General features: G+C 42.0%; 3 protein-coding genes across 3 annotated transcripts; 1 reads left to right on the top strand and 2 right to left on the bottom strand.

Annotated features, from left to right (window-relative positions):
* Positions 1–3,030: 3,030 nt before the first annotated feature.
* Positions 3,031–32,513, bottom strand: LOC120020270 (guanylate kinase-like). Its single transcript, XM_038963819.1, has 7 exons — positions 32,337–32,513; positions 6,120–6,233; positions 5,978–6,019; positions 5,583–5,818; positions 5,333–5,417; positions 5,135–5,220; positions 3,031–4,976 (listed from the first exon to the last, which is right to left on the bottom strand). Exons 1-7 carry the CDS (start codon positions 32,359–32,361, stop codon positions 4,941–4,943), a joined length of 624 nt encoding a protein of 207 aa, XP_038819747.1. The 5' UTR covers positions 32,362–32,513; the 3' UTR covers positions 3,031–4,940.
* LOC120020269 (multiple myeloma tumor-associated protein 2 homolog) lies at positions 31,521–46,122 on the top strand. The gene is made up of 8 exons (XM_038963818.1): positions 31,521–32,115; positions 35,111–35,264; positions 35,347–35,392; positions 35,692–35,774; positions 36,055–36,127; positions 41,136–41,224; positions 41,338–41,451; positions 45,464–46,122. Exons 1-8 carry the CDS (start codon positions 32,019–32,021, stop codon positions 45,717–45,719), a joined length of 912 nt encoding a protein of 303 aa, XP_038819746.1. The 5' UTR covers positions 31,521–32,018; the 3' UTR covers positions 45,720–46,122.
* A 1,314-nt stretch (positions 46,123–47,436) lies between these two features.
* LOC120020268 (ADP-ribosylation factor 1) lies at positions 47,437–52,606 on the bottom strand. The gene is made up of 5 exons (XM_038963816.1): positions 52,513–52,606; positions 51,752–51,933; positions 51,451–51,561; positions 49,740–49,864; positions 47,437–49,565 (listed from the first exon to the last, which is right to left on the bottom strand). Exons 2-5 carry the CDS (start codon positions 51,894–51,896, stop codon positions 49,404–49,406), a joined length of 543 nt encoding a protein of 180 aa, XP_038819744.1. The 5' UTR covers positions 51,897–51,933; positions 52,513–52,606; the 3' UTR covers positions 47,437–49,403.
* Positions 52,607–60,948: the final 8,342 nt, after the last annotated feature.

Genomic DNA, 60,948 nt, shown 5'->3' with positions numbered 1-60,948 from the left:
AATTATGAGTGTTGTAACATGGATTGACACTATTTTCAAGTTCAAAACTCCATTTCCTTTACCCTCAGGCGACAGATGTTTATAATTTGAACTCCTTGATGTTAAACTTCTGTCCTGTAGGAGAACATCAGTGTACAGCACTATACACTAAGTGTACAAAACATTAGGAATACCTTCCTAATGTTGAGTTGCACCCCCTTTTGCCCTCAGAACAGCTTCTATTTGTCGGGGCATGGACTCTACAAGGTGTCGACAGAGTTCCTCAGGGATGCTGCCCCATGTTGGCCAAAATGCTTCCCACAGTTGTCAAGTTGGTTGGTTGTCCTTTGGGTGTTGGACCATTGTTGATACACACCTGAAACTGTTGAGCGTGAAATCCAGCAGCGTTGCAGTTCTTGACACTCAAACGTGTGCCTGGCACCTACTACCATACCCCGTACAAAGGTACTTAAATCTTCTGTCTTGCCCATTCACCCTCTGAATGGCACACATACACAATCCATGTCTCAGTTGTCTCAAGGCTTAGAAATCCTTCTTTAACCCGTCTCCTCCCCTTCATCTACACTGATTGACATCAATAAGGGATCAGTCTATGTCATGGTGTTCCTAATGTTTTGTACACTCAGTGTATGTCTCTCTGTTGTTTCCAGCTGAAGTTTAATGAACAAAGAATATCCACCTTGACTTGTAGCATATCAGTTTGTACATAGGCTAACTCCTGTGAAAGGAGGAACTGTTTGTGTTCTCGAACAGTAACTGACCAAACCAATGACTTCAGCAACAAAGATGGTATTGTACAGTAAAGAGCAGTCAGATTTGAAATGTTACAGAGAAGTTGTAATTCTGGAATCCAACCCAAAAAGAATAACTTTGACAAGATGATAGGAGTATAAGAGATTTGATTACTGAAGTTGCTGAATTGTGTGACACGTTGACAATGTTCTCTTAATAGCAGACACATGGATCATTGAATTGTACTTCAGATTGGGTACTCTGTCCTCCTGTGCAGAAGAAAGTCTCAAATGTTTTAAACATTTCTAAATGGTCAATTACATGTTGTGCAGAGTTGATACATTTACATGAACTGTATATCACTTGTGGTGTGGAATGATCTAGGTCTATGATTGTGTTATACAGGTCTCATATAAAAGGGTATCAATTTACTTCAGGTTATATACATCCAAAACATGAAGCCATATAGGATAATTAATCTTGTCCTGGGTCATTTGTTTTATAGAAAGCCAACTCTTCATTGTCAGTTTATTGAGAGCAATGAACAGTGGATTGACTTTAGACAATTTTAAAAGTATTTGTGATTACTTTGGAGTAAAATGTAATTAAAATATGTTTAGAAAAGTGACAGCATGATATGTATTAGCTGTTTGAAAGCTGATTTGAGTGTTCATCAGATTAACACTGTCATTTCAATCCTTTATTCGGTTCAGGTGAGAGCAGTTGCATAGTTAGGTGTGAGTCATTGATCACACTGGATTTAAGAACTTTGTTGCAATATCATGTTTTAAATAGTGAATTACTGTTTCCCAAAGTAAGAGTGTTTTATTTTTGTTTTATGTTATTTTAAACGTATTGTAGAAGCATTGAAATACTTGTTTGCTGTAAGAAATTCAACATAAAGCACAAATAGGGTTTGACTGCACACGTTTAGTTAATAAAAATAAATGTTGAATATACCTAAATAAATGAATTGCAACTGATGAACATGATCGGCCTGTTTTATTCACTTCTGGTGAACGTGTGGGTTGGTTTATATCAGGGTTGGACAACTCCAGTCCTCCAGGACCAGAGGGGTAGGCACACTTTTCCCCATCCCTAGCAAACACAGCTGATTAAACTAATTACATTCTAAAACTGAAGATCATGATTAGTTGATTGTTGGAACCAGGATTGTTTGCTGGGGTTGGGGCAAAAGTGTGACACGTCTGGGACCTGTTGGATCGGAGGGTGAGGGCTAGGGCCATTCCCCCCAGAAATGTCCGGGAACTTGCAGGTGCCTTGGTGGAAGAGTGGGGTAACATCTCACAGCAAGAACAAATCTGGTGCAGTCCATGAGGAGGAGATGCACTGCAGGACTTAATGCAGCTGGTGACCACACCAGATACTGACTGCTACTTTTGATTTTGACCCCCCCCCTCCCTCTTTGTTCAGGGACACATTATTCCATTTCTGTTCATGTCTGTGGAACTTCAGTTTATGTCTCAGTTGTTGAATCTTATGTTCATACAAATATTTACATGTTAAGTTTGCTGAAAATAAATGCAGTTGACAGTGAGGACGTTTTTTTTTTTTGCTGAGTTTTGAAGTGTAGGGCTAAGAAATACTAGCCAGAATTAGGAGTCAACAATGGTAGCTCTAACTATTGATTACATATTGCAGGTCAGGTGCTTGGCCTTCAACCTGCCATAATGTTCAGCAAATCATTGGCTGTTTTCAGTTACTGATTGAAAACTGGATCACTACGTGTTAGGTGAGAATTATCGGTTAATTGAATGATTCGAATATTCCGCCCTGAAACATATAATTGTATGGAAGTGATTAGAATGTATAACATCATAATCAATAAATGTGTAGTCTAAAGACAATATGTCTTCATGGTATTATAAACACAGACTGTCTGAGCTTGGTGCCGACCTGACTAGAGATTTGGGAGAGAACAGGGAGTGTGTCTCAAGGACAAGGTCACTAATCTCTGGCGGCTGGGTAGCAGGACATGTGTGTGCGTCTGTTTGTATGTGTGTGTGCGTCTGTCTGTGTGCATGTGCGTCTGTTTGTGTGTGTATGGTTGTGTGAATGTGTGAGTGAGAAAATTAATTGTATTCTTGACTTTAGAACGTTCTCTGAATAAACTGTACTAACCTTTTGTATAAGCTGAGTCTTTGACTAATTATTATTATACCCATGGTCTTACAAACCTCGGGAATTGGTCAGAGCTATTGATTGAATGTTATTATCATTGGGATTGGAAATTCTCTTATCACTACGTGTAGAAAATAAAAGGATATCCAGGCAATATAGTTTCATTATTTGACTTTACTACAGTTGTAAAACACATACATAAAATGTTACTAGACATACATATTTGTAAAACAAGGACTTGAAGGCTGGGTGAATTGTCAATATCTGGCCAATGTAAACAATTATACATGCAAAGCAGGGCTTCAATCTGCATCGGTGAAGTTCAGCTTTATAGCGTGATTTAAAATGAAAGGCAACGTTTCCGCTTTAGTGGAGACTGCATTCACGGTAAACGCTGCATGTCAGCTCAATCGTAAATTACCTTAAATTCTATCAATGAATCTAACGCTTCAGCTTTAGACTGAATCAAGCCTTAAATCATTGAAAGGTTGGTTAGTGAAAAAGTCAAATATGTTTCATTAAGTAATTTGTGCAAAGTAATGAATTTCATGTTCAAAGGGAGATCAAATACAAAGGACAAGCAGTGGCACAGTAGTCATGGGCCACAGTAGCCTATGTCAAATAAAAAAGTTACTAATGCACTCAATTTGGGTTGTGAATGGAAGTTGCCTTGTAAAACAAGGCATGTCAAACTACAAACTTAAAAGACATCAAAAGCTGCTGAGACAATGTAGCCTTTTTTAAGACCGGTTTTGTTGAATTCAATGTAGCCAGTTTCAAGTAAAGCCGATGCTCCGTGTGCTTAGTTCTAAGCTTTTCTTTATTCTCCTTTAAGGACGGACACTATTTGCTCCAGTTATTTAAATATGCCATTGATCTTTTATTCTCATTCAATTGTTTTCTGTCCAAAAGAACCCGCTGCATATTATACTACAGGTGAGATTTGTAAAATAATGATGTATACAAAACATATACAATATAAAAGTTTCACGCCTGTACAACAGTGAACAAAAATCGATCCGGGGCAAGTCGTGGTCTCAGGAAGTGCAGCTTCCTGTATAGCTGTTCTAGTGATTAACATGATTGTAAATCCTAATTGGCAATCTGTTGTTTTATTGGTAAATTAAGTAATTCTATCATTTCAATAGTATGGTAAAACCTACAGGGAAACTTCAAACATGGATTGCTTCACACACACAAGTTGACTAGGATCCCTAGCAAACAGCAGCTAAGCTACAGTAAGTTCCTGAGATCAGCTATGAATGTATATGAATGGATGGGGCTTCCCTGTATGACTATGCAAGGGCCAGAGTTAGCTAGTGCCCAAGCCCCTGGCATTGTGATTGGTTGTTAGCTGCTCTATGTTGACAATACTGTTAGCCAACAATCCCTCTTAAAAGGAATGAAAGGCCTGGGCCTCTCCCTACTCTTTACCTTTCTGGCTATAGCTGTGGAACCGTGTTGTGGCTAATGACAACAAACGCATTTCCGTACAACCACATTTTCAGGTCAGTTCTGCTAGACAGGAACAGAACAGCAATGTTCCGAAGCTGTACTGACAGGGCTAGACTTCAGGGCAAGCCATGACATTTGCGAACATACCATACAAGTATCCACTCTTGCTGAACACTAGGTGGAATGGGTCTTGTTATTATGGTCAGAGTGAATACAAATAGAATGCTTAGGGGCTATAATACTGGTAGATGCACAGAAGAATGACTTGGCGGCAGAAACTCCTGTGTGCAGTACTCCTTCATAGTAAAATAAAACAAGGTAGTCCCAGGTTAACCATTAATGGAGTATTTTTCTTTGTGGATCAAAATACAACAACTTTGAAGCTGACCACCAGCCAAATAAATAAATACAGCAAAATAGTTCACTTCTATCTTCCAAATATGTAAAAAGATATTCCTGCGCACTCAGAAGGCTACCATCTGTGGTTCGGGGCGAGGCAGGTTGTCTGTAGTTCCTTCCAACACCGGTATCTGACGGAATGTTCAGGATTGGAATAGGAGGGCTGCCATTTTGTAAGGAGTGGCCAGGATGGCTGTCAGGTTTCTCGTCGCTTAAGACAAGTTGTTTTTCTGAACTTTTTTGATTTCCTGAAGAAAGAAAGTAGGTTTGAGGATGACATTTTGGAGATGGTGAAAATCAACACTGACATATCTATTAATGATTTACTGACACATATCTATTATGTTAAATGGTGCATATGGCCCAGTCCATCATACCCAGCTCTGTTATGTCACTACAAACTCACCTCAATAAGGGCGTCTTTCAACTTCCCATAGGCATCGTCGAGATTATCATTGACAATGACAATGTCAAATATGCCAGGTTCCTTGCCTGAAAGATCAGGGGAACCGTTTTAGACAACATCCTTCAAGAACTTCTCAACATTTCATTTATAAACATACAACTCTGTTTTAGGCCAAAGTCTCTCCAGAATCAGACTCACTTATCTCCATGTCCACCTGAGCAGCATCTAAACGTTTCTGGAGGCTCTCCTCTGACTCAGTATTTCTGTCCCTTAAACGTTTCTCCTAAAATGCCAAAATGTCAGAGGGAGATCATCATGGGTGGGTTAGCGTTAGATCAGGAGTTACTACACTTTTATAACCATATTGTACTTATATAACCAATTATACACAAGTTAAACAAGACAAATGACCCTGGTACACCATTTTATATTGCCTCCTGGCTCTCACCAGTATGTTCATGGACGGAGGCTGGATCGAGATGTAGATGGGGTTGAGGTCTGTCGTCTTCACAGCCCTAACGCCCTGCATGTCGATGTCCAGGATGCAGATCAGGTTCTTGTCTTTAACGGCCTGCACCGAGGCCTTGCTCGTCCCGTACATGTTCCCCGAAAACACTGCGCTTTCAACGAACTCCCCTTTGTCGATGCTGGCCTGCATGTACTCCCTTGTAACATAATGGTAATCTGAAACAACAATTTCATGTTAAAAGGTTGGTTATTGAAAATAATAAAGACACAGGGGACAGCATAGGTCGCCCAAAGATGGTTGAAGCTAATTAAATTGATGCAACAGGAGGATTTGGAGCACAAGTGTCTATCTTGGAGTTTAAAAACCCTACCTACCTTTGCCATTCTCTTCACCAGGACGAGGGCTCCTTGTTGTATCTAAAGGATGAGAGCACACAATTAGATATTTTATTTCTGTAACTGACACCTCCCTGACATTTTACACAGTTAACAGGGGACTGGTGCAGAGCACACTTACGCGAGACGCTGAAGCCAAACACGCCCTCGTACTCCTTGAGCAGGTTCTTGAGCAGCGTGCTCTTCCCAGCCCCTGACGGGCCACTCAACACCACTGGCCTGGGTCCTGCCATAGCTGGGGGAGAGGAGGAGAGACAGGGTAAGATGAGAACACAACAGAGTCTGGAATTCCTCACTGCACAGGGTGTGGTGGTTACATCATGTCTTCATGGCATGAGTTATGTAACGAGACAAACGGTTGGAACTGGTGTCATGAGGAGAAATGGCCCGGCACAGCAGCTGTCATTCTTGAGATTAAAAACATACCTAGGCTTATCCTTTATTCACATGATGAAACTAGTAAATCTCTAGTTGCCTTTATTCAAATAGTGGTGTAATACACCTGGTCTAAACAACACCACAAATAGGCCCAAGGGCTGAATATGATGAACCAGGTATCCTATAAAAACTGATGAATTGGTGAATCTGCAGTACACATCCTAAGCAAGACTAGTTTGACCAAATATCCCCAACACCTACAGTGGTTATCATGTCCTGTTAGGCCGTTACCACGGCACCACCATGGAACAATCTAATCGGAGAGCCTAAAATGACTCTGCTGCTTCCGATTGCAAGGCAGAAGAAGTGATTTCAGTACAGCTTTTCAGTCTGGAATGACTGTTTAAAATCTGCAATATGTAAACTTTTGGACAACCTGAACAAATTTGCATAGAAATGTGAGATCTCGATCTGTCACTCTCATTGAAAGCAAGCCTAAGAAGCGGTAAAACTGTTCTACGTGCCGATCTCATCATACTCGTAATTGTATCCGTTCTATCACACTTGATACTCGTAAATCAGAAAACCCAGAAGTGCGCTTTAAATGCTGGTAAAGCCTATACCTCAAGTGCACTATCACTCAGAGGGCATTAGTATGTTGCTTCACGCATTCATTAATATGGTCAGTAATGCACAAGGCTGAGTACTTATTTTTACAGTGTAAAGATAGGAATACTAGAGAACATTTTACACTACACCTATTCAAACAGAGATATCAGAGAGGGCAGTTATTACACCTTGAGAAGATAGACAAGAAATCCTCAACAGTTTGAGCCAAATAAACAAGTTCGGACCAAAACAACATTAGAAGATTCCAATGGAAGTCAGGGGGGCTGAACTCTGATATTACACAGGTACTTAAGGAGTGGGAGAAGGGGTTTGCTAGTTTGTTCTTAGGTAACGAAAATGTGGCATATTTTGAGGAAGATTTTTTATAAAGACATTTTCCCTGAGAACTAAAATGGAAATCAATGTTAGAACCCACACACACACGTATGTACAGTTGAAGTCGGAAGTTTACATACACTTAAGTTGGAATCATTAAAACTCGTTTTCAATCACTCCACAAATTTCTTATTAACAAACTAGTTTTGGCAAGTCGGTTAGGACATCAACTTTGTGCATGACACAAGTCATTTTTTCAACAATTGTTTAGACCGATTATTTCACTGTATCACAATTCCAATGGGTCAGAAGTTTACATACACTAAGTTGACTGTGCTTTTAAACAGCTTGGAAAATTCCAGAAAATGAAGTCATGGCTTTAGAAGCTTCTGATAGGCTAATTGACATCATTTGAGTCAATTGGAGGTGTACCTGTGGATGTATTTCAAGGCCTACCGTCAAACTCAGTGCCTCTTTGCTTGACATCATGGGAAAATCAAAAGAAATCAGCCAAGACCTCAGAAAATAAATACAATTGTAGACCTCCACAAGTCTGGTTCATCCTTGGGAGCAATTTCCAAATGCCTGAAGGTACCGCGTTCATCTGTACAAACAATAGTACGCAAGTATAAACACCATGGGACCATGCAGACGTCATACCGCTCAGGAAGGAGACGTGTTCTGTCTCCTAGAGATGAACGTACTTTGGTGTGAAAAGTGCAATCAATCCCAGAACAACAGCAAAGGACCTTGTGAAGATGCTGGAGGAAACAGGTACAAAGGTATCTATATCCACAGTAAAACGAGTCCTATACTGACATAGCCTGAAAGGCCGCTCAGCAAGGAAGAAGCCACTTCTCCAAAACCGCCATAAAAAAGCCAGACTACAGTTTGCAACTGCACATGGGGACAAAGATTGTACTTTTTGGAGAAATGTCCTCTGGTCTGATGAAACAAAAATAGAACTGTTTGGCCATAATGACCATCGTTATTTTTGGAGGAAAAGGGGGGAGGCTTGCAAGCCGAAGAACACCATCTCAACCGCGAAGCACAGGGGTGGAAACATCATGTTGTGGGGGTGCTTTGCTGCAGGAGGGACTGGTGCACTTCACAAAATAGATGGCATCATGAGGAAAGAAAATTATGTGGATATATTGAAGTAACATCAAGACATCAGTCAGGAAGTTAAAGCTTGGTCGCAAATGGGTCTTCCAAATGGACAATGACCATGTATACTTCCAAAGTTGTGGCAAAATGACCTAAGGACAACAAAAAGTCAAGATATTGGCGTGGCCATCACAAAGCCCTGACCTTAATCCTATTGAAAATGTGTGGGCAGAACTGAAAAAGCGTGTGCGAGCAAGGAGGCCTACAAACCTGACTCAGTTACACCAGCTCTGTCAGGAGGAATGGGTCAAAATTCACCCGAAACATTTGACCCAAGTTAAACAATTTAAAGGCAATACTACCAAATACTAATTGAGTGCATGTAAACTTCTGACCCACTGGGAATGTGATGAAAGAAATAAATCACTTTACTATTATTCTGACATTTCACATTCTTAAAATAAAGTTGTGATCCTAACTGATCTAAAACAGGGAATTTTTACTAGGATTAAATGTCAGGAATTGTGAAAAACTGAGTTTAAATGTATTCGGCTAAGGTGTATTTCAACTGTACACACACGAGGAGCTTTCTGTGGCAGAAGTTAAGGTGATTGACGCAGCAAACAATGGGAAAGCGTTTGGCATTGATGAACTAATGAAGTTTTAAATATCCTTAATTAATTGATGTCCTATATGATTTTCTACACATTTGTTTTGAGTACAGTATACTGCCATCTACCTGGTATAAGTCTATAGTGAATCCCATTCCCAAATCTTCGTAAAAAGACCAGAGTGCCACTGAATTATAGGAGCATAAGTTTATAAATTATATTCATTCATTCTCAACCAATAGGCTAATGACCTTTTAGGAGAATCAAAACATTCTGGTGGAAGAACATTTATTTATTTTTTTGTGAATCCAGAGCCTGTATAGATCATATCTTCTCGATCTGTACAATAATAAGAAATAGATTACACAAAGACTACTTTTGCATGTTTCATTGATTTCGCAAATAGGGATCTTTTAGCCTATAGTTTGTTAAAGACGGGTTGACCTTATCACGCAATCCAGTCTCTTTACAAAGTACCAATTGGTACAGATTGGTTTCCCACATCCTCGGGTGTAAAACAAGGAGACACCTTATCACCGACTCGGTTTGCCATGTTTAGTAATGATTTGGCAAAAGAAATGCAACAGTTAAATATTGGAGTAAGATATGATGAAATGCTAAGTATCCTTTTACATGCTGATATTATTTTGATGGCAGAAACTGAACAAGACCTGAAGAACATGTTATTATGTGCAGTCAATTTGTGTAAAAAAAAGAAAAATAAGACTCATGATCAACCAGACAAAAACACAGAATGCATTTTAGAAAACCAGGTACTAAGAGAAGTGTTTTTCAGTTTTTTGGTGTAAACATTGAGTTTACTAGAAATGATAAATATTTGGGTCTTTTGATTGATGAACATCTTCCCTGGCCGACTCAGCAAATAGAGCTCTTGGGGGAGTTATATGAAGAAGAAAAAAACCTCAAAGATATTGGTTATGATACGTATTCCAAACTGTATCAGACATGCATGTCTCCTGTTCTGGACTATTTAGCAGGAGTGTGGGGTGCTAAGAGGTATCTCAAAAACAAACATGTCCATAACAGAGCAGTACGTTACTTTTTACGTGTCCACAAGTTTGCAACTATACTTGCAATAACTGGGGACATGGGCTGTGAGTTGAGATGGAAGGCGTGTATGGTGAGACTGGAATATGCCAACTGCCAGAATAGCTAGCAAAGTTTTTCAAATGGGATCTATCCCATAGGGGGAGCCTGGGCAACTCAAATGTCGGACCTTTTTCAACATTCTGACTGAACATCTGTACAAAAACCAAATAAAGGAAGAAGACATCAATATTATTTTAACTGTTGATACAATATGAAGAAAAAAAATGGGTGGAGGAGATTAATCATAAACCCAAATTGAGAACCTTTTGTTTGATTAAGGGTGAATTCGTGTGTGAGAGATACATTGTGTATAACCTACCTAAAAGCAAGAGATCGCTATGTGCTCAGGTGAGATCAGGGATTTTGCCTCTGCGTATTGAAACAGGTCAGATCAGGGATATTGCCTCTGCGTATTGAAACAGGTCAGATCAGGGATATTGCCTCTGCGTATTGAAACAGGTCAGATCAGGGATATTGCCTCTGCGTATTGAAACAGGTCAGATCAGGGATATTGCCTCTGCGTATTGAAACAGGTCAGATCAGGGATATTGCCTCTGCGTATTGAAACAGGTCAGATCAGGGATATTGCCTCTGCGTATTGAAACAGGTCAGATCAGGGATATTGCCTCTGCGTATTGAAACAGGTCAGATCAGGGATATTGCCTCTGCGTATTGAAACAGGTCAGATCAGGGATATTGCCTCTGCGTATTGAAACAGGTCGGTATAGAGGTGAAATTGAAGAGGAAAGACTACGTAACTATTGTGACCTTGAAGAAATAGAGAACAAAACCCATTTTATCCTCTATTTCTTCAAGTTACATAGCCCTTTCTACCACGATAAACAATTGGTCTTATTCCAGAAAGCACACCAGATATACCTGGCATTGTGTGGCTGAGTGATGAGGAGAAACTGAAATGTTTGTCCATTGTGTATTTCTGTTTGAGGAAGATTTAGATAAAACCTGGAATAAAATAAGAAGTGCTGCCTATAATTAAATTGTAAAAATATTTAGCGTCTATGTGGTAAATGGTACATGTGTATATAGATTGTGTATAGGCTTGTCTCCCATATGAATCTTCTTTGTGCCAGACTGGGTTCAAAAGCCTTCCATTTCATTTTTCTGTATATAGTGATATTTATTGTTTGGATAACCTTATTTACTTTTATGTATTGATTTTTACATTTAAATCTTTTCACTCTTTATGCGATGCGCAATGCAGAAAACACTGGAAGAATTATCACCACGTGAATTAAATGTAATGTTTGTGTCAATTAAACCCATAAGGGATGGGTTGCCAATTGGCGATGACCAAAAAAAATACAATTCATACAAAATAAAAATCATTCATTCACACACATTGCAACCCCGACAGACGACAATGCACAATTTACTTAATTAGTCCTATTCAATTATCAACAAGATAGGCTATTTATTAGCCGGATGCATGGCTGCTACATTTATTCCAGACAGAGATTTAGATGAAGGTAGGCTAATTCACTTGACCCATATATTGTTTCACTTGCAAGAGCAACATTCTCGCCTGACATTTGTAAATCAAGATAAACAATATACAATTGTCATTTTCAGTGGCGACCCATCATGCAGGGCTGGTGGGTTAGAGCCCCACCGGTTTTGAACCCCACCTGTTTAGCTAGGGCCATAAAACATTGTCACCCGTTTTATAATTGTATATATTTTTTTGTTGCCCGTTTTGCATGTTATTTTGGCATTAATACGTGTAAAGTAAAAAATAAAATCTTTAAATTAATAAAACGCATACAAAACATGGTCTCTGTTTTCCTTTCTTAAAGGCATCTGCAAAATGCAGGTGTTTCAGCCTAGCTCAGTGCTTTCTGTGGTGGTGCAGCAGCCAGCGGAAAATACGGAGCATAGGGGTTGGTAATGTTCTCTAGTGCCGTGATTGGCTCAGTGTTCTGTCACTCATGGGGACACTATGTCACTGCAAAATCTACAGGAAGAGCTCGTAAATTCAAACCCTTTGGGTGCTGCCATAGTTACATTAGAAGTGCCCATCCAAGAAGGCTCAAGGTTATGGTCCACAGATAAAATGACATCAAATCACGTTAGATCTACCGCAGCTTTGATTGGACAACATACGTTCAAAATCTTAGCTAGCAGTCATCATGAATCAAGTCAACAATCTACTGGAAAATCCTTGTCATATGAAGAGAAATTATAGATAAAACGTAATGTGCTCATCGGCCATAAACATTACACAACAAGTTGGAAAACACATTCAACAATGAGTGGTTTGGAAGTCATTTTCCAAGCATAAAAATGTATTGGGCCATCAAAAGGTTGAATATTGGCCATGCTGTCAATCCAGAATGACTTCTGCACAGTTAAAAACTGGAAATCTCAGACTTCAGTGAGTTCAAGACAACTGGAAAGTGGGGAAAAAACAAGATCAGACTGGGAAAATATATTTTGAACGGTCATCCAACTCTATGTCAGGAACCTAGGCCTCTTTCTAGAGCGCTGACCTGAAGATCACTGGTGTCATGATTCAACATTGTTGTTGTCCCCAGAGAATGCCAGACTTTGATGAGATTTGCCCACAAAGGACCAACGCACCACCTTCCTGTTCAAGTGAGCACAGCACAACAAGGTGAGTCCAAAAATGTATTGTATGCTGCTGCATAAACGATGTAATATGCATACTGTAGCTTAGAAAGTAGATTAATTGAAATGGATTGCCTCTTATCCGCTCGTCGTCCCCTTATGCCACAGTTCGTACATCTCAATTGTCAGTAGAAACCACATTTGTTTCGGCAGGTCTGCAATATCAGCTGTTTTTTTAAAGGCAGTACATGAGGCTGAATTAACTGTTTCCCTGCCAGACAAGGCTCCGCTGAAGAAAAAAGCTCTGCTGTTGGGACAACTTTAAGTAGGCCCTAACAGTTTGTGGGCACAGTTAGTCACCGTGATAGTGTAATGAATGTATTATTTAGTGTTGTCTTGTCTAGTGGCTTTGCTGGCATGTATAAAAATTACAATTGGGGTGTTTGCCCCACCAACAATTACATGCTAAAAATTGCCAATGGTCTTTTATTTGCCCTAATGATATGTCGCTCGGTAAACATGCCTATGCGAGAATAAATAATAATAGCAAGCATCGGCTTTGATCACGACATAATGACAGACGTCGTCAGCAATGGAATAATTATACGGCCAGACAAGGTAGGTCTACCAAACAATGTCAAGTAGACAGACAAAAACAACCATATGGCCTCAGCAAAGTCGTCTGGAAATAACTAAATTGAACAACAATGACTAGCTACGGATCGTACACGTTAGAAGATGAAATTTGTGCCCTGAGACGAGTGAGTGAAACAGAGCAGTTTATTGTAATCCAATCGTTGCAGCAGGCTCAATCGATACCCCGCCCGTTCCTTTACAGACAGAAGAACTAGCCAATAGTTGTTTAGAGCACGCAGCTCTTTACACTGTTTGAGTGAGAGCGAGAAATGCTGGCAGCTGAAAATAGTTTTCCGATCAGTTAAATTACAACAAAAATACTCGTGTCAAAATCTTATTCGGAAAATTCTCCATATCAGTTATGATACTCATTTTGTCCGAGTACTCAGCACAACCCTAATTTCTATACTTCCCGTTCTTAAGGTTAGTTTCTGCATATTTTACTTTCGGTTTTGTACACCAGATTCAAACAGCTGAAAATACAAAAAATGTTTTAGTTATGGAAGATGTATTTTCACAGCGGTTTCGATGGCACAATTACTCTAATCTCTACATAATGACTGCCTGTTTAGTCTCAAACTGAAATTAAGCAAACTATTTAGTTGTTAACCATATTGGCTAAAGTCGCTCTTCCTCCTTACCTTTGGTCACCGTCAGTAGACTTGTGAGTGAGGGAGCTGGGTGAGCAACAGGATGTGTGAGGACAGAATAGGAAAGTGAATTGAGCAGCACGATTATATGCTGAAGCCTGGGGCCAGTCAAATGTGTTTGTGGTGGCAGACTGTATGAACGCACGCGCAAACATAGTGAAACCAAATCGTTAATCCCTCCAATCACCTCTCAGTACACAGTTTAAACCCTGGCCATCAGTTTGTGACATACCTGAAAGAAGGCTATCGCTAGGTTGTCTGTAGGCCAGGGGTGTCAGACGACCCTTGGCCATTATATGAGTGCATTCAGAAAGTATTCAGACCACTTGACCTTTTCAACAATTTGTTACAATACAGCCTTATTCTAAAATTGATTAAATAGTTCCCCCCCCTCAATCTACACACAATAACAAAGTGAGAACAGTTTTAGACATTTTTGCAAAAGTATATAAAATAAACTGGAATATCACATTTACATAAGTATTCAGACCCTTTAATCAGTACTTTGTTGAAGCACCTTTGGCAGCGATTACAGCCTCAGGTCTGACGCTACAAGCCTGGCACACCTGTATTTGGGGAGTTTCTCCCATTCTTCTCTGCAGATCCTCTCAAACTGTCAGGTTGGATGGGAAGCGTCGCTGCACAACTATTTTCAGGTGTCTCCAGAGATGTTCGATCGGGTTCTAGTCCCTGCCGCTGAAAAACATCCCCCACAGCCTGATACCACCACCATGCTTCACCGTAGGGATGGTGCCAGGTTAACTCCAGACGTGATGCTTGGCATTCAGGCCAAAGAGTTCAATCTTGGTTTCATCAACTCCAAGCGGACTGTCATGTGCCTTTTACTGAGAAGTGGCTTCCGTCTGGCCACTCTACTAGAAAGGCCTGATTGATGGAGTGCTGCAGAGGTGGTTGTCCTTCTGGAAGGTTCTCCCATCTCCACAGAGGAACTCTAGAGCTCTATCAAATCAAATTGTATTAGTCACATGCGCCGAACACAACCGGAGTAGACCTTAGTGAAATGCATACTTACAAGCCCCTAACCAACAATGCAGTTTAAAAAAATCAGAATAAGAAATAAAAGGAGCAGCAGTAAAATAACAATAGCGAGACTATATACACGGGGGTACCGGTACAGAGTCAATGTGCGGGGGCACCGGTTAGTCGAGTTAATATGTATATGTAGGTAGAGTTATTAAAGTGACTATGCATAGATAGAGTAGCAGCAGTTTGTGTGTGTGTGTGGGGGGGGAATGCAAACAGTCTGGGTAGCCATTTGATTAGATGTTCAGGAGTCTTATGGCTTGGGGGTAGAAGCTGTTTAGAAGCCTCTTGGACACAGACTTGGCACTCCGGTACCGCTTGCCATGTGGTAACGGAGAGAACCGTCTATGACTTGGGTGACTGGAGTCTGACAATTTGTAGGGCCTTCCTCTGACACCGCCTGGTATAGAAGTCCTGGATGGCAGGAAGCTTGGCCCCAGTGATGTACTGGGCCCTACACACTATCCTATGTAGTGCCTTGCGGTCAAAGGCCGAGCAGTTGCCATACCAGGCAGTGGTTCAACCAGTCAGGATGCTCTCAATGGTGCAGCTTTAGAACCTTTTGAGGATGAGGACCCATGCCAAATCTTTTCAGTCTCCTGAGTGGGAATATGTTTTATCGTGCCCTCTTCACGACTGTCTTGGTGTGCTTGGACCATGTTAGTTTGTTGGTGATGAGAGCTTCAAGTTCCTTGGTGTCCACAACCTGCTCCGTAGATGAGAATGGGGGAGTGCTCGGTCCTCCTTTTCCTGTAGTCCACAATCATCTCCTTTGTCTTGATCATGTTGAGGGAGAGGTTGTTGTCCTGGCACCACACAGCCAGGTCTCTGACCTCCTCCATATAGGCTGTCTTGTTGTTGATCAAGCCAACCACTGTTGTGTCATCAGCAAACTTGATGGTGTTGGAGTCGTTCGTGCTTGGCCTTAGAGTCGTGAAGTCATGAGTGAACAGGGAGTACAGGAGGGGACTGAGCACGCACCCCTGAGGGTCCCCCGTGTTTAGGATCAGCGTGGTGGATGTGTTGTTACCTACCCTTACCACCTGGGGGTGGCCTGTCAGGAATTCCAGGATCCAGTTGCAGAGGGAGGTGTTTAGTCCCAGGATCCTTAGCTTATTGATGAGCTTTGAGGGCACTATGGTGTTGAACGCTGAGCTGTAGTCATGAACAGCATTCTCACATTGGTGTTCCTTTTGTCCAGGTGGGAAAGGGCAGTGTGGAGTGCAATAGAGATTGCATCATCTGTGGATCTGTTAGGGCGGTATGCAAATTGGAGTGGGTCTAGGGTTTCTGGAATAATGGTGTTGATGTGAGCCATGACCAGCCTTTCAAAGGCTACAGACGTGAGTGCTACGGGTTAGTAGTCATTTAGGCAGGTTACCTTAGTGTTCTTGGGCACAGGGACTATGGTGGTCTGCTTAAAAGGATCGGCATCCCGTCAACGGGACAGTTGTAAAGTCATGCAGCGCGTTGTCAAGATCGCAGATTTTAGAGAAACAAATGTCGGTACATATAAGTGTCTTAGATCGGCTGAAAGCTTAAATTCTTCTTAATATAACTGCACTGTCCAATTTACAGTAGCTACTACTGCAAAAAAATGCCATGCTATTGTTTGAAAGCTAACAAAACACTTTTTCACCGCGATGAATTTATCAAACCTAACTCTGAAGGTGAAATGTGTACTTACATTCTGAAATCTTGCTCTGATTTATCACCCAAAAGGGTCCCAGAGATAACATGAAGTGTCATTTTGTTAGATAAAATCCTTATTCATTTCCTAAAAAAAGGTCCATATAGCATGCACGATCGATTTTGTATTTCCACTCGTTCAATTTGCAATGAGAGTAATCTGTGAACATCTCACCCTAAACTTTGTTTCAACGAGTCAAATCACATTCGTATCGATTCCGCTGAGATCCTAGAAGGTAACAAAACTTCATTATATCATTAGGGGTGTAGTATATCCTATAGGACACCATATTTGGTCAGAGAGCGACGCCTTCATGTGACGCCTTCATGGCACGCCGATGACGCGGGCGGCCATCACTTGAATGACTATCTGTCAAATCAGCACCAATCGGGGTCAAACAAAGCTAGCTAAATAGCCAATGATCTGGGCTTTACGGGAGTATCCGGAAACCATGTATATGTCGTAAAAAGTAGCTTCTAACCTTGTACGACAGCATGCCTTTTCATTTTGGACAAAAATAATAAGGATATTCAGAGTTATGAAAACTGGTTATTTTGCAAATGTTGAACTTATATGGCTACTAATACTTGGAAAGCTGAATCAAAGTCCAAGTAAAACAGATGACGATATTCTTGCAGAAAAATTTAATATGAATGCGAATGTCTCCTTCACAATTTGCCCAAATGTACATGGGGACTTCACACTAAAAGTCTTGAGGATCAGTCATACACCAAGTTATCCATCTGAAACTTTCGCACTGCTGCCATCTTGTGGACACTATCGGAATTACAACCAGAGAGATGGCTATTAGTGATCTTTCTCTTGTCTACACTGCATTTCTGATCAATTTGATGTTATTTTAAAATGTACAACAAAAAATCTGCTTTTCTAAGTGACCCCAAAAATAAACGGTAGTGTACATGCATACATACCACAGTATCAGTCAAAAGTTGACACCTACTCATTCCAGGGTTTCTTTATTTTTTATATTTTCTACATTGTAGAAAAATAGAAGACGAACTATTAGACAATATGTAAAATACATTTTTAAAAGTGTTAAATCAAAATGTATTTTATATTTGAGACTAAAAAGACGCCACCCTTTGCCGACTTTTTAAATTTCTTAACAAATATCAACAAACAGAGGAATAGTCACATGCAAACAAGCATACAAACTATTTACATTGCCAGGAATCCTAAACAAACAAATCATATTCATTAATAATACAAGTTAATTGCCTTTTTGTTTTTCATTTTAGTTAAAGTAGTGCCATAATGTTTAAATTCATTTATAAAGTGAATAAAGTTTGGTTTTGAATTAGACCATTTGCATTTGTGAATATGAAATTGACCTAGTATTATTAGCAGTTGAATTAAATATACTCCATCTATGTCAGAATTTCTGAAATAAATCATATCAAAGCCTATTTTTTTGTAATGAAATTCTGTACGTCAATCCCCCCCAAAAATTCTACTATAAATACAGGCAAAAAACAAATGCAAAATGGCCTCATTCTCCATTCCACAGACATCACAGTTATAGTCAACATTCAGCTTGAATCTTTCCAAAACATGTAACATTTTAAATTAAACTTCCATTACTTTGTTACTGATACAATATTTGTTAGCAATTTTCCATGCTTTCCCCAATTGTATATCACCATAGATATGAGCAAAATAATCTTGCTGAGGGAATTGTAGTATCACAAACAATATTCCTAATCTGTTTATTACTACATTTATCTTTGATGTTAATATTGCCAATGAATATACACTGCTCAAAAAAATAAAGGGAACACTTAAACAACACAATGTAACTCCAAGTCAATCACACTTCTGTGAAATCAAACTGTCCACTTAGGAAGCAACACTGATTGACAATGAATGTCACATGCTGTTGTGCAAATGGAATAGGAACTGAGAAGTGGTCTGTGGTCACCACCTGCAGAACCACTCCTTTATTGGGGGTGTCTTGCTAATTGCCTATAATTTCCACCTTTTGTCTATTCCATTTGCACAACAGCATGTGACATTCATTGTCAATCAGTGTTGCTTCCTAAGTGGACAGTTTGATTTCACAGAAGTGTGATTGACTTGGAGTTACATTGTGTTGTTTAAGTGTTCCCTTTATTTTTTTGAGCAGTTATATATATATATACACACACACACACACACAACCACACACACACAAATTGCAAATAACATTGTACCATAGATTGGTAAAACGAATAGCCACCAAGCTAACATTAAGTGTCAGTGCGAATTTCCCTGCCATAAAATATATATATATAAAAAAGTTTGGCTCACACAAACAATGCTGTTTCCTCAAGAAATATAAAGTTTTATCAGATGCAAATAAAACTCAAAAATCCAGCAGTCAACAAGCTAGGCGTCAGCGTGAATTTCCCTTCCATTAACAAAAGCCTTGGCTAGTGCAAAGTATGCACATTTCCTTTCCTTCCTTGCTCTCTCAAATCGTCGGCCAGACAATTCCGAGCTTCTTTATCAAATGCTGTCAGATCCTCCTTGAACCTCAGGTTGTTCTTTCTAAATAGTAATTTTTCTTTGCACTTTTCCATGTCATATCCCTCGATGTCCTGGAGTTTAATCTCACCACTGGTCGTGGTGGCTGGTTGTTTTCCCCATATCTCAGCCTACCCAGGCGGTGCACTACATCCAGAGAACCTGCAACAACATTTCGCTCCTCCTTTGGGACCATTGCCCTGTCTTTCACTCTTGCGTTGATGTTCTCGTCAGATTTTTCTGCTATTCCATAAATTCGAAGATTCCATCTCCAACTATACCGGTCATTCTTGTGTACCTTTGACTCCATTTCAGTGAGTCTCTTCTCCTGCTTTGCAACCTGAATTTTCAATGTTGCGTTCTGCTGCTTCAGAGTTTTTACTTCCTCAGCATTGAAATCAACTGATTTCTTCTTCTTCCTTGGTTGGGGTATTTGGGTATGAATCACATTCACCACCTTTTTTTACACTGCAAGCATATGAGTGAGTTTCAACAATGCCTCTTTTCTCCTTGGAAGTTTCAACATCCATCATCTCAGCAACAGTTTGGTCATGTCCTGATTACGTGCTACTAGCTATGAAGACGTTAGCAGACTAACTTAACTACACACGCTGAAACTTTGATAGCTAGCTTGTTCATTGGAAATCGCCAAAACTATATTTCAATGGTCTGATTAATTACAAAATTATTCAAAATAGCTACATTGTATGGTTAGATATAATTTGTGAAAAAACAAATTGCAACTGCAGTCTAAAACTATAAACTTTGTGAGAAAACCATAAAATTGTTCCTCAACTAGAAATGTTACATCCTCTCATGCCGCCATCTTGAGCACCCCCCTTTGCAGGCTCTTGGCATTCTCTAAATTAGCTTCATGAGGTAATCACCCGGAATGTATTTCACTTAACAGGCGTGCCTTGTGAAAAGTTAATTTGTGGAATTTCTTTCCTTCTTAAATGCGTTTGAGCCATTCAGTTGTCTTGTGACAAGGTAGGGGTGGGAATACAGAAAATAGCCCTATTTGGTAAAAGTCCAAGTCCATATTATGGCAAGAACAGCTCAAATATACAAAGAGAAACAACAGTCCATCATTACTTTAGACATGGAGGTCCGTCAATGCAGAACATTAAGAACTTTGAAAGTTTCATCAAGTGCAGTCGCAAAAACCATCAAGCGCTATGATGAAACGGTCTCATGTGGACCGCCACAGGAAAGGAAGACCCAGAGTTACCTCTGCTGCAGGGGATAAGTTCATTAGAGTTACCAGCCTCAGAAATTGCTGACACCTCAACATCAACTGTTCAGAGGAGACTGCGTGAATCAGTCCTTCATAGTTGAATTGCTGCAAAGAAACCACTACTAAAGGACACCAATAAGAAGCAGAGACTTGCTTGGGTCATGAAACACGAGAAATGGACATTAGACCTGTGGAAATCTATCCTTTGGTCTGATGAGTCCAAATTTGAGATTTTTGGGTCAAATAGTCGTGGCTTTGTGAGACGCAGAGTAGATAAACGGATGATCTTCGCATGTGTAGTTCCCACTGAAGCATGGAGGTGGTGTGATGGTGCTTAGCTGGTGACACTGATTTATTTAGAATTCAAGGCACACTTAACCAGCATGGCTACCACAGCATTCTGCAACGATATGCCATCCCATCTGGTTTGCGCTTAGTTGGACTATACTTTGTTTCTCAACAGGACAATGATTCCACACACCTCCAGGCTGTGTAAGGGCTATTTGACCAAGAAGGAGAGTGGAGTGCTGCATCAGATGACCTGGCCTCCACAATCACCCAACCTCAACCCAATTGAGATGGTTTGGGATGCGCTGGACCGCAGAGTGAAGCTGGTTGAGAGAATGCCAAGAATGTGCAAAGCTGTCATCAAGGCAAAGGGTGGCTACTTTGAAGAATATAAAATATATTTTGATTTGTTTAACCTTTTTTGGTGACAACACACAAGGAATCATGTAATTTCATAATTTTGATGTCTACTATTCTACAATGTAGGAAATAGTAAATAAAAGAAAAACCTTGAATGAGTAGGTGTTCTAAAACCTTTGCCTGGTAGTGTGTGCGTGTGTGTATATACAGTGCCTTGCAAAAGTATTCACCCCCCTTGGCGTTTTCCCTATTTTGTTGCATTACAACCTGTTATAATTTTTTTAATTTGGATTTCATGTAATGAACATACACAAAATAGTCCAAATTGGTCAAGTGGAGAGAAAAAATAAAACTTGTAAAAATTAAATAAAAAGTGGTGCGTGCATATCTATTCACCCACTTTGCTATGAAGTCCCTAAATAAGATATGCTGCAACCAATTACCTTCAGAAGTCACATAATTAGTTAAATAAAGTCCACCTGTGTGCAATCGAAGTGTCACATGATCTCAGTATATATATACACACACACACACACCTGTTCTGAAAGGCCGCCTAGTCTGCAACACCACTAAGCAAGGGGCACCACCAAGCAAGCGGCACTATGAAGAACAAGGAGCTCGCCAAACAGGTCAGGGACAAAGTTGTGGAGAAGTACAGATCAGGGTTGGGTTATAAAAAAATATCCGAAACTTTGAACATCCCATGGAGCACCATTAAATCCATTATTAAAAATAATGGAAATAATATGGCACCACAACAAACCTGCCAAGAGAAGGCCGACTACCAAAACTAATGGACCAGGCAAGGAGGGCATTAATCAGAGGCAACAAAGAGACCAACGATAACCCTGAAGGAGCTGCAAAGCTCCACAGCGGATATTGGAGAATCTGTCCATAGGACCACTTTAAGCCGTACACTCCACAGAGCTGGGCTTTACGGAAGAGTGGCCAGAAAAAAGCCATTGCTTAAAGAAAAAAATAAGCAAACACTTTGTGTTCACCAAACAGGCATGTGGGAGACTCCCCAAACATATGGAAGGTGGTTCTCTGGTCAGATGAGACAAAAATTTAGCTTTTTGGCCATCAAGGAAAACGCCATGTCTGGCGCAAACCCAACACCTCTCATCAACATCCCCACAGTGAAGCATGGTGGTGGCAGCATCGTGCTGTGGGTTTTTCCATCGACAGGGACTGGGAAACTGGTCAGAATTGAAGGATGGTGCTAAATACAGGGAAATTCTTGAGGGAAACCTGTTTGTCTTTCAGAGATTTTTTGACTGGGATGGAGGTTCACCTTCCAGTAGGACAATGACCCTAAGCATACTGCTAATGCAACACTTGAGTGGTTTAAGGGGAAACATTTAAAATGTCTTGGAATGGCCTAGTCAAAGCCCAGACCTCAATCCAATTGAGAATCTGTAGTATCACCAGCGGAACCCATCCAACTTGAAGGAGCAGTTTTGCCTTGAAGAATGGGCAAAAATCCCAGTGGCTAGATGTGCCAAGCTTAGAGACATACCCCAAGAGACTTGCAGCTGTAAAAGCTGCAAAAGGTGGCTCTACAAAGTATTGAAGTAATTCTGTTTTTTTGTTATTTCTTGTTTGTTTCACAATATTTATTTTTTTGCATCTTCAAAGTTATAGGCATGTTGTGTAAATCAAATGATACAAACCCCCCAAAAAATATATTTTATTTCCAGGTTGTTAGGCAACAAAATAGGAAAAATGCCAAGGGGGTGAATACTTTCGCAAGCCACTGTGATTGATTTGATATATATACACTGCTCAAAAAAATAAAGGGAACACTTAAACAACAATGTAACTCCAAGTCAATCACACTTCTGTGAAATCAAACTGTCCACTTAGGAAGCAACACTGATTGACAATAAATTTCACATGCTGTTGTGCAAATGGAATAGACAACATGTGGAAATTATAGGCAATTAGCAAGACACCCCCAATAAAGGAGTGGTTCTGCAGGTGGTGACCACAGACCACTTCTCAGTTCCTATGGTTCCTGGCTGATGTTTTGGTCACTTTTGAATGCTGGCGGTGCTTTCACTCTAGTGGTAGCATGAGACGGAGTCTACAACCCACACAAGTGGCTCAGGTAGTGCAGCTCATCCAGGATGGCACATCAATGAGAGCTGTGGCAAGAAGGTTTGCTGTGTCTGTCAGCGTAGTGTCCAGAGCATGGAGGCGCTACCAGGAGACAGGCCAGTACATCAGGAGACGTGGAGGAGGCCGTAGGAGGGCAACAACCCAGCAGCAGGACCGCTACCTCCGCCTTTGTGCAAGGAGGAGCACTGCCAGAGCCCTGCAAAATGACCTCCAGCAGGCCACAAATGTGCATGTGTCTGCTCAAACGGTCAGAAACAGACTCCATGAGGGTGGTATGAGGGCCCGACGTCCACAGGTGGGGGTTGTGCTTACAGCCCAACACCATGCAGGACGTTTGGCATTTGCCAGAGAACACCAAGATTGGCAAATTCGCCACTGGCACCCTGTGCTCTTCACAGATGAAAGCAGGTTCACACTGAGCACATGAGCACCTGTGACAGACGTAACAGAGTCTGGAGACGCCGTGGAGAACGTTCTGCTGCCTGCAACATCCTCCAGCATGACCGGTTTGGCGGTGGGTCAGTCATGGTGTGGGGTGGCATTTCTTTGGGGGGCCGCACAGCCCTCCATGGGCTCGCCAGAGGTAGCCTGACTGCCATTAGGTACCAAGATGAGATCCTCAGACCCCTTGTGAGACCATATGCTGGTGCGGTTGGCCCTGGGTTCCTCCTAATGCAAGACAATGCTAGACCTCATGTGGCTGGAGTGTGTCAGCAGTTCCTGCAAGAGGAAGGCATTGATGCTATGGACTGGCCCGCCCGTTCCCCAGACCTGAATCCAATTGAGCACATCTGGGACGTCATGTCTCGCTCCATCCACCAACGCCACGTTGCACCACAGACTGTCCAGGAGTTGGCGGATGCTTTAGTTCAGGTCTGGGAGGAGATCCCTCAGGAGACCATCCGCCACCTCATCAGGAGCATGCCCAGGCGTTGTAGGGAGGTCATACAGGCACGTGGAGGCCACACACACACTACTGAGCCTCATTTTGACTTGTTTCAAGGACATTACATCAAAGTTGGATCAGCCTGTAGTGTGGTTTTCCACTTTAATTTTGAGTGTGACTCCAAATCCAGACCTCCATGGGTTGATAAATTTGATTTCCATTGATAATTTGTGTGATTTTGTTGTCAGCACATTCACCTATGTAAAGAAAAAAGTACTTAATAAGAATATTTAATTCATTCAGATCTAGGATGTGTTATTTTAGTGTTCCCTTTATTTTTTTGAGCAGTGTGTATATATATATATATATATATTATATATATATATGGGATGCAATGGCACAGTGGGCCCACAGTTCGGTATGCATCACAGTTTGTGGACCACGGTAACGGTTTCTGTATCTTTACATGTAAGAACAAAATAAAAACACATCACCCTTAAACAATTAACTCTTTATTTTGCCTATAGGCAAAGCTTTCCATTCAGAAAAATGACAGCATGACTGACTAGGCCTGTTTTCTGTCTCTACTGTATGAAATCAAGGGGAGAAAAAAACATTAAAGGAAAAAAGTGCTTCTTAGCTTGGACAACCTGTGACTCTTCATCTCCCAATCCAGTACATAGTGAACCGTCACAGTGAGGTAGCTTTGAGTTGCTCTGGAGGTCCAACTATCAGTGGAGAGAGCTAGAGAGGGTGTCTGTGTCAATTCGTTTTCAGCTTCTCTCCGTGATGTTTCATAGTGTTTGGGAATTACTTTGCTGCTGAAATGTGTGTGGGAGGGGACATTAACGCGGTTAAATGTTTCTCATCAGGTGACGAAATCCCGAGTCAGTAACCACCGAATAGGGCTGCAAATCTGGCTATGAATACTCCCACTGATTTCGTTATTTCTTTATGTTTTTCTGAATTTGTTGCAAATTTTTGTTGGACGGCAGCAGCGAGAGATTGTGTTTTCGCTAACGAGTGGACTCTCCTTGCTCCAGTTCCACCTGCAAGGGATACGGCCGGGTGATGGCCACGTAAATGAGACATCATGTTAGGAGTGTTTCCACTCAAGTAGCTGACAGTGGCAAAGCAATGCTTGCAGACTGTTTTATGGTCTTCTTACCCTCGTTATCGTATTGAACGCTGAATCCAAAATGTTCTTACACAGCGGATTTGAAAGACGTCGGTTCCTCTTCAAATTTGCTTCTCTGTCTCACTAGCGCTCCCCATTTCTCACGTTGGAGCTGAGAGAATGTTTTTAGTTTCCCCTCACTTCATGGGGTTCTTTTAGGGAGGTTTTCAACAGATGTCATTGTAGATTAGTTATTTAAAGGGGGGGGGGGGGGGGGGTTGCGGTCACTACATTGAGACATTGCTGTGGAGTAAAGTTTGTCAGCCCTCAGGAGCCCCCTAACGGCCACAAGCTGCGCGTCTGGTTCTGTGGATCTGAATGTACAACGTGCGTGTAGTCTGCAGCGCAATAAGTAGGTTTTGTAAATTATAGGAAGATGACCGGCATCCCGTAATTCCGCGGTTCATGGGTGCGTATTGAACCGTAGTGGGCGTACCGAACGGTGTGATAACATACTGTGTACCGTTGCATCCCTAATATGTGTGTGTTTTGGGGGGGGGGAGGGGGGGGTGAACTCATACGTTTAAATGACTATAAACTAAATTGAAACCATGTTGAAATGATAATGGGCCTACATTCAGTTTGACTGTATCCTGTTCTCTAATAATCATTGAAATGAAAGCCAGACAGTCAGGGAGCATCGATAATTCTCAAAACTATGGATAGAGGAATATTTTTTTTGCAAATTGTGAAGGTCAGGAAATAACACATTTTCAGAGCGGCCGTCCGGACCTCGTTGAAGACCGAATGCGGCCCCCGGGGCAAAATGAGTTTGACACTCCGGATCTAGGCTATGAAAATTATAAACCAATCATGATAGATAATTGTTCATCTGAGTTTTCCATACAGTCTACATACCACAGCCTATTCCATTACTATTAAACATTGCAAAAATATGAAGACCTAGCCGATATCTCATAAATTACAAAATAAAGGCCTATTCATTCCACAAAATAGGTATATTGCATCTCACTCTTAAACAACCATGCCATCTACACATTGCTAGTCTATAGGCTACTTGCTGAACAGTCAGTGGGTTAGGGTAGATACCCAAAAATAACACTCGATGCGGATGACGTGTCATATTTAGCTATAGTGCTGCCTCCTCCGCATAAATCTATAGATGCTAATTTCAAAGGAACTAGAGATATCTGCAGAAAAAGGAGTTTGTAATAATAGCCATGTAGCCTATGAATCCATAAGCTAATTTCCATACTTAAAAAAAAAAAATCTCTCTTGTAATAGGCTAATCAGACCTGAGAAACCCAGCTTCAGCTTAACCCAATCCTCGGGTCACCCCCTGCGAGAAACAAATCCATGCACCAAGGTTTTTCCTGACAACTGCAGGTGACAGGCATTCATTCATTCTCCACCACCTCTTGAATATTTAAACCACAAACAAATGGACAGCTCCTTTCAATGCCAGAATCAGAGTAATGGGCTTAACTCTGGGATGTAGTCACACTATTTTCTGTCCATATGTTGTGACAGACTGGATATAAACCATATTGTTAATGTCATGCCTAATAAAGTAACCGCAACATTGGCCATCCATATAAATCTAGCTGGGTCTAGATCTAGCTTTTTCTTACTTACAATCAGAATACCAGCCAGAAATTGTGAATTTCCAAAGAAGGTGACAAGTTAGTGAAAATAATCTTTAACACATTCTATGGATCCACGATAAATTGGTAAGCATATCGGAATCGGCCGACATTACCTTAAAATGCCAACGTCGGCATGATGTCTAGTTTAACGCCGATGTGCAAAACTGATATCAAAGCTGACGTGCATACCTATATAAAGTAGGTAGATGACGTCACAAAAAAAAATACAGCGATACACAGAACAAAAGCAGAAAAATACTTAGCGCACACTTCCAACAACTAAACAAGTTCAAGTCACTTGAAAGAGTAAGAATATTTCAGCGAGACAACTAAGGCAAAATCCACTAACGCCAAGATAATGGTATTCATTGCCCTTGACAATCAACCGTTCTCTGTCGTGGATGATGTTGGCTTTTGCCGACTGGTCGAGCACCTCGAGCCCCGGTACACACTGCCAAGCAGGCGCTATTTTTCAGATGCTGCCCTACTGGAGTTACACATTGTTGAAACGCACATCTATGAGCTACTTGCTATGGACGTCACTGCTATTAGCTTTACGACTGACATTCGGACCAGCGATGTCAGCCCCATGAGCATGCTGAGTCTGACAGCACAGTGGGTCGACGAGGACTTCGTACTGAGGAAAGCCGTATTGCATGCTCAAGAATGTGCTGGTTTTCATACCGCTGCTGCCATTTCAATGGCATTTGAGAACATGAACACACTCCTAGCGCCATTTGAACAACTGACTCAAGAAATAAGCTAATCAACTGCGTCTGCACCAGACACGATACCCTCTGTCATGGCATTGAAACGCCTTCAACAAAACTGCCGACACAGACCGTGGGGTTAAAACTTGCAAAAGTACTCGAGGCTGTGAACAAGCGATTCAGTGGCATTCTCTCTGAGCCTCTACTGTGTTGCCACCATGCTCGATGCTAGGTACAAGGACCGCTACTTTGATGCAGACAAGAAACAGGGTTTACGTGAAATGTTAGACACAGCTGGACAAGATGGAAACGGACACAGTGACAGTGCGCACCGAGGAAGAGAGGCCACGGACAGACAGAGCTGAAACTTCACTGCTTGACATGTATGATGAAATCCTGGTTGAGAATGAAACGACTGAACAAATTAACAATGAAACAGCCCAGCAAGTAAGTGAAAGAAATGTTTTGATTCTGTTTTACTGGTAATGGGGACATACGTAAATGCCAACAATAACTTTTTGGTCAGTGTGTGTGTTTCAACTATTTAACTGTACTAGAATGCTTAAAAGGCCACAAATGTTAAATAAATCGGTATAGTTTTTTTGGGGGGGGGGGCAAGGAAAATATTGTTTATCGGCCAAAAATGTCATATCTGTGCATCGCTAACACATTCCAAAAGAATTGGGTCTACAACGTCACCATACATAGGATGAGCCTATAAGATTTCCGTAACACCGAGGCACCACTTTTCAAATGTGACAGAAAACAAGGGGTGCATGCGAGTTGACTACAGGCATGCGATAAAGCTAATTCAAAAGGTTACAGGAAACTGTCTGCATGCCATTACAGATTTGGCATTAGGTTTACTAAGACAGTTGGCCCTTATATGCTGTTCCACAGCATGTGATCGGTCCTTGCCAGATAGTGAACTTTCATCATGTAAAATCAGTTGGCTCTTAATTTCATTAGGCTACTACTGATTAGTACTTAATGCAGTCAGCAATATGAACAAAGTGTTCAGCCATGTAAGATAGATTCCACGTGTGTAGGCTATAAATTTTTTATACATTTAACCTTTATTTAACTAGGCATGTCAGTGAAAGTCAAATTCTTATTTACAATGGCGGTTTACCAGGGAACAGCGTGTTAACTGCCTTCAGGGGCAGAACGACATATTTTTACCTTGTCAGCTCGGGGATTCGATCCAGCAACCTTTTGGTTACTGGCCCAACGCTCTAACCACTAGCCTACCCCCAAAAAAAGGGAGGTGTCGTAGAATTACAACAATAATGTTAATCACATTACTTTTATATTAGAATCTATTCCTATATTAGTACATTCACACTGTCTGTTTTTCTGAGAGCAAACAGAATTGGGTTCTTAGAACTATCATGAGTCTGTTAACGCTGACAGTAGATTTACGATGGCTTGGTGATAACCTAAAGACTGCATTCCATTCTATGATTAGTGTGTGTGCCTGTCTGTCGGTGCCAGGGAGACCCAATCTCCAGTTTATTTATTCCATATGGAAGGAGAACACTGGACTTAATCATTTGAGGGAATGACCTAGTGTCCTAGGTTACATTAGTATTTCTGTATAAAAAAAAGCAGTAAATTAACTAGAGACAGATATTTGGCGGCATGTAAATCTTGATGTTTGTTGCATGAGATCACAATGTACCTTTTGTATAATTTCTATATCTGTTCTTCATCACAAGGACTCAGGAACACTATAAAGTTGTAACCTAACCCTGTTTATTTGGACCTGAAGTCTACACCATTGGGTGACTGTTAACATGCCATTACTGCAGTAATAAATAAAGTTAAATTGTTTTGAAGAAATCGAAGTCTCATTTGATTAGAATAATTCCACCACAGAGGATATGTTTAACTTTAAAATCAGGGGTGAAAGTATATTTAATTTCTTCCCAGTACATGGACTTCCTATGTGTGCACGTGCTTTTATTTAAACATTTTATGGGCCTAATAATAGAATTACATATAGAATCCCTATTAATTTAATAGGATCCCTATGGGCTTAATGGTCAAGATTTGTTGTTTAACTTTTAAAATGTATTAACCTACCTTTTAATGTGTCAAACACAACCAGTCATGATGTTTTCATCTGATAGTCAAACAGTTACTTCATAAGGCTCATGTAGACTACCTGCACACATTACTCAGGGATTCTTCTTACTCATTACTCTTACTCATTACTCTTCTTATTGTCATTTCTGCTCAGCATCAGACTAATGTTGTGCTTCAGTTATACTTCTCCACTTGGATGAGAAATCACAAACTGGCATTCTACCATCAGACGGCACTGACTGATATGTAGCTACTTCTCAGTGTTTCTCTGGTAAAATTAACTGAGGAAATGTAGTTGGCTACATTATATCTATGATAAACATTAGAAATATGGCAATGCAAAAAATACATTGCTTTTTCATTGTAAGCTCATTTACTTGGCTGTGGCCGTTAACAAGTGCAACGCTATTTGGTTTTCATGAAAATGTAGCTATTTTCTGCCGAACGTGTTGCACGAATGTATTTTCTGTTAAGGAAAAAATGCATGTGAAGTGGTTTCAAATGAAGGTCTGCATTTTGAAAACGCACATTTCTGAACTCCTAACATGACCCCTTACACTACACAGCTGACTATAATACTCAAAGCTTGATGATGAGACGGTTATTTGAATCAGCTGTGTTTTTTTTTTTTTTTGCCCTAGCACATGCACCCAGTGGGGGCCCCAGGACCGAGTTAGGGAAACCCCGGTCTAGAATACAAAACAAAGCCTTGCTCACCAGAATGTCATAAATCGATAGAATTATCAATGCATCATCAACAATCTAGTTGACGTGGGAAAAGTGATTTCATTTCCTCTTCACTCACGGAGCGAGGGCATTTAGGGACCAGGGAGATTTCCATATGACATCAGTTTGACCGGTTAAGGAACTGAAAAGATGTGAAAACGATAAAACACATTTCTTATAGTATTTCACTCTTTCATTAGGCCTAAACAAGTCTTGCAACCTGAATTGATGCGTACACTGCTGTCCACGCACTTATCTCTGCCTTGGCAAAATGTCTATGTTACCATTGAACCACCCCACATTTTGGAGCGTATTCCACATCTATTTGTGAATTTTTCGTGTGACTTACATGCGGTAATGATAAATAGTCAAATAGATTCCAAGAGAACTGTAGACTGCATACCCCCACTATTGCTCTTGCCGATACTTCATACCAAACCGTTCCATCTTATTTTCACCCCTGACAATAATCTAAAAACCATATTGCATGAGAAGGTCCTAGAATCCATATTTTATGCAGTTAAAATAAGGCACTTTTTTCCCCATTCAACAATAAAGTAGACAAAAGCATATTGTCCCCTATAATAAAAATAGGTGTCAAAACGTTGACACCTAATTTAGGCACCACTTATAATATTAAGTGGTGCCTATAGCAGGTTGGACTTCTAATAGCTGTGTGGGAGAGGGTAGATGATTACGTAAACAATACTTTTTAAAATTTAAGAATTAGAACGCAAACATCAACTTCTGTCAAATGGAACACGGATTGACCAATGTTTATGGCCTGTGTGACAGACTGGCTAGCTAGCTTCTTCAGTGATGAGAGGGAAACAGCAGGGCTATTGACACCTTTTATAAACTAGCGGTCCAAATAGTATATCATCCTACCTGAGAAGAGCCTGAAGAAATACCTCATATACATCTGCAATGACTGCGGTCCAAGATCTCAATAATGTCTCCAAGGCGTCTTCTCCATATTCTGTCTACCTTGTGTGAGAGCCATTACAGATCGAGTTTGACGTCATCATCACGAGCCAAATAAACGAGTAATTCGTGAGCGTTTAGACCGCATGCTATACATAGACTTCCACAGCTCGTCTGGCAATCTACAACCAAATCAATGTTTAAAGCTGACATAGAAAATAATAGAATTGTGTGATAAACGTGTTTTACAGTGGTAGCAGATTTTGCATTGCGAACTGTGCGTAATGAACGCCCCCAGCTAAATTAGCCATCTGCGCGCATGCTGATCGTGCAAACGCCAGAGAAGCAAAGCAGTTTGCAACGGTGTTGTGTACTTTGTTTTTCAAAAGTTTAGCTAGCTAAATTTCTTCAAAATACTAAAGGCTACTCAACGTGCTTCTAACGTTAACTTGCTATATAATCCAAGTGCTAGCTTTCTCGCCCGAGGCGAACGTGGAAGAGAACCAACCTGGCAGGACAGTCAGAAGGAAACTCCCTGGATGCAGATCAATACAGGGCCTAGCGCGCACGTGTAAACAAGCCTTTCATCGTTTAGCTTTATTAAAACTCTGAAATAATGTTTGGTGCCTCGAGATCTGGGGGTGTAAGGGGAGGGCAAGACCAGTTCAACTGGGACGATGTGAAAGGCGATAAACACAGGGAAAACTACCTCGGTAAGTGGAGTAAAATGGGCATCCACCCATCGTCAACGACAGTGCGGTGCTTCAGTAGCTGTCTAGTTAACTATATTCGCCTTGCGAATTACTAGCCAACTGTTAAATCGGTCAATTTTATATACTAGTTAGATGCGTGTAAGTGTCAATGTATAATCAATAATGTAGCTAGCAATAGTAACGTTACCTTGTAAACATTTCTCAATGCCACGTTTTCTTACCTTTTTCCTTATTGTAGTCCCTCATTACATTGCTTGTGAGTAACTCAGTATCTGCCTGAAACTTACTTTTGGTAAACCTAGTTATGTCGAACTTGAGAAAGTCAAACGCGCGCAGCTGACCCCATTATTTAATACTGGCAAGGTCCATGGAGCGGCACGCACACTCTACTGCAGTTGGTCAGGGAATGTGATGCTGCCAGCTACGTAGCTAGTAGGCGCACAGATATAGCTTGCTATGAGATGAAGTAACCATAAATACACACTATACTGAAATATAAACGCAACAATTTCATTGATTTTACTGAGTTAGTTCATATGAGGAAATCATTCAAATGAAATAAATTCATTAGGCCTTAATCTATGGATTGCACATGTCTGGGAATACAAATATGCATCTGTTGGTCAGATACAGTACCGTAAAAGAATGGGCCTCAGGATTTCTTCACGGTATTTTTGTGTATTCAAATTGCCGTTGATAAAATGCAATCTTGTTCGTTGTCCGTAGTTTATGCCAGCCCATACCATAACCCCAATCTGTCCCCAAGGTTGACATCAGCAATCTGCTCGGCCATATACGTGTTGTGAGGCAGGTTGGATGTACTGCCACATTTTCTGAAACGTGTTGGAGGCGGTTTTTGGTAGAATAATTAACATTCAATTATCTGGCAACAGTTATGGTGGGCAGTCAGCATGCCAATTGCACACTCCCTCAAAACTTGAGCCATCGGTGGCATTGTGTTGTATGTCAAAACTGCACATTTTAGTGGCCATTTTAGTGCACCTGTGTAATGATCACGCTGTTTAATCAGCTTCTTGATATGCCGCATCTGTCAGGTGGATGGATTATCTTGGCAAAGGACAAGTGCTCACGAACAGGGTTGTAAACAAATTTGTACACAGCATTTGAGAGAAATACGTTTTTGTGCATATTGAACATTTTTGGGGATCTTTTATTTCAGCTCAAGAAGCATGGCACCAACACTTTACATGTTCTGTTTATATTTTTGTTCAGTGTACATGGCCAAAGGTATGTGGACAGTCCTTCAAATGAGTGGATTCGGCTATTTCAGCCACACCTGAAATCGAGCACCCAGCTATGCAATCTCCATGGACAAATGTTGGCAGTAGAATGGCCTGTACTGAAAAGCTCAGTGACTTTCAACTTTGCACCGTCATAGGATGCCACCTTTTCAACAAGTCAGTTCATCAAATGTCTGCCCTGCTAGTGCTGTTATTGTGAAGTGGATATGTCTAGGAGCAACAACGGCACAGCCGCGAAGTGGTAGGCCACACAAGCTCACAGAACAGGACCGCTGAAGCGAGTAAAAATCGTCTGTCCTTGGTTGCAACACTCACTACCGAGTTCCAAACTGACGTTGCCTCTGGAAGAATGTTCAGCACAAGAACTGTTCGGGAGCTTCATGAAATGGGTTTCCATGGCTGAGCAGCCGCATGCAAGCCTAAGATCACCATGCGCAATGCCAAGCGTCGACAGGAGTGGTGTAAAGCTCGCCGCCATTGAACTCTGGAGCAGTGGAAACACGTTTCCTTGGAGTGATGAATCACGCTTCATCATCTGGCCGTCCAACGGACACATTTGGGTTTGGCGGATGTCAGGAGAATGCTAGCCTGCACCAATGCATAGTGCCAACTGTAAAGTTTGGTGGAGGAGGAATGATGGTCTAGGGCTGTTTTTCATGGTTTGGCTAGACCCCTTTGTTTCAGTGAAGGGAAATCTTAACGCGACAACATATGTCATTCTAGACGATTCTGTGCTTCCAACTTCGTGGAAACAGTTTGGGGAAAGCCCTTTCCTGTTTCAGTATGACAATGCCCCCATGCACAAAGCAAGGTCCATACATAAATGGTTTGTTGAGATCAGTGTGGAAGAACTTGACTGGCCTGCACACAGCCCTGACCTCAACTCCATCGAACACCTTTGGGATGATTTGCAACACTGACTGTGAGCCAGGCCTAATCGCCCAACATAAGTCCCCGACCTCACTAATTCTCTTGTGGCTTTATGGAAGTCCCCGCAGGTATGTTCCAACATCTAGTGGAAAGCCTTCCCAGAAGAGTGGAGGCTGTTATAGCAACAAAGGGGGGACCATCTCTATATTAATGTCCATGATTTTGGAATGAGATGTTTGACGAGCAGGTGTCCACATACCTCTGGCCATGTATGTATGTGTGTGTAATGTATGCATGTATATATGTATGAATTGACTGACCTGAAATGCTGTACAATTTTGAGATGTTCTCCAAATTAATACACTGGTCACGATAACTATTTTTCTAAGATTTTACAACACTGCAGCCTGTTGCAAAATCTTTGATTTTTAGATATCATCCTCAGTAAGAATAGTTATGATAATCACTTCTGTGTTTGGAAAATCAAACATAATTAAACTTCATGTATAACTTCATTATTAAAGCCATGTCACTTTAACCATATCTACATGTACATACTACCTCAATCAGCCCGACTAACCGGTGTCTGTATTTAGCCTCGCTACTTTTATAGCCTCGCTACTGTATATAGCCTTGCTACTGTTATTTTTCACTGTCTTTTTACTGTTGTTTTTGTTATTTTACTTACCTATTGTTCACCTAATACCTTTTTTGCACTATTGGTTAGAGCCTGTAAGTAAGCATTTCACTGTAAGGTCTACCCTTTGTATTCGGCGCATGTAACAAATAAACTTTGATTTGATTTGGGCATGCATGCTTGCATTTTAAGTTTAGTTACATCTCTGTTATTGTATCATCCCCAGGGAACTCTCTTATGGCACCAGTGGGGCGATGGCAGAAAGGCAAAGATCTGACGTGGTATGCCAAAGACAAAAAAGGCGTTGTCAAGCCTATGTCAAGAGAAGAGGAGCTTGCCACTGTGAAAGCAGCAGAGCAAGAGGCACTGATGGCTGCCCTGTAAGAGGAACATCACACAAAAATAACCTTACAGAAATATTAGAATAAAATGTCAAGCTAATGTCTTATTCTGTGTTTTCAGAGGCCACAAGAATATAAAGAGACAACCAACTGGCCTGACCAAAGAGGTGCTTCTTTTTTTCCTTCATAGTGTTTTTGAGACACATTTGTATTATGTGCTAGATTGTATGTTTTGGATCACAAACATGTCTTTGTTTTATAATGTCACAACTGCATTAGAACAGGGAAGATAACGTTTCAATAAATCACATTTATTTAGATGTTTTTTTTGCAGTTGTCACAGTGATTTACAGTAACTAGACCAGATCCCAAGTAGCAAGCATAATCCATTTCCAATCAAATTTGATCATACATTTTAGGGATGAGAACATGATTGCTTTAATTCCAATTGCAATGTGCCCAACAGGACCTTGCAGATGTGTGCAGGAGGGAGGATGTGGAAGCTGAGGACAGAGATGTGGATAGAGTCTCAGGCCTTGGAAGCTCTGGGTAACTGACTGCTATTTGCAAAAGTGTTAGGCTCTGATTCTGTATTACAGTAGGCGATTTCACCAACAAGAGATTAATGGTTTTGGGGCCACTATGGCTCTTGAGTTGTTTATGTATCCTCAGTTTAGAGATGTTTATTTTCTAAGCATTATCGCTCTTTAGAATCTATTTTTGTAGTCCATGGCTGAGTATCCCCTTAAAATTCCAAATGGAGAAAAAAAGTGCTTGCCGGATTGGAGTGTACTAGTTGAGTAATTATTCATATGTTTTCTGTCATCAGTGCAACGTCACGGAAAATGGTGTTCTCCCAAAAGGAGAAGGAAGCTGCCAAAATTGGCTTGTCAGTCTTCACAGTAAGTTTATTTTCATGCTCTCTGTGTAGAACATTCAAACTCAGTTTAGCTATCCAGTATAGTACACAACAACGTGTTGGTGTGTTAATCCATTTGTGTTAGCTACACATTTGTAGCCCAGTGGCGTTTAAGATCAGGGAGGACACTTTTTTTTTTTTTTATGAGCATGACCGTATTTCTATTACAGCATATTGAATGACTGTCATTCATATTCCATTCACCCGGCACAATGTATCATCGATAGGTTTAGGCTACTACATAATACTTAAATTTGCCCTATATTCATCATGAGGTTGTTACAAACTAGCCTACAAAGGAAAGTTTGAGAGACAAATTGGTGTATTCAAGGTGACAGTGACAGACAGACATTCAATACCTAGCCTGCATCTAGCTGATCTGGGGCGTAATCATTAGTCCAAACAGTTGCAAAATGTTCACTTTTGCAACTAAGATTAGTTTCTATTGGTCAAATTCAGGTAGGTCCATCCCATTTCGTTCCGTTTGCTTCCATTTAAGAAATCCATGATTCTAAAATGGATTGTCTACTCAGGGAAGGAGCTAGACATACAAAGGTGTAGCGTGCATGAAAATCTAATATTTTCTGAGATTCCTGAGGACGCATCCAATAATCCAGAAGGCATGATCAGAGAATTCATGCAATCCACCTTAAAACTTCCTCTAGAGACTGTAAATAAGGTGGCTTTCCACCGTGTACACAGACTTGGAGCTCGGCGCAACAAGACCAAAGGTACCCGACCGATCATTGCAAAATTTGAACACCACCAACAATTGGAGCTGATCAAAAGCAGGGGAAGGGGGCTTAAAGAGACCAAATTCAGTCTCAATGACCAATTTCCACAGGAGATAAACAAACGTCTCAAGAGACTATCCTGTACAGAGGCAACAGAGGGAGAGGGGTAAGCGTGCCTTTCTCATTGTGGACAAACGCTTTATAGATGGACAGCTATTCCCGAGACAGCTCCATAACACCATGGCTGTACTAAATTCTACAGGGACTTCAGGTTACAAAAAAAAAAGAAAGTAACGTTATGGGAACTGTAAAAATATCTGAACACTGAAGTGGATATGAACATACACGTATTCAATTACATGTTCACTTACACATACGGACTAATACATACACATATACACTTGATCTCGCTCTCTTCTCTTTCTCTCTTTTCTCCCTCTCTCACCTCTCGATTGTCGAGAACTGTTCTATAATTGAATGTTTCTTTTTTATCTTTTCTGTCTTTTTCTACATGTTTACAACAAGCAAGGGGAAGATATCAGATTAGGGACATTGGGGAATAATAACATTGAATGGGATACATTTGTACTGTAGTGAAGCTGTATAGTAATGCAAGGTCTCTCATGATCATGTGGAAATGCTGGGATGTGTTTTTCAATGATGTTAAAGGTATGATGCAACTATGATGGTGATACAATATGGATTACAATTATCATCATGAATATTAAGGCTATACGCACTACATGTTAAACACATAGACACTCAACCATGCAAATTGGCAGGGTTATTATTTATTTGGACATCACACATTATAGTCTTACTCTTATACAGACATCGTACACACTCACTAAATCACATCCAATATCATACACATCAACTTACTCAGATATACTACACACATATCTTGTCTCAATTTTCTAACATCGGTGGCATGGGCTCACAGGCAAACAGACAAGGGCATAAAACATATATTGCTAAAACCTATTTTTTTTATTCTAAATATCAGACATTTGAAAGCTCTAGTTTTGACCGTCATAATACCTAATTAAGCATTAATTATGGTCAATTTACACTGAGAATAGTATCTAGTTATGGTAAGGGTGAAAGTATAGCCAGTTGTAATTGTAACGGTTTAGCAGAGTATTAAAAAGAGATCAGTCTTTATGTGGCTAAAAGAAAAGGAATATAACATACTGTTTACAGGAAACTCACTCTACATCCTTAGATTAAGTTGTGTGGAAAAAAGAATGGGGTGGTGAAATAATTTTCTGTCATGGACAAAGGAACTCAAAAGGTGTGATGATATTAATTTAACAAAAATGGATGTGCAAATAGTTAGGAATGATTCGCAAGGAAGGTGGATCTTTTTTAATATGAAAGTGGACGAAAAAGAGATTTGGCTCATTAATTTATATGGTAAAAATCAGAATGATCCATACTTCTTCGAAAATATTTATACCAATTTATTGAACTTATAGGCAACAAATTATCAAATAATTATGGTAGGAGACTATAACACAGTGTTAAGTTCCTTAATGGACCATAAAGGAAATCACTCTACAAACTATCATCACCGTGCCCTTAAGGAAATCGCAAATATTATGGACACATTAGAAATAGTGGATTTTTGGAGAATAAAAAACCCAGACCTAGTGAGATATACATGGAGGAGACTTAATCAAGCTAGTCGTCTTGACTACTTTCTTGTCTCTTTTTCTCTTGCATCAAAGGTTAAAAAAGTTTTAATAGGAGACAGAATGCGATCGGATCATCATCTAATTGGCCTTCACATAGCTCTTATAGAATTTCCATGTGGACGGGTATATCGGAAATTTAATCAACGTTTACTGGAGGGCAACTTATTTTTAACTAAGACAAAATAATTTATAACTGAATTTTTCCAGTATAATATAGGAACAGCAAATCCACTTATTGTTTGGGATACCTTTTAAATGTACCTTCAGAGGTCAGTCAATTCAATATTCATCAATAATAAAAAAGCAGTTTCTGGCTAAAGAGACAAGACTAACAAGGGAAATACATGAACTAATACTACAGGTAGATGGCAATAAAATACTACAGAGATACAAAATAAGTTAGAGGAAAAAGAACTTGAACTTATTCAAGAACGATCTAATGTAATCTATTACAAAAATAAAGCAAATTGGATAGAATATGTCGAAAAATGCACAAAATTCTTCCTGAATCTCCAACACAGGAACGCTAACAAAAATAATTTGCAGAAACTCGTAACAAAGACGGAGTCATCTATGATTCTCCGAATGATGTTTTAAAAGGGGAAGCTAAACATTTTAAGCAGATGTTCTCTTTTTTTTAAGCAGATGTTCTCTTTTCCGTCTCATCCTCTCCCACTGAATGAAGATTACGGTTAGGAATTCTTTCCAAATAATATAAACATTTGAAAATGAACAAATGTACAGAAAGATCAGTGCAAAGGCCAAATTACAGAGAACTTTGAGGCTATTAAATCGTTTCAGTCTGGAAAATCCCCAGGGCTTGATGGCATACCGGTGTAAGTATATCGAGCCTTTTTTTATATACTCAACTCCATTGTTAGCTTGTTTTAACTACTCCTATAGAAATGGTAGTCTGTCAGGTACTCAGTAGGATGGTCTGATTTCACTATTATTCAAACAAGTTTAAAGACTGTCTATCTAAAAAAAAAACTGGAGGCCCCTTACACTTCAATTTTGTGATGCAAAAATACTAGTGAAATGCATAGCACTCAGAATTAAAAGGGTTTTACCAGGTATTGTTCATCCTGATCAGGGTTTTTTACATGGACGATACATTGGAGATAATATACGACAACTACTAGAAATAATAGAACATTATGAAACCTCTAAGAAGCCAGGCCTGGTATTTATAGCGGATTTTGAAAAGGCCTTTGATAAAGTAAGACTGGATTTTTAAAATAAATGCCAGTTTTTTTCCTTCAATTTCAGTGATTCTCTTATAAAAATGTGTCAAAGTAATGTATAGCAACCCCTGGTGTAAAATTGTAAATAACGGCTACTTCTCAGTTTGGAATTGTCAAGAGGAGTTAAACAAGGGTGTCCGCTGTCACCATATCTATTCGCTATGGCCATCTAAATGCTAGCTATTAAAATTAGATCCAATGACAACATTAGAGGATAAGAAATCCAAGGTTTAAAAACAAAGGTGTCCATGTATGCCGATGACTCAAGTTTTATATTAAGTCCGCAAGCTAGGTTTTAGTCCAGAAAAGTTCATTATGATAAGTGTACAATATTACGTATTGGATCTTTAAAAAAAGACAACTTTTACATTACCCTGCAGTTTACCTATAAAATGGGCTGACGTTGAAGTAGACATCCTTGGTATTTATATCACAAAATATATAAATAAGCTCTCCACAATGAATTTCAATAGAAAACTTGTAAAAATAGACAAGATCTTGCAACCGTGGAGAGGTAAATACCTGTCTATTTATGGGAAAATTGCCCTGATTAACTCCATAGTCAAATCTGTTTACTCACTTTCTTATGGCACTGCCTACTCCTGATGATTCGTTTTTCAAATCATATGAGCAAAAATATTTTGCTTTATCTGGGATGCTAAACCAGACAAAATAAAGCGTGCCTGTCTATATAATGAATATGAATTGGATGGGTTGAGTTTATTAAATATAAAAGCAAAATTTTTACTTGAACCCTAAATGGTTCTCAAGTAGATTACTAAGAAAAGCTCATCCATTGTTTAAAGTGGTAGCTAGCTGTAGCTTATGCTTTGAGTATTGGATTAATTCTCTGATCCTTTGATTGGATAGACATGTCAGTTTATGCTGCAAGCGCTCTGATAGGTTGGAGGACATCGTCGGGAAGTTGTCATAACTGTGTAAGTCTATGAAAGGGGGTGAGAACCATGAGCCTCCTAGGTTTTGTTATGAAATCAATGTACCCAGAGGAGGATGGAAAATAGCTGTCCTCCGGCTACACTATTGAACTATCCCAGAAGATGCTGTTGAGGCTACTATAGACATTCATTGCAAAACAGTGTTTTAATTAGTTATTTGGTGACGTTAATATATTTATTATAGTTGTATCTAAAAAGAATAACTTTACATTTTTATGAAATTCACTGAGTATGATGGTCCCCTTGTTCCTCTGAGGAGCCGCCACTGGTGTAGCTACATGATTTATACAGCTTAAGAATTGATGCTGTAATAGAAATGTTATATGATTATGGTCATAATGGAGAGCATTATTTTCACAGCACCATAAAACAGAAGGGAAGTCTGGAAGCCAGGAAGCCTCCGCCAGAAAGATGTCTGAGAACACAGAGAAACAGGACATGGATCAAAGGTAACATCTTATTGAGCACATATTGTGTTGACAATCGATTCCCTGAGGTACATTTCTTCCATTACTGTCTAAACAAAAAATTTATAATAGTCCGTTATACTTTCCCATCATAGACATGAGAGCAGCAAAAAGAAGAAAAAGGAAAAGAGGAAAAAAAAGGAAAAGAAGAAGAAAAGGCAGAGAAGAGACTCTTCCTCCTCTTCAGATTCAGACAATGACAGTAAAAGGTTAGCATGTTTCTGCCTTTTTAACCTGCAGGTTATTTGTACATATTATGCCTTATGCCTTTTTTTTTATGATAATACAACATTTATCACAAGAAACTGTGAACAGTACATGGCGCCGACAGAGATGGTGGCCTTCGCGTTCTTAGGAAACTGCAGTATTTCGTTTTTTAAAATGTATTATTTCTTACACTGTTACCCCAGGAAATCTTAAGTCTTATTACATACAGCCAGGAAGAACTATTGGATATAAGAGCAACGTCAACTTACAAACATTACGACCAGGAATACAACTTTCCCGAAGCGGATCCTCTGTTTGGACCACCACCCAGGACAATGGATCGGATCCCAGTAGGCGACCCAAAACAACTGCGCCGCAGAAGGGGCAGACGGAGCGGTCTTCTGGTCAGGCTCCGTAGACGGGCACATCGCTCACCGCTCCCGAGTATACTACTCGCCAATGTCCAGTCTCTTGACAACAAGGTAGATGAAATTCGAGCAAGGGTTGCCTTTCAGAGATTGTAACATTCTCTGTTTCACGGAAACATGGCTCACTCGGGATACGTTATCAGAGTCGGTACAGCCACCCGGTTTCTTCACGCTTCGCGCCGACAGAAACATCTCTGGTAAGAAGGGCGGGTATGCCTTATGATTAACGAGTCGTGGTGTGATCATAACAACATACAGGAACTCTAGTCCTTTTGTTCACCTGACCTAGAATTCCTTACTATCAAATGCCGACCGCATTATCTACCAAGTGAATTCTCTTTGATTATAATCGCAGCCGTGTATATCCCCCCCCCCAAGCAGACACCTCGACGGCCCTGAAAGAACTTCATTGGACTCTATGTAAACTGGAAACCACATATCCTGAGGCTGCATTTATTGTAGCTGGGGGTTTTAACAAAGCTAATCTGAAAACAAGGTTCCCTAAATTTTATCAGCATATCGAATGCCCGACCCGGGCTGGCAGCATTCTGGATCATTGCTACTCTAACTTCCGCGACGCATACAAAGCCCTCCCTCACCCTCCTTTCGGCAAATCTGACCACGACTCCATTTTGTTGCTCCCAGCCTATAGACAGAAACTAAAACAGGAAACGCCCGTGCTCAGGTCTGTTCAACGCTGGTCCGACCAATCTGATTCCACGCTTCAAAATTTCTACGATCACGTGGACTGGGATATGTTCCGGATAGCCTCAGACAACAACATTGATGTATACGCTGATTCTGTGAGTGAGTTTATTAGCAAGTGCATATGTGATGTTATACCCACGGTGACTTTTAAAACCTTCCCCAACCAGAAACCGTGGATTGATGGCAGCATTCGAGCAAAACTGAAAGCGTGAACCACTGGTTTTAATCATGGCAAGGCGACCGGAAACATGACCGAATACAAACAGTGTAGCTATTCCCTCCACAAGGCAATCAAACAAGCTAAGCATCAGCATAGAGACAAAGTAGTCGCAATTCAACGGCTCAGACACGAGACGTATGTGGCAGGGTCTACAGTCAATCACGGATTACAGGGGGAAAAAACAGCCCCGTTGCGGACACCGACGTCTTGCTCCCAGACAAACTAAACAACTTCTTTGCTCGCTTTGAGGACAATACAGTGCCACTGACAAAGCCCGCTACCAAAACCGGCGAGCTGTCCTTCACCGCAGCCAACGTGAGTAAAACATTTAAACGTGTTAACCCTTGCAAGGCTGCCAGCCCAGACGGCATCCCTAGCAGCGTCCTCAGAGCATGTGCAGACCAGCTGGCTGGTGTGTTTACAAACATATTCAATCAATCCCTATCCCAGTCTGCTGTTCCCACATGCTTCAAGAGGGCCACCATTGTTCCTGTTCCAAAGAAAGCTAAGGTAACTGAGCTAAACGACTATCGCCCCGTAGCACTCACTTCCGTCATCATGAAGTGCTTTGAGAGACTAGTCAAGGATCATATCACCTCCACACTACCTGACACCCTAGACCCACTCCAATTTGCTTACCGCCCCAATAGGTCCACAGACGACACAATCACATTGCCCTAATCCATCTGGACAAGAGGAATACCTATGTAAGAATGATGTTCATCGATTACAGCTCAGCATTTAACACCATAGTACCCTCAACTCGTCATTAAGCTCGAGACCCTGGGTCTCGACCCCCGCCCTGTGCAACTGGGTCCTGGACTTTCTGACGGGCCGCCCCCAGGTGATGAGGGTAGGAAACATCTCCACCCCGCTGATCCTCAACACTGGGGCCCCACAAGCGTGCGTTCGAAACCCTCTCCTGTACTCCCTGTTCACCCATGACTGCGTGGCCATGCACGCCTCCAACTCAATCATCAAGTTTGCAGACGACACTACAGTGGTAGGCTTGATTACCAACAACGACGAGATGGCCTACAGGGAGGAGGTGAGGGTCCTCGGAGTGTGGTGTCAGGAAAATAACCTCACACTCAACGTCAACAAAACAATGGAGATGATCGTGGACTTCAGGAAACATCAGAGGGAGCACCCCCATATCCACATAGACGGGACACTAGTGGAGAAGGTGTAAAGTTTTAAGTTCCTCGGCGTACACATCACGGACAAACTGAAATGGTCCACCCACACAGACAGTGTGTTGAAGAAGGCGCAACAGCGCCTCTTCAACCTCAGGAGGCTGAAGAAATTTGGCCTGTCACCAAAAACACTCACAAACTTTTACAAATGCACAATCGAGAGCATCCTGTCGGGCTGTATCACTGCCTGGTATGGCAACTGCTCCGCCCTCAACCGTAAGGCTCTCCAGAGGGTAGTGAGGTCTGCACAACGCATAACCAGGGGCAAACTACCTGCCCTCCAGGACACCTACACCACCCGATGTCACAGGAAGGCCAAAAAGATCATCAAGGACAACAACCACCCGAGCCACTGCCTGTTCACCACGCTATCATCCAGAAGACGAGGTCAGTACAGGTGCATCAAAGCTGGGATCGAGAGACTGAAAAACAGCTTCTATCTCAAGGCCATCAGACTGTTAAACAGCCATCACTAACATTGAGTGGCTGCTGCCAACATACTGACTCAAATCTCTAGCCACTTTTAATAATTAAAAATTGGATGTAATAAATGTATCACTAGTCACTTAAACAATGCTACTTTATATAATGTTTACATACCCTACATTACTCTTCTCATATGTATATACTGTACTCTATACCATATATTGCATCTTGCCTATGCCGCACGGCCATCGCTCATCCATATATTTATATGTACATATTCTTATTTATTCCTTTACACTTGTGTGTACAAGGTAGTTGTTGTGAAATTGTTAGATTACTTGTTAGATATTACTGCATGGTCGGAACTAGAAGCACAAGCATTTCGCTACACTCGCATTAACATCTGCTAACCATGTGTATGTGACCAATAAAATTTGATTTGACACAAGTCCTAATAATGCTACAAGACAAGTCTTTGCACTAGAGGGCGCTAAATCACTGTTGCAGGGGGAGATGGAGCTGGTTTTTGGTTCCATCTCAAAAGCTGTGTTTTTGTGCCAAACTTCAAAAGTTCTGTCAACCATTAAACTTTGTATGCTTGGTCGAAATATAGAACAGGTTGTAGCTACCCTTACTAAGGATGTGTCCGTTAATGTGTCCAGCTGCTTAATTAGGTGGTACTACAGGACAATGATGAAAAAGGAGTCTTAGGATGTTTAGCAACAGGAAGAGGTAGTCTTTTGAAATTTTAAAATGGGTGTAGGGTTTTGAACTGAGTGAATGCATCATCCAGCCCATGTAATGCTTATCTTGTTTTTTGGGGGGTGGGGCCTTATTTATTATTCTCTTATGGAACCCAGATAGTTATCATCCTCATAGATGAGGTAAAGGTTTGTATCATAACATTAAGTGTATCTCTGCTTTATCTTCCTCAGCCAGCTCTCACAACAGCTTACTTCGACCCCCACCTACTAGTCCCAATCATTGACTCTGTGTGTGTCTGTGTGTGTGTGTGTGTGTGTGTGTTACTCCTCAGGCACAGAAAGGACCACCATCATCATAATCCATCATGCCTCAGTCAGACTGGAGCCAGACCCCATGACAGCCATTCAAGGGGGGGGCCAAAGGGCGAGCGCCACCCCTCCTCCTCCCAACGACGCCAGCAGAGGCATGACACAGACTCCTCCGACAGGGGGTCCCCTGTCCCCCGTCACCGTGCTAGCCACAAGGCAGCCCCTGCTGCTCCTACACAAAGCCACAGGCGGCGCCATGACACAGACTCGGACGATTAAGTTCCCCCCTAACCCCACAATCAGACACACGCAGAGGGAGAGGAGCCCTCTAGTCCACAGCAGAGCAGCTTGACTGGTCTATGGACTGTCCTCATGTACCTCTGGACTGGACTCAGTGGGCTGTGTTTGAGAACAGTGTGTCAATCTGTAGGCTACTCCTCAAACCACCCGCAGGCTTGTGGCCTTGTTGGAACTAATCGTCGTTTTTATCTGTTGAATTTGTGTCTTGGTTATCTTTTTCTGAACCAGCACAAATGTATTTTATGATCTAGCTACCAAAATTGAAGTACATTTTGCCACTATTCATGCAAGTAAATCAGAGACTACTAAGTACTGAAAGCAAGATAAGTAGATGTGTACTTCGTGCTGAAATTAAGTTACTGTCAATAAAAACTATTGCTGTTCAAAATATTTCATTCTGGTGTCACACTTGCCCATACCACCACCAGCTAAAAAAAAAAAAAAAATGTGGGCCAACAACTGTTTGTCACCTCCTATTTGGTTTGTCTCTCTTGGTCATGTTGAAAATCCTCTCATTCCGATGCTTATAGTCTCCAATACCCCTCTCCATCCCACTGTGCCTCCTGCACTACTCAGCAGCTTTGCTCCTTTTCTTTCCTCCATCAAGCCAGAACTCCTTTGTCCCCATCCCTCCATTCTGTTCTAGGTTCAGCTCCCTGCCTCCCTGGCTGTGGTGAGATACCATTGGAATGCACTCCAGTGGTCATAATGGAGTGTAGTGTTTGCGTTTGCCTTGAATTGGCTCTGAAAGGGGCATTCTGCTGGCTGGCACCTGGGGGTGCACTAAAAAGAGCAAGGCATTCACAAAGGAAAGTGCAAAAAACCAGGCTGGTCCTTTATATGGCCGAGTACCGTTAGGACCACCACACACAAACCAAGATGATGGACCAGCAGGAGAGGAGGCAGAGACAAAGCCATCCTCTAAGGGACCTGAGAGTCCCGCCCCTCCCTCTTCTACCATACTCTCCTGCCATGTTTTATAGGCTTGGCTGCGTTAACCATGGCAGCCTAATCAACCTGAAAGAGCGTTGTCCTAGATTGCTCCCCAATTATTGCCTGCCTCCCCCCTGGTGCAGACCCCAACATAACAGACATACAAGGACAGGCCCCACTATCTCCATTTGTCACTTACTCAACACCAGTTTTGGGTAGTTAGTTGGCTGTCATCACCTTTGACTAACCTACTCCCTTAGTCCCAGGTCATGGGGTGAGAGTAGTTGGGTGTGATTGAGGATTTGGGGCAAGAGAGTGGAGGAGGCTGTGACACCAAAGTACAGGCCATGTCCATTTTTAGAGGATGTGAAGTCATTTTGAATTCAAACAGTCAATGGAGGCTTGATTTAACTTGTAGGCATGGGGCAGGGCCAGTTTCTAACTTGAAAGTTAATCATATTTAATATGTGAACTGAAATACACTATTTGCTTCGTGACAGTTGGTAGATTCATTCAGATACATGTTGCCTTCCTTGGTTTGATCCAAGGAGATAAGAGGTTAATGATGTAATGTCAGCATGATCAAATCCAATTTACATTTCACTTAACGTTTACATGTTCTGTTTCTCTTTGTGTAGTTATCTAATTGCTTTAATTACAGTGCTTTTCTCAAAAAATTTAACTGAAACTTTACATTAAAAAAAAACCTGTTTAGACATTTTGGTAAAGAGATTAACAATGTTTTCAACAAAGGTTCAAGCAATCAGTTTAAAATCAAGAGAAGTTGTTTTAATCCAACGCCTTTAAAAAAACACTAAGACCTTTCCATAGCACTCTGGTGGACAGGGCTGGGGTCAATTCAGGAATCAAAATTAAATAAAATGCATCTATTTTCCACAACTTGAACTGTGGAGTAGAAGCATTTTGAAAGTTTATTACAATCAAGTTTCGAATTCACTTCCTGAATTGACTGCCTTCAATTCAATCCCAGCCCTGCTGGTGGAATAACACCCAAAACCTTTTGATAAGAAGCTCAAAGGTTCGTAATGGAACAGCATGTTTCTTTGACATGAAGACAAAAGTATACGTCAGAACTTGCCAAGGACAACATGAGCTGCAAAGGAGAGAAGATACTAGCACTCATTTCAAAAATGTGGAGCTCATACAGATTTCTTATTGCCACTGACACATGATACATGCCTCATTCCAAAACAATTAATATACTTTTATCATTTTCAATAAAAAGGCATGAAAACAACATCGAGGTCATAATGGAGGCTAATGCAGTACATCAGAATGTAGGCCTATAACTGTTTTGTCATACCAGTGCATCACATAGCATACACCTTAAGTTATAGGGTTGTTGTGGCGCTAAGTCATTGTGATGAGGATGTTGAGGAAATCAAAGCATCCCAACCCTTGAGCACCTGCAGTTGACAGGAGGGGTAACGACAGAATGCTTGTGCAGACTAAAAATGTAAACAATCAATTAGCTAGTCCCGCTGACAATCAAAGTGTGTTTGAGATAGATTCTGCATAGGATATGGGATTATTATAGCAAATGGATAGGCAGGAAGGAATTCTGCTTCTTTAGGCATTGTGAAGATCTGTTGATTTGTGCAGAATCTGTGAATCTCTAACATGCACGTGTTGCTCGCCAACAAGACCAACATACGGACCACATCCTGCACTTTTTTTGCTATTAAATTCAGGTTCATTGCGACAAAGGCAGTACACATGATTATTAACCTAAGCCGCTGTCATACAAACAATGCTGAACAGACACCTCTGCACCTCTGTTCATCATAAAGCAGGTGAATGATGACTCAGAGGAACAGACTGCATGGCAGCCACTTCTCAAAATGATATGGCACACAACAAAAGCTGGTAAGTGTTGACAAGACTTTTCGACTTTGAAGCTCACGAGCTGTTTTAGGCTTCATCTCAAGAACATTCTCACAGTACAACTAGTTAATGCCAGTGTTTTGCTAAATGGTATTTTGGGAGAGCAGGTTATTGTAGCATTGAGGTATTAAACCATAATTGTTTCAAGTAGTGCATCTGTATATATGCATTATTCAGACCCCCCCCCCCAAAAAAAAATTAAACGCTCCTTCTTACAGTACAAATTACCAGCTGACGTATAATGCAAAGTCATAAAATGTTAGGTTGAGACATGGGGTCCCATGATAGCTGGTTTATTTATTTATTTTTGCCTCCCTTTTCCATTTACTACACACGAGTAAGTCTACCCAAGGGCCAAGAAGAGGAAATAACCAAGGTTGATTTTTGTAAGTGTGCAATAAGCTGCCTCATAACCCCCCCCCCCAGAAATTGACTATTTACATTAAATAAGAAACCCTGACAGTTTTCCAAGATTGGGTTATTATCCCTCCTGGCCCATATGGTGTATTGTTGTAACTAGAGATGAGAAATGAGGGCAGCTTTCCAGTAGGTACGTTTTGACAAAAGTAGCTCAATTTGCAACATCAGAAGAGTACAAACAAGGGTAGAGAGATAGTGTTACCCTTTTCACACTACTAAACCGAGCCAAACTGAGCCATGCCGAGCTGTACTGCATCGGCCTGGTTACTCATCTACCACAGTTGCTAGAACCTTGCTGGAAAAGAAAATGTGAAAGGAAATCATCCGAGCCACTGTACGGTTTGGGTCGGCAGGATAGTGTGAAAACGGTATATGTGAGTTGAGGATGACAGCGGATGATTAGGCCTATTTCTGGTTTTTTAACTGATTAGACAACCAATCCAGTCCTTCATAGAGACCGTCTCCGCTGGTGGCACAGGTGGCCTGGATGTACCAGTTTCTATGGCGGAGGGAGTGCAGTCCCAGCTTGTCTGTGATTTCGGCCGCATTCATAGCATTTGGGAGGTCCTGAAAAGAGAAATTTTCCCATTATGAGACAAAAGCCAAGCCAGGGAAGGACATCCAAAGTATATTACAGGGGTGTTTATGTAGTCATTTCTATATTATTAAGACAAAAAAATGCAAGTCAGCTGCTTTTAGGCATCATACACTGGATAATTGAGATTAAAAAATGTAGGATACCTGTTTGTTAGCGAATACTAATAAGACTGCCTCTCGTAGTTCATCCTCTGCCAACATTCTCATCAGTTCTTCACGGGCTTCGTTCACTCGCTCTCTGTCATTGCTGTCCACAACAAAGATAAGACCTGAAAAACACCCCGAGAGAAAAACAGGAACATTTTGAGTCACCTGACTTGCCTCTACAGGCTCGACATTAGTGCTTGCCCTCTTGTCCAGGACAAGTTTTTTTTAAATTGTCGGACAAGAAGTATATAGATTTAAGTTGTCCGAGTGGACAAGTAAAACAATTATAAAAATTATCACAAAAATCACAATATAAAACAATTAGCCTATTACGATCAGAGAGGCTAACATTTGAATACTATTCAAATCTATTTTTCAATGTACACCAATAAAAAAGCCTACATGTCAAAATGTAGGTGATATGTCCAAACCGATGCTAACTTAAGTGAGGTGCCAGAAAATGTAGACAAACCTTAATGAGACTTTTAATTACATAAATATAGGTTAAAAGACAGTCATGTTTGACAAATATAATAAAGGATAATTAACATTAACGTCTAAAGGCATGATTCTGTTGACATACTTAAGGCAGTTAATTCAGATCAAATGGTCACAAGACTGGAGAGTGAAGGACAGTGCCTGTTGCGCACCGCATATCACCCGCCTTGAATCTGAGCGAAGTGGTCAGCATTTTGAAACTATTTAACCACAAACTTAATTGTTTAAAACCTGGACATTTTATGACACATGTCTTACCTTGTTTCAAAGTAGCCCGGTCAAAATATCACCATAGTAATGTTGAGGGAATTATTTTATAAACACTTATTATGCCATTGAAATCAGCCTTTTTCTCATGTTCTATTAGTTTTGAAATCAACATAATTTTATTGTCCAGCAGCCAAAGGTATAATCCTAGTCATATTAGTAACCCATGCTAGTTGATGCATCTCTATATCTACCCTTTTAATTTCGAAATTATATTTTCCTCCTGGTCAGATGAAACCGCTCACCAGTGCGGTGTTCTTTTGAGAGCAAGTGTATTCCCGCTAATTGCATTTTGGAACATTTGCGTGTAGTCTACAGCCATGTGTGCATTGTTTAGCTTATAATACGAAGAAATAAAACAATCAACATTTTAAGCTAAACGGTCTGATCTGTTGCAACAGCCTCATTGCTTTTAATTTTTTTTAAGTGGTTGTAAGAATTTTGGATCAGTCGTCCCATAACTGTCCCAGAGTCTGTTGAACCGTATATGTCTTTTTTTAAATCTTCCCAGGGATGACCATACACCCTTAATTTCGAGCCCTGGAGGGAATTATTTTATAAAGACATTTGGTATTTGGTTGTAATTGTAATGTTGCAATATTTTATAGGCTACCATGGGTGGCGAACCATCCTCCAGGAGAGCCTTAAAGGGGCATTGTTGTAATTTGAGACATGGCTTCTTTACCTATTCAAGCCTAAGGCAGAGTGTAGCCTACATTTTTGTCTGATTCTGTATGTTAAAAAAGTTTGTAATGCATTTTATTTTGTAAAGTGGTTCCTTGCATCATACAATGGGCAAGTGACTTCAGCTTTTGAAAAAAACAAACAAATCTGTCTTACTTGTCAAAAGCACAAGTGGCTAAAAAGTTAATGCCAAGCCCTGCTCTAGTCTGTTCACCCCTTTGACAGGAGTGAAATGACTTGCTGTCTGCACATAACTTACCCTGTGTGTTCTGGAAGTAATGACGCCACAACGGTCGAATTTTGTCTTGACCGCCTACATCCCATACTGTAAAACTTATGTTCTTGTACTCAACTGTCTCAACATTAAAACCTGAGTGGAGGAGAGAAGATATTAATAACCTGTACAACCTATTTGAGGCAAAACATTAACATGTCTAGGGGGAATGAATTATGCTGTTTTTAATTTAAAAAATTAACTCTCAATGATACACAAAATATAATATACATACAAACTGGGCTGACAACATTTAGGCCTACGTAACACCAGTACTACTACTTACCTATAGTTGGAATGGTTGTTACAATTTCTCCAAGTTTTAACTTGTACAGGATTGTTGTTTTACCAGCAGCATCGAGACCCACCATGAGGATCCTCATCTCTTTCTTGCCAAATGCTTTAAAGAGACTTGCAAATAAATTCCCCATAGTGACGATGGGGGATTCAACTTTGTCAGAAGGAAAACTAGAAAACAAGAGAAAAAACAATCAACTTTGTAACAGTCAGTGTGTATTTTTGTGCTGCCAATTATAGGTTAACCCAAATTTTAAGCAATTATAAGTTGTTCAATATGCCTAGTTTATAAACTTGCTGACAAGTTATTTTTTAAACTAGCAAGATAAGTTCTAACAGGAAGCTAGGGAGCTAGCTAACCATGTAACGTTAGCTAGCGTCAACTGTTACAGTTAGGTTATGTTAACTATCTAGCGTTATACAAATCATTTATATACTATCCAGTTGAATAAAGGAAGACAGCCATCGTGTACAAAACTGTCTTGCAGTGATTTGAAATTAGACAAACAGCTAGCTATAAGTTAGCTCTCTACTTAGCTAAACTAGCTAGCTGGATGTTTTGCTAGCGACGTTAGCAAGTGGAGCCCAGCTAAGTTAGCCTAGCCAGCCACCTGGCAAGTTTTTTCCATAACTTTTTAACTAGCTAGACGCCATGAAATGAATCCATTTTACGTTATATGGCTACTTAGAAAATAAAAACCATTTAAAATATGACTATTATCATATTCAAACATCAAGAGTATAAATTACAGTTGTTTTCAATTCTTTCCTCTTCAAGGCGTTTCCTTCCTCAAGATGGCGATTATTACTTGGTCACGTCAGAGCTTCCAGAATTACTTCCGTGAAACGGCAGAAACAGAGCCTTTGGCATATGGCCAGAGAGGAAGAGGGATCACTCGAACTACAATCGGTCTTCTCCAGCAGATGGCGTTTTTCTTATTTTTTCGCTCACCAAGCAAGGAGTTTTTGTATGGAGATCAATGAGTCGAATTTGGTCAACAAAATATCGAATGGCTTATTTGTTACAAGAGGGTTATTTGATCAAAAATACGTTTTGTAATGCTCAGGTTGTTATGAGTGTACTGATATAAGTAAGACACATGACATCCTGTCATCTTTTAGACAAAAACACTTTATATGTTTTGAGGGGTGGCAGGTAGCTTAGTTGTTAGAGTGTTGGACTAGTTAACGAAAGGTTGCAAGATCGAATCCCCGAGCTGACAAGGTAAAAATCGGTCGTTCTGCCCCTGAACAAGGCAGTTAACCCACTGTTCCTAGGCTGTCATTGAAAATAAGAATTTGTTCTTAACTGACTGGCCTACTTAAATTAAAAAATATCAGAGTTGTGCCTGTTAGTGCATCCCTGTATCCTTCAGATGTCTTTACCCTAAACTCAAGCTTAGCCATAAGCCTTACCAAACCTTAACCATTTAAAATGTCAACTTCAATGGGGTTGGGACATCCCAAAGATTCCTGATAGCAAGAACCACTGTGGTTGTTCAAACATGTGTCTGCCCTCTCATTGGCTAGAATGGTTTGTCTTCTTCTGTGAGGTTTAACGGCAGTTGGCATCCAATTTATCTTGCATTACCGCCACCAACAACACAGATCTACTACTCACAGGGATCCTTGACCAAACCATCCTCCTCTACTTCTGCCTCTCTCACACCGGACACTTCCGATCTCCAGCAACATGGGCACCCCTACAGTTGACACAACTTTTTCCACTGAAACTACACATTCCTCTGTCCCATGCCCTCCTGCACACTTCCCACATTTTGGAATCTCCCTCCTGACATGCCTGCAACATGACCATACTCGTGGTACCTGAAACACCTCAGTGGGTTCTGCACAAAAGCTCTAACAGGATAACTGATATATCCTAACATGACTTTGTCAAGTAAAGACTGATTCAGAACTAAAAAGGGCAGACAGTGACTTCTCTACTTACCCACGCTCATCCACCAGGTTTGCGTCTCACCAAACAGTGGTTGTCACTCCTTTCAATGGCGCCCTGTTCATAAGAGCAAAGCAAGAAATCGATCTTGCCCCGAGTTGCGTGACATGATTCGCCCACTCCCCCTGGGCAGAAGAAACACACACAGATATATCACAGAAGTCTTGAACACTAAACAAAGAACAAACACGCACAAAACCATGTGGGAACTAGATGGTTAAATAGGGAATAAATTATAATGTAATGGGAACCAGGTGTGTACAATCAAGACAAAACAAATGGAAAAAGAAACGTCGATCAGTGGCAGCTAGAAAGCTGGTGACGACGACCGCCGAACGCAGCCCGAACAAGGAGAGGCACCAACTTCGGCGGAAGTGGTGACAGTACCCCCCCCTGACCCGCGGCTCCAGCAGCGTGCCGACACTGGCCTCGGGGACAACCCGGAGGACGAGGCGCAGGGCGATCGGGGTGGAGACGGTGAAATTCCTGCAGTAAGGAAGGGTCCAGGATGTCCTCCACCGGCACACAGCATCTCTCCTCCGGACCGTACCCCTCCCACTCCACGAGGTACTGAAGGCCCCTCACCCGACGCCTTGAGTTCATGATGGCTCGCACAATATACGCCGGGGCCCCCTCGATGTCCAGAGGGGGCGGAGGAACCTCCCGCACCTCAGACTGCTGGAGTGGACCAGCCACCACCGTCCTGAGGAGAGGCACATGGAACGAGGGGTTAATACGGTAATCAGGGGGAAGCTGTAACCTATAACATACCTCGTTTAGTCTCCTCAGGACATTAAATGGCACCACAAACAGCGGACCCAGCTTCCGGCAGGGCAGGCGAAGGGGCAGGTTTCGGGTCGAGAGCCAGACCCGGTCCCCCGGTGCATACACCGGGGCCTCACTGCGGTGGTGGTCGGCGCTTGCCTTCTGTCACCTGATGGCCCGTTGCAGGCGCACATGGGCAGCGTCCCATGTCTCCTCTGAGCGCCGAAACCATTCATCCACCGCATGTGCCTCGATCTGGCTCTGATGCCACGGTGCAAGGACCGGCTGATAACCTAGTACACACTGAAACAGAGACAGGTTAGTAGAGGAGTGGCGGAGGGAGTTTTGGGCCATCTCTGCCCAGGGGATGAAAGCTCCCCACTCCCCCGGCCGGTCCTGGCAATAGGACCCGCAGAAACCTACCCACATCCTGGTTAACTCTCTCCACCTGCTCATTACTCTCGGGGTGAAACCCTGAGGTCAGGCGTTCCATGAACGCCCTCCAGACCCTCGACCCCTGATCAGACACTATATCCTCAGGCACCCCGTAGTGCCGGAAGACGTGTGTAAACAGGGCCTCCGCAGTCTGTAGGGCCGTAGGGAGACCGGGCAAAGGAAGGAGACGGCAGGACTTAGAAAACCGATCCACAACGACCAGAATCGTGGTGTTTCCTTGTGACGGAGGAAGATCCGTCACGAAATCCACCGATAGGTGTGACCACGGCCGTTGTGGAACGGATAGGGGTTGTAATTTCCCTCTGGGCAGGTGTCTAGGTGCCTTGCACTGGGCGCACACCGAGCAGGAGGAAACATAAACCCTCAATTCCTTAACTAAAGTGGGCCACCAGTACTTCCCACTAAGACAGCGCACTGTCCGACTGATACCAGGATGACCAGAGGAGGGTGACATGTGGGCCCAACAGATCAATCGATCATGGACATCAGACGGAACGTACAGACGCCCAACTGGACACAGGGTGGGAGTGGGCTCCGCACGTAACGCCCGTTCGATGTCCGTGTCAACCTCCCATACCACCGGTGCCACCAGGCAAGAAGCCAGATGTATGGGAGTGGGATCCGTGTACCGCTCCTCTGTGTCATACATCCGGGACAGTGCGTCTGCCTTAGCGTTCTGGGAACCTGGTCTGTAGGATAGGGTGAAAAGAAAACGGGTGAAAAACATGGCCCATCTTGCCTGGCGAGGGTTCATTCTCCTCGCTGCCCGGATGTACTCCAGACTACGGTGGTCAGTCCAAATGAGAAAAGGGTGTTTAGCCCCCTCAAGCCAATGCCTCCACGCCTTCAGAGCCCTGACAACAGCCAACAGCTCCCGGTCCCCCACATCATAGTTTCGCTCCGCCGGACTGAGCTTCTTCGAAAAGAAAGCACAGGGGCGGAGCTTTGGTGGCGTACCCGAGCGCTGAGACAGCAGAGCTCCTATCCCAGCCTCAGACGCATCCACCTCTAGTATGAATGCCAAGGAGGGATCAGGATGAGCCAGCACAGGAGCCGAGGTAAACAGAGCCTTCAGGTGACCAAAAGCTCTGTCCTCTCCAGCTGACCACTGCAGTCGCACCGGTCCCCCCTTCAGCAAGGAGGTAATGGGAGCCGCTACCTGACCAAAGCCCCGGATAAACCTCCGGTAGTAGTTGGCAAACCCTAAGAACCGCTGCACCTCCTTTACCGTGGTTGGAGTCGGCCAATTACACACGGCTGAAATGCGGTCATTCTCCATCTCCACCCCTGACATGGACAGGCGGTACCCTAGGAAGGAGACGTACTGTTGGAAGAACAGACATTTCTCAGCCTTGACGTACAGGTCATGCTCCAACAGTCGACCAAGCACCTTGCGCACCAGGAACACATGCTCGGCGCGTGTAGCGGAGTATATTAGAATGTCATCTATATACACCACTACACTCTGCCCGTGCAGGTCCCTGAAAATCTCATCTACAAAGGATTGGAAGACTGATGGAGCATTCATCAACCCGTACGGCATGCCGACGTACTCATAGTGCCCAGAGGTGGTACTAAATTCCGTCTTCCACTCATCTCCCTCCCGGATACGCACCAGGTTGTAAGCGCTCCTGAGATCCAATTTGGTGAAGAAGCGCGCCCCGTGCAATGACTCGGTCACACTGGCTATGAGAGGCAGCGGGTAACTATACTTCACCGTGATCTGATTTATACCTCTATAGTCAATTAACAGGCGTAAACCTCCATCCTTCTTCTTCACAAAAAAGAAACTTGAGGAGGCAGGTGAAGTGGAAGGCCGAATGTATCCCTGTCCCAGAGATTCGGAGACATATGTTTCCATAGCTGCCGTCTCCTCCTGTGACAGAGGATACACGTGACTCCTGGGAAGTGCTGCGTCTACCAGGAGATTTATCGCACAATCCCCCTGTCGATGGGGTGGTAATTGAGTCGCCTTCTTTTTACAGAAGGCGAGTGCCAAATCGGCATATTCAGGGAGGATGTGCATGGTGGAGACCTGGTTTGGACTCTCCACCGTAGTTGCACCTATGGAAACACCTATACACCTCCCTGAGCACTGACGTGACCATCCCTTGAGAGCCCTCTGTTGCCACGAAATAGTGGGGTCATGATCGGCCAACCAGGGAAGCCCCAACACCACAGGAAACGCAGGAGAATCGATCAGGAAGAGACTAATTCTCTCCTCATGACCCTCCTGCGTTATCATACATAGTGGAGCTGTGATCTCCCTAATCAGGCCCGACCCTAACGGACGACAATCTAAGGCATGTACAGGGAAGGGCACATCAACAGGAACAATAGGGATTCCTAATCTAAGTGCAAATGAATGGTCAATAAAGTTCCCAGCTGCGCCTGAATCTACTAGCGCCTTATGCTGGGAATGCGGGGAAAACTCAGGAAATTCTATACATACACACAAGTGCGCAACAGGGAGCTCTGGGTGAGTCGGGTGCCTACTCACCTGGGATGATCCACCAGTGCCCTGCCTGCTGCCTCGACTCCCTGGGAACCTCTCCAGCACCGACCAGCAGTGTGCCCTCTGCGGCCACAGGTGGTGCAGGAAACGGCCCCCCCTTTGGTCACCCTTAGAGCAGCACCTCCAAGCTCCATAGGTGTAGGATCGGAGGTGGGGGATGGAATGGATGGACCCCGATCCGGACTTCCGCGGGTAGCCAACAGGTTATCCAGCCGGATGGATAATTCCACCAGCTGGTCGAGGGTAAGGGTGGTGTCCCTGCAGGCCAGCTCCCGACGAACGTCCTCACGTAGACTACACCGGTAATGGTCGATCAGGGCCCTCTCATTCCATCCCGCGCTGGCAGCCAGGGTCCTGTAGTCCAGTGCGAAGTCCTGTGCGCTCCTCATCCCCTGTCTGAGATGGAACAAGCGTTCCCCCGCCGCTCTCCCCTCAGGTGGATGAACGAAGACCGCCCGGAAGCGGCGGATGAAATCCTCATAGCGGATCAACGCTGCGCCTATTCCTCCCCATTCGGCGTTTGCCCACTCAAGCGCTTTCCCCGACAAACAGGAGATGAGGGCGGACACGCTCTGGTATCCCGAGGGAGCCGGGTGGACGGTCGCCAGGTAGAGCTCCAACTGGAGTAGGAACCCCTGGCACCCGGCAGCCGTCCCATCATATGCCCTCGGGAGCGAAGGCCGAATCGCACTGGGTCCAGGTGACAGAGGGGTGGACACTGGTGTGGGTTGGGGTGAAGTTGATGGTGGTGTAGGAAAACCCCCTCTCTCCCATCGCTCCATGGTGTGCAGCACGCGATCCATGGCTGTGCCAAGATTGGACGCGCTCCTCCACTGGTACCGGAGGACTGGGTGCACCTGCTGACTCCATACATGGTGCGTGTTTCTGTCATGTGTCAATGTGCAGCGGTTAGGACGGAGTCAGGCGCAGGACACAGAACTGAGTAAAAGACGTACTTTACTCGAAAAGAAACAACAAAATTTTCACACAGGGAAAACACACCAGCTCACAGAAGTCTTGAACACTAAACAAAGAACAAACACGCACAAAACCATGTGGGAACTAGAGGGTTAAATAGGGAATAAATTATAACGTAATGGGAACCAGGTATGTACAATCAAGACAAAACAAATGGAAAAAGAAACATAGATCGGTGGCAGCTAGAAAGCCGGTGACGACAACCGCCGAACGCCGCCCGAACAAGGAGAGGCATCAACTTCGCAGAAGTGGTGACAGAGGCTTTGAATTGCAACTCCACTTTTGTCTCCGTACTGACGTTTTGCCTGTTTGATTGCCTTATGGAGGGCATAACTGGACAATTTGTATTCAATCCTATTCCCAGTCACCTTGCCGTGGTTAAATGCGATGGTTCACTCTTTCAGTTTTGCGTGAATGCTGCCATCTATCCACGTTTTTTGGATTGGATAGGTTTTAATCATCACAGTGGGAACAACATCCCATGTATGCTTCCTGATTAACTCAGTCACCGTGTCAGTTTATACCTCAATGTTATTCTCAGAGGCAACCCAGAGCATGTCCCTGTCCGTGTGGTCAAAACAGTCTTGAAGCATGGATTCCGAATAGTCAGACCAGCGTTGTATAGACCTTAGCACGAATACTTCCTGTTTGAGAATCTGCCTATAGGTTAGGAGGAGCAAAATGAAGTTGTGATCTGATTTACCAAAGGGAGGTTGGTGGAGGGTCTTGTAGCCATCCTGGAAGGGAGAGTAACAATGGTTGAGAGTTTTTGAAGGGCGAGTACTGCAGGCGATGTGTTGAAATAACTTCGGTAGCGTTTTCCCAGATTTGCTTTATTAAAGTCGCCAGCTATAATAAATGTGGCTTCAGGATATGAAAAACCAGCTGGCAGTATAGTTTTGTGTGTGTGTGTGTCTGTGTGTGTGTATGTTGGAGTGTCAGTGTAGTTTGTGATGGTGTGTGGTTAGAGTCCAGTGAGTGTACATCGAGCCTGTGTAAGAGAGTCAGTGCAAAAAATTATAATAGATAAGAATAAAATAATGGGGTCAATGCAAATAGCCCGGGTATCCATTTGATTATCTAGCAGTGTTATTACAAGTCTTATTGAAACATTCAGTGAAACTTATAAACAAAAAATCTAAATAACCTATATTTTCCATTTTCAGTAAATTAAAGGGAAATTAAAAAATCAACTGTGAAAATTCCACATTTCTATGTTTTGTAGTAAACAAAATGTTTCCAATGACATCATCAACCAATTAGTAGACAATTGGTAGGCAATTATTAGGTAATGCCTTCTCACAATTGGTCAAAATCACATGATGCACACCGATGATCTGTTTTACTACAAAACATAGAAACGCACTATTTTCACATACAGTATGGGGTGGTGCTGGAGATGATGAATATGAAGTTGAACAATTTTTACGTTTCCCTTTAATAAAACCTCCCAGGAAAAGTTTCAAGCAACTAGAGTAAAACGTTCTCAGAACATCCTTGCAACCTAAAAATGTACGTTCCCAGAAAGTAAAAAAAAAAAATAACTTTATGTTTTACTGGTCAGGAAACTTATGGATTCAATCCCAGAATGAATGGCAAACCAGAAATGTGCATTCCCACAACTTCCAAGGAACCAAATGTGTTAGCTGGGAGACTTGGAGCAACCACCACCAGGGACAAGTGAACATTGACCACAACTTTTCTCCAACCCTGAGCACTCGCTGGAGGGGGAACTGTTAGCCATATCCTCCTCAATTTCCTCCACCTTAACAGGAATCACACTAAGGTATTTTCTCAATTACATTTGCTTACCTCATGCGTCCTCCCTCTTACTTTTGAAAAATGTAACATGTAAAATGTAATCGAGGAAAGGCGGTGAGCAGAGGAAACGTGAAAGAAAATGTGCTTTCTATGAAATGAGACCCTCCTTCACTCAGCATGACAATGGTAGTCAGCTTGAACGTGACCTCACAACATGGTTGAGAAGAATCTCCTCCCTCTCACAGCTCAATGTGAAACGTGTCAGGTAAATCAAAACCTGACACTCAAACAACCTTACGCTCAGCCTGCTGAGTAACCACAACCTCCTCAACTGTGGAAAATAACATCTCAGATAAAAGAACAAAATACTCACTGACAATCTCTGACTTCAACAGATCACTTGGGGGAACCAACTCCTTTTTCAGACCACAAATAGAACCTATTGGCCCAGTGTCACTCAACCCCCAAAATAATGTCTCCCTTAAATTGACACCCGAATCAACCTCCTCCTCAACCTGCAGAGGGCACACTACATCACATATCCTTGCCCAGAAGGTCTCAGTTAGAGACACAAGAATCACCACCTTCACTAGCGAGAAACAAGTCCTTGGAACCACTGTTTAGTTTGGCAAAGAATGTTTCCTCCAAGTCCCGACACAAATCATCCTCCTCCCTATCTGGTTTGCTATCAGCACTCTTCAGACCCTGAGTAACAAAACACACTGGGGATACCACAAAATGCTCCTTGAGAGAC

This window comes from Salvelinus namaycush, chromosome 25 (assembly GCF_016432855.1).
Source record: "Salvelinus namaycush isolate Seneca chromosome 25, SaNama_1.0, whole genome shotgun sequence".
Lineage (NCBI taxonomy): Eukaryota > Metazoa > Chordata > Actinopteri > Salmoniformes > Salmonidae > Salvelinus > Salvelinus namaycush.
This window is presented reverse-complemented; position numbering and strand designations above follow the sequence as displayed.

Excerpts from the sequence above, each read along its gene's own strand:
- LOC120020269 (XM_038963818.1), top strand. The coding sequence starts at position 32,019 with ATGTTTGGTGCCTCGAGATCTGGGGGTGTAAGGGGAGGGCAAGACCAG. Across the intron at positions 35,393-35,691 it reads CAACTGGCCTGACCAAAGAG|GACCTTGCAGATGTGTGCAG; the intron begins GTGCTTCTTTTT and ends TGTGCCCAACAG. Across the intron at positions 41,225-41,337 it reads AAACAGGACATGGATCAAAG|ACATGAGAGCAGCAAAAAGA; the intron begins GTAACATCTTAT and ends TTCCCATCATAG.
- LOC120020270 (XM_038963819.1), bottom strand. The coding sequence starts at position 32,361 with ATGAGGGACTACAATAAGGAAAAAG. Across the intron at positions 5,418-5,582 it reads CTCCGTCCATGAACATACTG|GAGAAACGTTTAAGGGACAG; the intron begins GTGAGAGCCAGG and ends TTGGCATTTTAG. Across the intron at positions 5,221-5,332 it reads TCAGGTGGACATGGAGATAA|GCAAGGAACCTGGCATATTT; the intron begins GTGAGTCTGATT and ends CTGATCTTTCAG.
- LOC120020268 (XM_038963816.1), bottom strand. The coding sequence starts at position 51,896 with ATGGGGAATTTATTTGCAAGTCTCTTTAAAGCATTTGGCAAGAAAGAG. Across the intron at positions 49,865-51,450 it reads TTACTTCCAGAACACACAGG|GTCTTATCTTTGTTGTGGAC; the intron begins GTAAGTTATGTG and ends GGTGTTTTTCAG. Across the intron at positions 49,566-49,739 it reads TAGTATTCGCTAACAAACAG|GACCTCCCAAATGCTATGAA; the intron begins GTATCCTACATT and ends TTCTCTTTTCAG.